Below are 72,089 nucleotides of genomic sequence, written 5' to 3'. Positions count from 1 at the left end.
TTGGCAAAATAGACCATTGCGGAGTCCAAAGAGATACATTAGAATAGGATGTTCATTTTTGGTTTGGCTGTCAGCACACTTCAAATTCACAGAATAATTGCTTATGGTTTATGTCACCTATCTTTTTTATTGTATTTGTTAAGGGCTCACTATGTGCCAGGCACTGTACTAAGTGCTGGAGCAGATACAAGATAATCAAGTAGGACATAGTCCCTGTTACACATGGGACTCTCAGTCTTAATCCCCATTTTCCAGATGAAGGAACTGAGGCACAGAGAAGTGAAGTGACTTGTCTAAGGTCACACAGCAGACAAGTGGTAGAGCTGGGATTTGAACCCAGGTTCTCTGACTCCCAGGTCTGTGCTCTTTCTGTTAGGCCAAGTTGCTTCTCAGGCTTTTGTCAGCCTTCTTTATTTATTGTCAGTGCAGCATGGAAATACGGACCAGAGAACAAAGTCAAAACTTGGTCTCAAAGCCTCCATCTCTGTAAGCACATCCTAAACCTTTCCGATATTCTCTGTTGCAAAAGTGATAGATATATCTTTGCTTCAAATATGCCTTCACATATGCTATTTTTTTTAACTTTGCTGAGATGTATGCAAGACTCCAAAAAGGAAGCCAGATTTTCAGAGGCATTTCTACCTGGTCTGATGAAACATCTGTTCATTAGCCAAATAGTAAAAATTGTTTTTCAAAATACAAGTGGACACATAGCCAATGTCATGAACGAAGAGGCCCAGTTCCATTTTCCAAATCATTTTCAGCAATGTTTACCCTCCTTCCTCTAGCCTATCAGTTATTTATAGTCATAAGCATAAATAAAATGTGATATTTTTTCTATCGTCAAATAATTTCCATTTGCAGTCTGTCAGACTAAAAATCGTACACAATTCCTGAAATTTGTATCAGCGGCATAGAGGGAAGAGTCAAAAGAAGAGAGGTGGAGGTATGGCCAAGGTGGGATAACTTGGCAAAGAGCAGAAGTGGTAGGTTAGGGCCAGGATGACTTTACATTTTTCCATGCTAGCCCCCAGGCTGGGGCCCCAGGACTGCTGAAAAGGCAGACAGCAGTATACCATTGGCCACCAAGTTGTAAGTGGGAGTAATTCCAGCCAGGTTTAAGGCTGCAAGCAAGAGGTCAGAAGGTGGAGAGGAAAGATAGCCCCTAGGCAAGAAGCAAAATGTCAAGGAACAAGGAGGCAATAGAGAGAAAAGTAGCAGGAAGGGGAGAGCAGAGCTTTTGGGAAAGAAAAGAGGGTAGGGTTGGAAGAACGAAGAGTAGAGAAATGAGAAGAGGAGTGAATCAGACGGGAGTGAGGGAGAGAGTTAGAGGGTCTGTTAGCCAAATAATTAAAATTATTTTTTAAAGTACAAGCACATGCAGCTAATGCATTGAACAAAGAGGCCCAGGTCTGTGTTCCAAATCATTTTCAGCAATGTTTACTATCCTTCCTCCCGCCTAAAGGTTAGAAGGGATAGGAATGAGAGGGTGAGTGGGGGTATGGGCTATTAAAATGAAGGTGGCAGGGAACAAGGGAGAGAGGAATATTAGAGTTCCAAAGAGGAAGGTGAAAAGGATAAATAGAGTTGAAAGGGAGCAGAGGGGAAGAAGAGAGAAAGAGAGTCAGGAAGGAGGAAGGAAGGAGTGAAAAATGGGGCACTGATATAGGAAGATATAGGATATATGTCGCCAACTTGTACTTCCCAAGCACTTAGTACGGTGCTCTGCACACAGTAAGCACTCAATAAATACGATTGAATGAATGAATGAAGAGAAGAATGGAAATTCATAGAGAAAGGAGGAGAGGTACTAAGAGAGAGAAGATATAATTTAAGTGCTTACTATGTGCCAAGGACTGCACTATGCACTGGGGTAGGTACAAGATAATCAGGTTACACACATTTTCTGCCCCATATGGGGCTCACAGTCTAAGTAGGAGGGAGCACAGGTAATAGATCCCCATTTTGCAGATGAGGTAACTGAGGCACAGAGAAGGTAAGTGACTTGTCCAAGTTCCCACAGGATACACATGGTGGAGCTAGGAGTAGAACTCAGGGCCACTGACTCCCAGGCTCCTGCTATTTCCACTAGGTTCATGCTGCTTCTCACGTGAGTGGTAAATGAGAGGTAAAGTAATGTGTTAGAAGATGTGAAGGGCAAGAAGAGAATGAAGCAAAGGGAAGGAGAGAAAAGGAGAGGGACAAAGATAGAGAAAGAAGAAAGCAGTGTGTCACTAAGAGAAATATGTAGAAGAGGAAATCATTTGCACAAACCTTGAGGGTCAGTGTGGAACAATGAAAAGGAGACACTGAGGAAGGGAAAGAAGCAAGGAGAGATTGGAAAAGCAAAAAACTCCTGAAAGATTGATTGATTTCTGGTACTAGCTAATTAGCTGGTATATTGTTGTACCTTTCATCCTTTCTCTTGGACAAAAAAAGGAGGAAAAGGAGAAAGAGGAAATGAGATAAGCTGAGATCTGAAAAGCACATGAAAGCCAGAACCAATGAAGAATATTTTGGATGGCTAAACTTGAGGAAATGTTAATGTTATTCTGCATCATGATTAAATATGTAAGAGGGAAAAGTGAGAGGGAGAAAGGGGGGTTAGTATTATCTTTCAAGGTTGATACCTTCTCCACAGAGTCATGTGGAATACTGACTAGACTCTGATTCTTAATTCTTAGAAGGGGTCTAATTATGAGGTTGACAGGGTTTATTTTTGTATTTGAATGATTTTTGTTAAAGTTAGCTAGGTTCCAACTCCAGCATGTGGAGAAAGATGTGGGGTGTCAGGAGAGTCTTCTCATCAAAAACTTGCCTCCATGTCTGGAAGTGGTTAACCATCCCTCTCTGCATCAACCAGATCATTGGCTTTAAGGGACTCAGTCAGCTCCTTTCCTCCTACTAGCCAATCTTTTCTCCTATTGCAGCCCAATGTACCCTCCTCATTCCCCTCAAGCTACTCTATTCCTTGTGCTTGTCTCTTCATCCCCTGACCTCTTGTTCATAACTTCCGCCTCTAGCAGGAATTCTCTCCCACTTGCAATATGACAGACCACAGCTCTCCCCATCTTCAAAGCCCTCCTGAAATCACATCGTCTTTGGGATATCTTCCCCAATTGATTTCTTATCTAATCAGCTAATATCCTGCCAACTGATATTTGAGCTTTTTTGTGCTACCTGAGGGCTCATACTCTCAACTACCAAGAGCACTTACATCTGTATGGTATTTCTTAAGTGCTTATTCTATGCCAGGCACTGTACTAAGCATTTGGGTGGATCCATGCACTTAATACAGTGCTCTGCACACAGTAAGTGCTCAATAAATACGATTGAATGAATACAAGCAAATTGGGTTGGACATGGTCTCTGTCCCACGTAGTGCTCACAGTCTCAATCCCCACTTTATAGATGAGGGAAATGAGGCAACAAAGAACTGAAATGACTTGTCCAGGGTCACACAGCAGACAAGTGGTGGAGCCAGAATTAGAACCCATGATTTTCTGACTCCCAGGCCAGTGCTCTATCCACTATGCCGTGCTGCTTCATTTAAGCACTTACGTACATATTTCCTTTTCCTTCATCCTCATTTCTGTGAATTATTTTAATAACTGTTTCCCTTTCTTGAACGTAAACTTCTTAAGGGTTGGTATCATACCTACTAACCTTATTATGCTTTCTCAAGTGCTTAGAAAGTGCTCAGCACAAAATATTGCTCACTAAATACTGCTGATGAATTGTTCGACTGGAAAGTGTCCCAAATTAGAAATAAACAGTTTTGAGTCTTTATGTTTTCCTTCTGAGTTTCCTCGAGACAGTAAGCTTGTTGTGGGCAGGAATTTGTCTGTATGTTGTTATAGTGTATTCTCCCAAATGCTTAGTAAAGTGCTTTGCACACAGTAAGCGCTCAATAAATACAATTGAATGAATGAATTAATGAGTTGGATCACCCCACATAAGCCCGCAAGCCCCTGGAAGATAGAATCTGTGATTTGTTTTTCCTCAGAACCTCCCTCTACCTCCTAATTCAGTCCTCTGTATAGAGACAGAAATGAGGAAACAGTTTTGAAAAAAACGTCTTCTTGTGTTTGTGTTTAATCATTTCCCTGTGGGAGTGGGCATAAAAAGGTAGCCACGAAGTCTAGAGCCCCCCTGAAGACTAGAGGCTCTGTAGCCCCTCCAGGACCAGATGTCAGGTGGGCATCCCTGATTCCCATCAGACCAACACAGATCAGAAGCCCCATTGCCTTGTGGGAAACCGGGCTGATGAAAATCAGGAAGATTGACCTTTGAGCTAACAGAGACATCCTGGAGCAGTGGGGTGTATGAAGGAGCCTTCTTTGAAGAACCGGCCTTAGCTTGTTTTACTGTTTTAAGGAAGAACTGTTTTACCTTGTCATCTTGGATGATCTGGTTTATGTTATTGCTTCCTTATCTGCTGTTACTGTCCTATCTATCAAGCTACTGCCATTTGGATTGTGAGGTACTTGTGGAAAAGGAGTTGGGTCTAATCTGTTTAACTTGTACTGACCCTAGTGCTTAACACAGTTCTTTGCACACAGTAAAAATCCTTGATAAATATCATTACTACTACTACAGTACTACTGCAACCACTAGTACTACTAATATTATTATTAATAATATTACCACAAATACTACCAAGCCTACTACCCCTGCTCTCACTAATACTACTACAATAATAATAATAATAATAATAATAATAATAATAATAATGGCATTTATTAAATGCTTACTATGTGCAAAGCACTGTTCTAAGCGCTGGGGAGGTTACACGATGATCAGGTTGACCCATGGGGGGCTCACAGTCTTAATCCCCATTTTACAGATGAGGGAACTGAGGCCCAGTAGTGACTTGCCCAAAGTCACGGAGCTGAAAATTGGCAGAGCTCTGATTTGAACCCATGACCTCTGACACCAAAGCCCCTGCTCTTTTCCACTGAGCCTAAAACTACTGCTGCTACTACTGTGTTTATTACTATTATGACTATTAATTCTACTTCTTGCCTTGACTTACGCCATCGAGTTGTCTCTGACCCATAGCAAACCCCACAGACACATCTCTCCCAGAACACCCCGCTCTCCATCTGCAATTGTTTTGGTAGTATATCCAGAGAGTTTTCTTGATCAAAATCCAGAAGTGGATTACCATTGCCTCCTTCTGCACAGTCAACATATTCCCTCCACTCTTTCCCATGCTGCTGCTGCCCAGCACAGGTGAGTTTGGAATTGTAGCAGATTGCCTTCCACTCGCTAGCCACTGGCCAAGCTAGGAGTGGAATTGGTAGGCCTCTGCTTGACTCTCCCTCCCATAGTTGAGACTGGTGAAGGACTGGAAACACTTCAGATGTGACCCTGAGAGGGGAGTTCTACTATTACCACCACCAATATTACTTCAATTGTCATTACTACTATGGTTACTACCACTTGTACTTCTACTGTTGCTTTTACTACTACTAAGAATACTTCCTCCATTACCACCATGGGCACCTGTGAAGCAATTCACCGGGAAAGAAAAAAACCCAGGCAAGGACAATTTAAGAGGAAGATTGGGTTTGATTTTTAATCTTCAGTAATCATAAGTCAACAGCTCAGCTGAAGGGTAAATTTTCCCAGCTAATATGTCTGGGGCCTAGTTAGTTTTCCTTGGAGTAGTCTCAAGTAGAAAGTTTTTACCAGCTTCAAGTGACTTGTATTCATTTTCAAGATTTTTTTCTCAAATGCTCACAAGAGTACAAGATGAATCCCTTTTTTTTAATATTCATGCTGAGTCGATCCCCAAACCTTATATTTACCTTTGAAAATCTCTTGCAAATAAGGAGCATTATCAAATTTCCTGTTAATGAATATTATTTACCCAAACTTTAAGTTGAAAACCTGTAATGTATTTGATTTTCATCAGGATCTAATCTTGATCTTGTGTTGTATTAAATTTAGAAGTGAATTAGTATGCCCTCCTGCATCTCTTGCTTTTTTTCAGTGCATTTTGCAATGTTATCTGTGCAACTTGTCCAATCTAAGTCGAAGGGAATAGGATTGAATCCCCATTTTGCAGGTGAGGTAACTGAGTCCTTGAGAAGTGAAGTGACTTGTCCAAGGTCACACATCAAGCAAGTGGCAGAGCTGGGATTAGAACCCATGTCCTCTGACTCTCAGACCCGTGCTCTTTCCATGAGGCCACACTGCTTCCCATTATTATTTGCTATTTATATTTATTATTTCCAAATACATATAGAACTCTTCATTCTTGATCAGTTTTCGGATGTTTGTCAGATGAACTGGTTTCAGAGATTATAATGTACATAACTGTAATGTTATACTAGGTGAAAAATTTTTAGACTGTGAGCCCACTGTTGGGTAGGGACTGTCTCTATATGTTGCCAATTTGTACTTCCCAAGTGCTTAGTACAGTGCTCTGCACATAGTAAGCGCTCAATAAATACGATTGATGATGATGATGATGATGATAACCCAGTTCTATAAGGAAATCAAACCCATGAAATACATATGTATAATGATGGGCTTTTGCTGTAAAGTAAATTCACGCAGGATGGATCAGCTAAAGGATGGGCTTCTCTGGTGAGCACTTTGGCTAGATAACTATTTTTTTCTTGTTTGTTATTAATGGTGCTTGTTAAGAACTTACTATGTGCCGAGCACTGTACTGGGGGAGATATAGATAATCAGGTTAAACACATTCTCTGAGCCACATGGGATTCCAGTCTAAGTCGAAGGGAATAGGATTGAATCCCCATTTTGCAGGTGAGGTAACTGAGTCCTTGAGAAGTGAAGTGACTTGTCCAAGGTCACACATCAAGCAAGTGGCAGAGCTGGGATTAGAACCCAGGTCCTCTGACTCTCAGACCCGTGCTCTTTCCATGAGGCCACACTGCTTCCCATTTTTATTTGCTATTTATATTTATTATTTCCAAATACATATAGAACACTTCATTCTTGATCAGTTTTCGGATGTTTGTCAGATGAACTGGTTTCAGAGATTATAATGTACATAACTGTAATGTTATACTAGGTGAAAAATTGTTTTCAGTCTGTAATTAAAAACAGAGATCACAGCTGACAAGTGGTTCAGTGGAAAGAGCATGGGCTTTGGAGTCAGAGGTCATGGGTTCGAATCTCGACTCCACCACATGTCTGCTGCGTGACCTTGGGCAAGTCACTTAACTTCTCTGAGCCTCAGTTACCTCATCTGTAAAATGGGGATTAAGACTGTGAACCCCACATGGGGCAACTTGATCACCCTGTATCCCCCCCAGCACTTAGAACAGTGCTTTGCACATAGTAAGCATTTAACAAATGCCATTATCCTTCTAAACTGTGAACCCACTGTTGGGTAGGGACCGTCTCTATATGTTGCCAACTTGTACTTCCCAACCGCTGAGTACAGTGCTCTGCACACAGTAAGAGCTTAATAAATACGATTGAATGAATGAATGAACTGCCTACCATTGGCTTTAAGGTACTCATCAGTCGTCTCTCCAATACTTATCGTATCTTCTTCCAGCACACCTGAGCTGGTATGATTGATTCACTGTGTTTGAACCAATGAACTCACTGAACCTCGCACACAAGTCTCTCACCTCCAACCTCTTTCTTGAACCTTCACCTCCTGACTGGAACTTGCCCTTGCCCTTCCCATCTGCTACTCGAGAATTTTGTCTCTGACTAATTTCTCCTCTCCCCATCAGATATTGACCCCCAATTGCAACTCTGTCATTTCTGCGTTCCTATGCACTTAGGTACTCACAAATCCCTCTAGTACTTCTGTACAAATCTTCTACCCATCAACCGATGATATTTATTGAACACTTACGGCGTGGAGGAAGCCCCCTTTAAAATGTGATTTCAAATGCCGGAAGTGACTCGGAAATGCTGTCTCATGAATTTCTGAAGAGTTTTTTTATTATTCTTTTGACATTAAATTTGCCAGGTTGATTATATTATAATTACTCACACCCTAGAAAGCACTGTTTCATGGTCTTGCCTCTCACTCTTTCTTTCTCAACTTGGCCTTCATTCACTGAGCTCCCAGATGAAGTAGGGGTTGGCTGACAGCCAATGCTCAGATGAAATTAACAGTGATTTTCTGCCTTTCCAAAAAATAAATATTTGAAGCACTTAAATTGAGGCCGAGATTATTTAAGCATCAAGAAAAAGAAAGATTACCGCAACCCTAATCCTGGACAAACTAACAATACTTAGATGGAGGAGATAAGGAAAGCAGACTTCTACCTGGCACCATCCCTGTCCTTGAACTGTAATATTTATTGCTCTGCCTTATTGCTGTTGTCCTCCATGGCTTTACCTCCTATAACAGGTTACACAATTTAACTTGACCTTGTATCTGCTTTGGAGAACTCCTATGAGCAATGGAAAATATGCACAGTGATTTTCTCTGGAAACTAAATCTTGCCATTTGAGAAATTTTCCAATACAGTACCCAAACGATGCCTTCTTTGGTAGAAGGGCTATAATTTATTGAACACTCCCTGGGTGCAGTGCACTGTATTAATTGCCTGAGAAGTACAAAACAAAGAAGTATCCATTTTTGAATGGTCTTTGTTAAGCACTTACCATGTACCGTGCACATAGTGGTAAATGCAGGCTAATCGGGTTGGGCACAGTCCATGTCCTACATGGGGCTCAGGGTCTTAATCCCCATTTTGCAGATGAGGTTACTGAGCCACAGAGAAGTTAAACGACTTTGCCAAGGTCACAAAGGAGACAAATGGTAGAGCTGGGATCATAGTTTAAGTCCTCTGAATACTAGGCCTGTGCTCTTTCCACTTGGCCACAGCGCTTCATCTATCCTGACCAGGAAAGAGAACATTTTCTCTTTGTCTCCATTACTAATGCTTCATTTACCTGAGAAATGTCACAAATCACAAGACCAATTAATTCCTTTAATGGTATTTATTGAGTGCTTACTATGTGCAGAGCACTGTACTAATCTCTTGGGAGAGTACAATACAAGAAAATTAGCAGATGTCGTAAATATCACAAATATCCTGCCTTCTCCCAAAATCTCCCCCTCCAGCTGTACCACTTACCCTATTCCTATGCACCTTACCCTCCACTGGCTCCCTCCACTGGCTCCCTCCTTTCTTCTCTCCCCAACTGCCATCTTCAACTCTACCCATCACTGCTTTCAAACATGTTTATGTCTCCCCTACCCAATAAAAACTCTCCTTTAATCCCAGGGCTCCCTCCAGTTATCGCCATCTCCCTCCTACTATTTGTCTCCAAACTCCTTGAGCAAGTTGTGTTTACCAGCTGTTTTCAATTTCTCTCCTCCAATTCTCTCCTTGGCCCCTGAAATCTGATTCTGCCCCCTTCACGCCACAGAAACCACCCTCTCAAAGGTCACCAATCTTCTCCTTCTTGACACATTCGAAGGCCTTTACTCCATTTCATTCCTCCTCGATCTCTGAGCTGCCTTGATACTCTCAGCCACCTCTTCCCTTGGAAACATTAGCCAAACCTTGGGTTCACTGATACTGTCCTGTCCTTGTTCACCTCCTTATCTCTCTGGTTGCTCATTCTCAGTCTCTTTCAGGAGCTCCTCCTCTGCCTCCCACCCTCTGACTGTGGGAGTCTCTCAAGACATCTCTGGGTCCCTTTCTATTCTCCCTCTACACCCACTCCCTTGGAGAACTCATTCACTCCCACTGCTTCAATTACATCTCTATGTTAGATGATTCTCAAATCTACATCTCCAGCCTTGATCTTTCCCCTTCTCTGCAGTTTCTCATATCCTCCTGCCTTCAGAACAACTCTCCTTGGATGTCCTGCTGACACTGAAAGAGTAACCTGTCCAAAACAGAATGCCTTATCTTCCCACCCAAATCCTGTCATTCCCCTGACTTTCCCATCACTATAGACATCACCACCACCCTCTCTCTCTCACCCTTCACCCTATGTCTAAAATCTGCCCTTTCCTCTCCACCCAAAATGCCACCATGTTAATCCAAGCACTTAACCTATCTCACCTTGATCAGTCTCCTTGCTGACTTCCCTGTCTCCTGTCTCTCACCACTCTGGTCCACAATTCACTCTGCTACCCAGATCATTTTTCTACAGAAATGTTCAGACCATGTTTCCCCACTCCTCAACAATCTCAGGTGGTTGCCCATCCACCTATGTATCAAACAGATACTCCTTAACAACTACTGGCTTTTAAGCACTCAAATACCTTGGCCCCTTTTAGCTCACCTCCCTACTCTCCCCTCTACAACCCAGCTATTACACTTCACTCCTTTCATTCATTCAGTCATATTTTCTGAGTGCTTACTGTGTGCAGGGTATTGTACTAAGCGCTTGGGAGAGTGCAATATAACAATAAACAGACACATTCCCTTCCCACAACAAGCTTCCAGTCTGCTAACCTACTTACTGTCCCTCTTCATCTGTCTTGTTTATCTCACCACTGACCTCTTGCCCACATTCTGCCTCTGGCCTGGAATGCCCTCTCTCTTCATGTCTGACAGACAATTACTCTTCCCACCCTCTTAGACTTATTGAAGACACAACTCTTCCAAGAGGTTTTCCCTGACTAAGTCCTCATTTCCTTTTCTCCCTCTCCCTTCTGCATCACCTTGACTTGCTCCCTTTATTCATCTCCCCTCCCCCTCCCAGCCCCACTGTACTTATGTGCAAATCCATAATGATGCAATTCTATTAATGTCTGTCTCCCCTCTAGACTCTAAGCTACTTGTGGGCAGGGAATGTATCTGTTTTATTGTATTGTACTCTCCCAAGCACTTAGTACAGTGTTCTGCACACAGTTAAGTGCTCAATAAATACAATTAATTGACTGATATTATGGAAGAGGGCATTCCAGTCGGGAACAAATGTGTGAGCAAGAGGTCAACAGTGGGAGAGATGAGAATGAGGAGCAATGAGTATGTTAATTTGAGAGGAATGAAGAGTGTGAATTGGAGTGCAGTGGGAGAAGAGAGTGGATTGAAGGATTCTGGATTGAGTTTGCAGTCATCACCCCTGAACATATGGTTATGTAGTTTCACAGCACCTCCAACAGGAAGTTAGTGGGTACAATCGCCCCCAAACCCTTCCTTATTTATCTAACCAAAACCTTTTGGGTCAATGACTCTGGTACACTTTTCTTCTAATTAAATATGAGGGTAGAAACACCCATCTTTAGCACTCCAATCCCCTTGGCCAAACAACACCCCCAGGTCTCTCATTAACTTTTAATTGGGGGTACAACGCTCTCTGACAGCATTATTGCTTTGCACAATGAAAAATCGCAACATTTTCTTTTGAAAACAATTCCTATTGTAGATATTGAATCATGGTTTCCCTTAACCACTGTGATAGAGAAGGCATTCATTTCAAAAGCCTCTTCCAATGAAACAGTGACTCTTTCTTGATTTGGTCTTCAAAAACTAACTCTTTCATTCCTCAGGTATTAGAAGTGACAATCTTTGACCTTTGTTTTTCAACTTACCACCCATGACTGATGTGAGGAATAAGCATGGAAAAGGTAGTAAATGTAGAGTGCAGAAGGTAAATATGTGAAAATGTTGAGCTCCACTAGGTTTTAGAGGTTATCAAAATAACATGAAGGTGAGTTCTCCTCTCCAACAGCTTATTCATGACAACTGACCTCTTCAATCAGTGCTGAGATGGCATTTCATGTTTCTCCTACAGAAAATTATCCACATTCTAGAAGAATATAGAATTCAGAAAATTTCAGGTACATGTGTTCAAGTGGTTTTGAAAGAGTGATATTTTCACAGATTGGCATGTTTATTTTCTGCAAATGATTTCATTATTTTCATCCAGAGGGTGGAGGTGGGAGAAATACCAGAATTGTCACTGGGCAAGGTACTCCCTGATGAGCTTGACTTTTTTCCAAGAGAAATTAAGAGTAGAATTCATCAAACATTAATGTTAAGAAGTAAAAGAAAGAAAGAAAGAAAAAAAACACTGGAATGTTTGTCCAGAGTCCCAGGCCTCAGTACAAACATTATCAACCAGTCCATACCCTGGAGCCAAAATAAACATCCACAGAAACTCCATCTGACTGATGCCGTGGAAACAGCTGTAACTACTTATGTGAAAAACCACCTCAAATTCCTCTCCCAGAAAACACTAATGACATGGGAGGTGGTGAGCAGGAAAGCTCTGTTGGACTCACTCTTCAGTTTGGGTCAGAGAAAATATTTGCTTTCCCTCAAAACTGCAAATAGTTGGGTCATCCATGGTCAAAATGAAATGCAAACCACAGAAATGCAAATCTTTCCTTTGCCTTCAGTGAGCCTGTACTTCTTGCATGTGCCATTTCACAGGGTTTCACTTCAGTGGCCTTATGGCAGTGATTAAATAATAATGATAATAATGAACTATGTGCTGAGCACTGTACTAGGCTCTGCAGTAGATAGGAGATAATCTGGTTAGACACAGTCCCTCAATCAATTAATCAATCAGCTGTATTTATTGAGTGCTTACTTTGTGCAGAGCACTGTACTAAGCACTTAGTAGAGGACAACACAAAAATCTAACAGACACATTCCCTACCCACAACAAATCTCTGTCATGTGGAGCTTATAGTCCAAGTAGGAGGGAGAACAGATGTTAATTCCCCATTTTACAGGTGAGGAAACTGAGGCTCAGAAAACTTAAGAGACTTGCCGAAGGTCATGCAACAAGTGAGCAGCAGAGGCAGAGACCAGAGCCCACGTCCTCAGACTGAGAGGTGCTCTTTTCATTAGGCCTTGCCAATCACTTAATTCTTTGCCAACCATCCAAAAGCAAACCACTGGCCTTCCATGAAATTATCTATGACCACGGATGATACATTTTAATGTTGGGCAAGTTCTCATTTTGTGAAGGTAGCCAAATTTCTATTGAAATATCTTCAGCTGAATCACTTACTTTCTTCTCAGTCTTCATAGAATGCTTTTGTTAAGTACTCACCCTTCAGCAGGGAAGTAGGAAATGTGTTCAAAGAAATAATAAACAAAATTAGAACTGGAAGGGAAAAAAAGTGAATCCAGACCTTCCTTGCAGTCACAGCTATCTAAACTAGGAGTGTTCTTCTTATACATGTTAGTAAGATAGACTGATGGGGAAAGAGGACTCAGAAATGGGAATTGCCAAGGAGAAAAAGGAAGATAATGAAAATACTCTTTTTTTCTCTCTCTCTGGTTTGCTGAATGGAAAGCTATTATTGAAGTGAACACTAGGGTATCAGAGGTGAAATACTTCATGAAACTTGCACAACTGCTATTTTGTTTCTAGTGCTACTAGTAGTATTTTCTAAGTGCTTACTTTATGCAGAGCACTGTACTTAGTACAGGGAAGGGATACAGAGGTAGGAATTAAACACAGTCCCTGACCCTCTAAAAATAATTATAATAATTGTGGTATTTGTTAACTGCTTACTAATTATGTACCAAGCACTCTCCCAAGTGGTGGGAAACATACAAGATAATCACGTTGAGCACAGTCCCTGGCCCATATGGGGCTCAAGGGGTTTACAATTTAAGAACATAAAGGAGAGTAGAGTTAGAGATGGACTCTTAAAGAGTGAAGAAACAATAAATCGCTATGCCAAGTTAAAAGGCAAGGATGAATGCAAGTGGAAAGCCTACTGAAAAGAGTCTGGGCCTGGGTTCCAATCCCACTCTGTCACTTGACTGCTGTGTGACCATAGTCAAGTCACTTAACTTCTCTGTGCCTCAGTTCCCTCCTCTGAAAAATGGAAATTCCGTACCTGCTTTCCCACCTACTTAAACTATGGGCTTGGATTATCCTGTGTCTATCCAAGCACTTAATATAGTGTTTGACATTTACCAATACCACAATTATCATTATTATTATTATCATCATTACACAAAATGAAAACAAAAATCAGTATGGTTTAGTGGCTAGAGGGGCAAGATTTCAGGCTATTCTCTTAGTAGAATTTTATCTTTTCTGCCTAAAAGTGTTTCTTTATTTGTGTTTGCAGTTCCTTTGGAATGACTGATTCTTTGGAAACCGCTGTAACCTGAGACAAAAAAATGAAAAATTTTCATGCATAAAATTCTTAATACAAAATGACAGATGTTCAAACAGCCTATTCAAAGTTTTCCCCTTTGTTGTTCCCTGATCCAGAAGTCTCAACAAATCAATCAACATTGTGCTAAACACTTGGGAGTGGACTATACAACAGAGTTGACAGACATGTTCGCTATCCACAAGGAGCTTCCAGCCTAGAGGGGCAGCCAGACATTAGAATAAATTGTAAATATCAATCAAGCAATGGTATTTGAGTACTTACTGGGTTGAGAGCATTGGGGAAAGTTCCATCCAAGAAAGTTGGTAGGCACGTCCCACAAGGAGCTATCTAGATTGCGAGCCCCATGTGGGACAGGGACTATGTCTAATGTGATTAATGTGTATCTATCCCAACACTTAGAAAAGTGCTTGACACATAGCAAATGCTTAATAAATTCTTCTAAGCTGTAAGCTAATTGTGGGCAGGGAACATGTCTTCTAACTCTGTGCATTGTACTCTCTCAAGTGCTTAGTACAGCATTCTGCATATAATAAGTACTCAATAAATACCTTTGATTGATGGATTGAACAAATATTATTTTAAAAACTGGAGCTCACAGTCTAGATAGATGGTAAGAGAGACTAATTTTAAAATATGTGTATCCTGTGCCCCGTGGAGAAGCAGCAGGGTGCAGTGGATAGAGCATGGGCCTGGGAAGCAGATGGTCCTGGGTTCTAACTGTGGCTCCTCCACTTGTCTGCTGTGTGAACTTGGGTAAGTCACTTTACTTCTCTGGGCCTCAATTACCTCATCTGTAAAATGGGGATGGAGACTGTGAGTCCCACTTGGGATAGGGACTGTGACCAATCCAATTTGCTTCAATCCTCCTCAGCGCTTAGTACAATGTATGGCACTTAGTAAGTGCTTAACAAATGCCATTATTATTATGTAGGTCAGTAGAAAGGGATTTTCCTGACAAAATACAGGCAGCAAATTCCGCAGATAAAAGGCTCCACAAAAAACGAACCGGTCCATTCTTCAAGAACTGGAGGCCTCTTGGGGATTTCCGGAACTGGCTAAAATTAGGTGATTGAAAGGTCTAGAAGATCATCTCCCGGAGATGGAGGCCTAAAGATGAGGGTGAGAGGGAAGAATTAGCAGAAAAGCCAACAGTGAAACCCTCTGTGTGGGAATATGATTGACACTCAAAATTAAATATCTGAGATGGAGGCATGCAAGGAGGAAGAAGAAAAGGAGAACTCTAGGAGTGAGAGACTATTCATACTGAATTTTGGGAAATTTCCCTAAAGAAATGAGCCTCACCCAAAGCAGGGCTAAATTTGCAGTGACTCAGTGCCAGGCAGGGCTGGATTAATCAAAGAGTTGTAATGGCTGCCGTCCAGGGACTTTTCATTTTTTATGACATTTGTTAAGTGCTTACTATGTGCCAGGCAATGTAACCACCCTAAGCTTGAGGGTAGATACAAAATAATCAGGGTGGGCACAGTCCCTGTCCCACATAGAGCTCACAGTCTTAACACCTATTTTACAAATGAGATAGCTGAGGCCCAGAGAAGTTAAATGACTTGCCAGAAGTCACACAGCAGAAAAGTGAGAAGTTCTGGGTTAGTGGAGAGAGCACATGCCTGGGAATCAGAAAGACCTGGATTTTAATGCACACTGTGCCAACAGCATGCTGTGTGACCTTGGAAAAGTCATTTAATTTCTCCATGCCTCAGTTTTCTCAACTGTAAAATGGGGATACCTGTTCTCCCTCCTAATTAGACTGAGAACCCCATGTGGGACAAAGACTGTATCAGACTTAATGAACTTGTACCTACCCCAGTGCTTAGAGCAGTGTTCAACACATAGTAAGTGCTTAACAAAAAACATAAAGAAAGCAGTGGACCTGAGATTAGAACCCAGGCCCTCTGACTCCCAGCCTGTGCTCTTTCTATGCTACTTCTTGACTCAAGAAAAGGGGACCCCAGAGAGATCCACAAAGATAACTGTAGTGGATCTGGAGAATAGCCAAAGATGATGATCTCATAATAATAACAACAATAATAATACTAATTATGGTATTTTTTAAGGACTTACTATGTGCCAGGCACTATACTAAGCACTTGGATGGATACAAACAAATCAGGATGGACACATTCCCTGTCCCACAAAAGGGCTCACATGCCCTCTTGATCCTCATTTTGCAGATGAGGTAATTGAGGCCCAGAGAAGTGACGTAAATTGCCCAAGGTCACACAGCAGACAAGTTGCAGAGGTGGGATTAGAACCTATGACCTTCTGACTCTCAGTCCCGTGCTCTATCCACTATGTCATGCTTCTTCTCGAAGGAGCAGAGTCAAACAAAGGCAGATGAGAGGCAATGTCTTCAGCTCAGGTCCAGCTTTAGGAGCTGAGAGGACACATCCACACTCAGGATGGATGTGGGAAGTTTGGATGCTGCCCTGTCCTGTCCCAAAGGCCAAGAAGAATTGACTGGTCAGTTGCAGAGCTTCCATGGTGGCATGCCGGGAAGATGGAGGCTGGCAACCTCCCTGCTGCCAATAATGTTCTGGGTGAACAGGGGCTAATAGCATAGGGGAGGGACCAATCACAAAGTGCTGGACTCTCCAGGAAATTGGTCAGCCCGTGCCCAATGGTAGAGCAGGATAAGATGGGCCATGGGGACTCTAGACTCTTCTCTCTATCCCATCTCTCTTCCCCTTTCCCCTTCTTTTTCTATTCCATGTCTTATATGTTTCTCCCATCTCTTTCATCTTTCCTCTTTCTCCCATCTCTTTTTTCCCGTTCCTCTTGCATCTTCCTCCCGTCTCCTTTCTCTCTCCTCTTAAATCTTTCTCCACTCTTTCGTCTCTCTCCTATTCCATGCACTCGTCGTGGGCAGGGATTGTCTCTATTGCTGTATTGTACTTCCCAAGTGCTTAGTATAGTGCTCTGTGTACAGTAAATGCTCAATACATACTATTGAATGAATGAATGAATGAGGAGGGAGGGTAGAGTCATGGGGGCTGAGGAGGGAGGGATGTCACGGAGGCTAAAAGGGCTGGGGTGGACGGGAAATCAGTCATGTGTTGAAGAGGGAGGGATTGGCCATGGGGTTGAAGAGAGAAGGCCTGACCACAGGTGCTGAGGTGAGAGGGACCGGTGGCCATGGGTTTGAGGAGGGAGGGACCAGTCATGGGTTTGAGGAGGGAGGGAAAAGCCATAGGTGCTGAGGCAGGGAGGGACTTGCCATTCAGAAACTCCTCACCCTTGGCTTCAAGGCTCTCCATCACCTCGTCCCCTCCTACCTCACCTCCCTTCTCTCCTTATACAGCCCACCCTGCACCCTCCGCTCCTCTGCTGCTAATCTCCTCACCGTGCCCGTTCTCGCCTGTTCCGCCATCAACCCCCGGGCCACGTCATCTCCCTGGCCTGGAATTCCCTCCTTCTGCCCATCCGCCAAGCTAGCTCTCTTCCTCCATTCAAGGCCCTACTGAGAGCTCACCTCCTCCAGGAGGCCTTCCCAGACTGAGCCCCTTCCTTCCTCTCCCCCTCGTCCCCCTCTCCATCCCCCCATCTTACATCCTTCCCTTCCCCACAGCACCTGTATATATGTATATATGTTTGTACATATTTATTACTCTATTTATTTATTTTACTTGTACGTATCTATTCTATTTATTTTATTTTGTTAATATGTTTGGTTTTGTTCTCTGTCTCCCCCTTCTAGACTGTGAGCCCACTGTTGGGTAGGGACTGTCTCTATATGTTGCCAACTTGTACTTCCCAAGCACTTAGTCCAGTGCTCTGCACACAGTAAGCACTCAATAAATACAATTGATTGATTGATTGATTGATTGATTGATTAAGGAGTGAGGGGCCGGTCATGGGAGTGAGGAGGGGAGGGACGGGATATGGGATTGAGAATGGGAGAGAGCAGCCATGGGGTCGAAGAGGGAGGAACCATCCATGGGGGTTGAGAAGAGAGCAGCTGAAGGCTTCCAGCAGCCCTGCCTGCCAGGGCTGAGAAGATCGTGGACCACTAGGACTCAGCTGTGCTGAGGGGAATTCAGTGACTTGGCCAAAGGTCCACAGCAAGCGATAGAGCGGAGAATAGAGCCCAGCTCTTTATGACTTCCAGGCTCGTGTTTTTACCACTAGGCCACACTGCTTCCCAGTGGGGAAGATGTGGAATAATGGCGGGTGATGGTAGTTAGCACAAGCACTGGGATAGATGTAATACAATCAGACCAGACAGTCCCCATCCCACATAGAGCTCACAGTCCAGTGTGGCCTAATGGCAGCGTGGCTTAGTGGAAAGAGCCCGGGCTTGGGAGTCAGAGGTCATGGGTTCTAATCCCAGCTCCACCACATGTCTGCTGTGTGACCTTGGGCAAGTCATTTGACTTCTCTGAGCCTCAGTTCCCTCAACTGTAAAATGAGGATTAAGACTGTGAGCCCCACGTGGGACAACCTGATCACCTTGTATCCCCCCCAGCACTTAGAACAGTGCTTTTGCACATAGCAAGTGCTTAACAAATGCCATCATTTTTATTAATGGGGAGAACAGGGGCCTGGGAGGCAGAAGGCCTGCCACGCAGCTGCTGTGTGACCTTGGGCAAGGCATTTCACTTCTCCATGCCTCAGTTCCTTCATCTGTAAAAATGGGGATGAAGACTGTGAGCCCCATGTGGGACAGGGACTGTGTCCAACCTGATTTGCTTGTATCCACCCCAGCACTTAGTACAGTGCCTGGCACATAGTAAGTGTTTAACAAATGCCATTACTATTATTATCAAGTACTTTATATTCATATTACAGATAAGGAAACTGAGGCACTTTTTCAGGGCTCACTTCCCCTCCTCCTGTCCATCGGATCAGGTTCTCATTTATTCTCTCTCTCTCTCTCTCTCTCTCTCTCTCTCTCTCTCTCTCTCTCTCTCTCTCTCTCTCTCTCCCTTTCTCCCTCTCTCCCTCTCTCCCTCTCTCCCTCCCTCCCTCTCTCCCTTTTTCTGCCTCTTTCTCTACCTCTCCCCTCTGTCCCCTGTTTCCGTTCCTCTTTCCTCCTTCCCTCTCTTGGGTTTAAATTATATGTTTGGCTTTTTTGCACAACTGCTCTAAGGCTTCAATTTACATAGCTCTTCTGTGCTTTTAGTTGCTATCATCAATCAGTGGTATTTATTGAGTGTTTGGGAGTGTGCAACAGAACAGAATTGGGCGGTTCTCTCCCACCCCTCAAGGGGTTTACAATTTCATTGGGGAGACAGACAAAATTAGTTACAGATGGGGGAAGAGGAAGACTATATAGATAAGTACTCCCGGGCTGGGGGTGGGGTGAGTATCCATAGTATAATGGATAGAGCCTGAGCCTGGGAGTCAGAGGTCATGAGTTCTAATCCTGCCTCCTCCACTTGTCTGCTATGTGACCTTGGACAAGTCACTTCAATCTCTGTGTCTAAGTTCCCTCATCTGTAAAATGAGAATTGAAACATTGAGTCCCATGTGGGACAGGCACTGTGTCCAACCTGATTTACTTGTATCCACACCAGTGCTTAGAACAGTGCCTGGCACATAGTACGTATTTAACAAATCCACAAATATTACCACAATTATCAAAGTGCTTAAGGAAATTAGAGTCAAATACACAGATGATCCAGAAGGGGAGGCAAATATGAGATGTTAGTCAGGGAAAGCTTTGAGGAGATATGATTTTAATAAAGGTTTCAAGTAGGGGCGAGTGGAGATCTATCAGATTTGGAGGGGGAAGAAGTTCCAGTCCTGAGGGAAGATGTGAGCAAGGGTTCAATGGCAAGAAAGATTAACTGATGTTAGAGGAGCAAAGTCTGTACATAGGATTTTAGTAAGAGATGAATATGTTTAGGTAGTGGTGTAAAAGCTGATTGAATGTCTTCAGACCCAAGGGGAGGATTTTTTGTTGGACTTTGAAATGGATGGGCAACCACTGGATCGTTTTAAGGAGCGGAGGAAGAGTGTCATGTGTGTTCCCGAAAAACTGAAACCCAAGGATGTTTCTCAGGTCCGGGGAAAGAGTGTCATGAGTGTTCATGAAAAACTGAAACCCAAGGTGGCTAACATAAGTCCTAGTTAAAACAGGTATTGCCAGAGTGCTTATTTCGATCTAAATATTCTATTTATTTATTCCTCTCTATATATTTCTTTACTCTTGCTATGCTAATAGCATCTGCATACTTCTTTTTCCCACTCACTGTTTGTAATTAGTGTTTGTGTGTCTTTCCTGGTAGATGTAATCTTCTCAAGGGCAGATACGTATATCTCACTTTGTCAAGAACTTCAGGCACTTTTGCGATCAAGTAGCTGTATTACAATAATAATAATAATAATAATAATAATAACAATAACAGCTGTAGTATTTGTCAAGTGCTTACTATGTGCCAGGCACTGTACCAAAGGTCTGGGATGGATAGAAGCAGATCAGTTTGGACACAGCTCCTGTGCCACATGGGCCTCACAATCTTAATCCCCATTTTCCAGATGAGATAACTGAGGCACAGAGACATTAAGTGACTTGCCCAATGTCACACAGTAGATGAGTGGCAAAGCCAGAATTAGAACCCAGTTCTTTCTGACTCCCAAGCCCATGCGCTATCCACTAGACCACACTACTTCTAGTATTACATTTAAGCTCCAGTAGGTAAGTGATTAGACTCTCTCTACCCAACTGCTGTACAGATTTCAGCTCCCAGGCCTCCACTCCCTGTCTACTCTTAGCCCCCGGGCCAGTGTCTTTGCCACTTGTCTGCTGTGTGACCTTGGGCAAGTCACTTAGCTTCTCTGTGCCTCAGTTACCTCATCTGGAAAACAGGGATTTAGACTGGGAGCCCCATGTGGGACACACAGCAGGCAAGTGGTGGAGCTGGATTAAGAACTCATGACCTTCTGACTCCCAGGCTCATGCTCTATCCACTACGCCACGTGGCTTAAAAAATGATTAAGGGCTGACAACACAATCCACTCTCAGCCTGTTCCCTGTTATATTTGTTTGTTTGCAACAGCTGGTGTTATTTTCATTTTTGCTCTTTGGTCTCATGAAACTATAAAAATTTCTGCTCAAAAGGAAACACTAAAGTTCTTGATTGCACAGTGCTAGGCTGCTCTGTCTACTGCTGTTATCGCCAAACTTTCAACAGCGATACAGTATTGTCTAGGGCTTTACCGTGTCCTTAGAGGGTTTTCTTTATCCTAGCTTTTGTTTGCCCCATTTCACTCACCAGATAACAGCTGTTCGGTTATCTTGTTTTCATTCATTCTCCTCTCATGTCCCATTGAGTAAAACTGGATTAAGGTTAACATAGCTTTAGTGTGAATATCCAGAGTTTTTCCCAGTACTGTCTACTCTGCGATGAGAAGCAGAACGGCTTAGTGGAAAAAGACTGGGTCCGGGAGTCAGAGAACCTGGGTTCTAATCCTGGCTCTGCCACTTGTCCTTCGTGACTGGGCAAGACATGTAAGTTTTCTGAGACTCAGTTTCCTCTTAAACTGGGGATTCAATAACTGTTCTCCCTCTCACTCAGACTGTGAGGCTCATGTGGGACAGGGACTGTGCCTGACCTGATTGTGGTGTAAATATCCCAGAATTCAGTAGAGTGCTTGACATACAGTAAGCATCCAACAGATACCATTATCACCATGTCTGCCCCCTGGATCGATCTGTCAGTGGTATTTATTGAGCACTAGCTATGTTAAACACTTCCTAGAAGTGACATAGATAGACTGCTCAAGGAGAAAGAAGTAAAGTAGGTAAATATAAAAGTTCAGCCAGAGAAACAATTCTCTAGACAAGCCACGTGGCCCAAATGAAGGCCGTGTCGCCATCCCAAACAGCTGACGGTCTCCCCAACTCAGACTCACATTCACTTCTTTCGCTGTAGATTGTATTGTAGTATTTTGCCAACATTGCCAAGATCCGCCCTTTCCTCTCCATCCAAACCGCTACCCTGCTCATTCAAGCTCTCATCCTATCCCATCTGGACTACTGCACCAGCCTTCTCTCTGATCTCCCATCCTCGTGTCTCTCTCCACTTCAATCCATACTTCATGCTGCTGCCCGGATTATCTTTGTCCAGAAACGCTCTGGGCATATTACTCCCCTCCTCAAAAACCTCCAATGGCTACCAATCAATCTGCGCATCAGGCAGAAACTCCTCACCCTGGGCTTCAAGGCTCTCCATCACCTCGCCCCCTCCTACCTCACCTCCCTTCTCTCCTTCTACTGCCCAGCCCGCACCCTCCGCTCCTCCACCGCTAATCTCCTCACTGTACCTCGTTCTCGCCTGTCCCGCCATCGACCCCCGGCCCACATCATCCCCCGGGCCTGGAATGCCCTCCCTCTGCCCCTCCGCCAAGCTAGCTCTCTTCCTCCCTTCAAGGCCCTGCTGAGAGCTCACCTCCTCCAGGAGGCCTTCCCAGACTGAGCCCCTTCCTTCCTCTCCCCCTCATCCCCCTCTCCATCCCCCCATCTTACCTCTTTCCCTTCCCCACAGCACCTATATATATGTATATATGGTTGTACATATTTATTACTCTATTTATTTATTTATTTATTTATTTTACTTGTACATTTCTATCCTATTTATTTTATTTTGTTGGTATGTTTGGTTTTGTTCTCTGTCTCCCCCCTTTTAGACTGTGAGCCCACTGTTGGGTAGGGACTGTCTCTATGTGTTGCCAATTTGTACTTCCCAAGCGCTTAGTACAGTGCTCTGCACATAGTAAGCGCTCAATAAATACGATTGATTGATTGATTGATTGATTTTGTTGTGTTCTCATTTAAAGTGCTTACTATGTGCCAAGCACTGCACCAAGAGCTGGGGTAAATATAATGCAACCAGACCAGACAGTCCCTGTCCCACATGGAGTTCACAGTCCAGCGTGGCCTAATGGAGAGAATGGGAGTCAGAAGGACCTGGGTTCTAACCCCAGCTCTGCTGTGTGACCTTGGGCAAGTCACTTCACTTCTCTGGGCTTCAGTTCCCTCATCTGTAAAAATGGGGATGAAGACTGTGAGCCCCATGTGGGACAGAGACTGTGTCCAACCCTATTTGCTTGCATCCAACCCCACATTTAGTACAATGCCTGGCACGTAGTGTTAAGAAATATCGTTGTTATAATAATAATAATAATAATTTTTTATTCAGATTACACAAAGAAAACTTAGGCACAGAGAAGTTGTGACTCTCCCAGGCAAGTGAACCACAACCCTGATCTCCTTATTTCCAGTCATATGCTCTTACTAGCTCATACTGCTTTTCAAGTCCAAATGCAACATTGCAGTCACTGCTACTCCTGGAAGTGAACAGCATAGCACAGTAGGTCAAGAGAACGTGTTACCACAAGTAGCTGAATAGACAGACCATATCAATAGATTCAGGAGGTTTTGACAAAACTCATGGATGATAATGTAACCGTGGTTGGTTTGAAAGTCTCCCACAGCATTTGGTCCACACCTTGATGTGGCAAGGAGGTGAAACAGCCAGACTTAGGGGAAGACTTCCTGGAGCTGTCCCATCCACCACTGGGGTTTTTGACCTAAGGTATTTTTCAAGGGGGACGGATCCAGCAGGAACCCTCAAAAGAACTGGTAATCTTGGACAGCAAAGAGTGTGGTAAGTTCTCAATAAATGCAATTAACAATAATGGTATTTAAGTGCTTACTGTGTGCTAAGCACTGCATTGTGGCTTAGTGGAAAGAGCACAGGCTTTGGAGTCAGAGGTCAGGGGTTCAAATCCCGGCTCTGCCAATTTTCCGCTGTATGACTTTGGGCAAGTCGCTTAACTTCTCTGGGCCTCAGTTACCTCATCTGTAAAATGGGGATTAAACCTGTGAGCCCCTTGTGGGACAACCTGATCACCTTGTAACCTCCCCAGCGCTTAGAACAATGCCTTGCACATAGTAAGCACTTAACAAATATGATGATGATCATCATCATCATTCTAAGCAATTGATTGACTCCAGAAGCTGCTGATTCACGGTGGTCCAGGATAGCACTGGCACAATGCTGCCAGAACTCTGGATTCTGTGGGACCTAATTATCTTCAATCTACCCCAGTTCTCAGTACAGTGCTTGGCATATAATAAGAGCTTAGGAAGTACCACAATTATTACCATATGGTTCATTATTTTAGGTACCCATGGCAATATCCTCCATTCTGCTTTGCCACTTGCTTGTTACACTCAGGCTCCAGTGGTAACACTACCAGCAAGGATGAAGGATTACTGGTGGTATTGCTCAAAACACTTGCTCAATTCGTTCACTCAGATTCTCGGTCTTGAAGTCTTTGTGACACTCATCCTTCAGAAACCTTGCTGGATGACTTGGCTGTGAGAAGCTTAATTGTCACCTCTAAAATTCACTCCTAGCTGATTCGGAGATCCTTACCAAGGATGGAAAGAAATTCCACAAAAGCCCTCTGGAGTGCTTCATTTAGGTTAGACAATAGCTTTGCAGCTTGCTAATTAACCTACAACTCCCATGACAAACAAAAGGCTTCCAGAAAACCTTTGTTAATAATTACTGTAATTGTTATGTGCTTACTATGTGCCAGGCACAGCACTAAGCACTGGGGAGGATGCAAACAAATTGGGCTGGACACAGTCCCAGTCCCAAGTGGGGCTCAGTCTCAATCCTCATTTTACAGATAAGGTAATTTAGGCTCAGAGAAATGAAGTGACTTGCCCATATAGCAGACAAGAGGTGGAGTGGGATTAGTGTGAGAAGCAGCATGGTTTAGTGGCAAGAGCCCGGACTTGGGAGTCAGAGGTCATGGGTTCTAATCCTACCTCCACCACTAATCTGCTGTGTGACTTTGGGCAAGTTGCTTCACTTCTCTGTGCCTCAGTTACCACATCTCTAAAATGGGGATTAAGACTGTGAGTGAGCCCCACGTGGGACAGTATGATTACCTTGTATCTATCCAGCATTTAAAATGGTGCTTGGCACATAGTAAGTGCTTAAAAAATACCATCATTATCATTAATCTCCATCATACAGATGAGGTAACTGAGGTCCAGAGAAGTGAAGTGACTTCCCCAAGGTCACAAAGCAGATAGGTGGGGGAGGTGGGATTAGAACCCATGACCTTCTAACTCCTAGGCCCATGCTCTATCAACTATGCCATGCTGTTTCTCGCATTTTCTAACTACCAAGCGTAGCTTATGTCTACACAGGGTCAATATGAGTTTGGAAGAGACTTTGCTGAAAAATTTCATATATTAGCCAAATCAATCCAACACAGTGAAGAGTAGATCCCCTCTAGACTGTGCTGTTGTTGTGGGCAGGGAATGTGTCTGTTGTATTGTACTCTCCCAACTGCTTAGTACAGCGATCTGCATACAGTAAGCACTCAATAAATACAATTCAGTGAATGAATGAATTAGTAGCAGGGTATCCAGAAACCTGTATATTTTGCTAATAGTATTTATTAAGCATTTACCATGTGTCAGGCACTGTACTAGGCACTGGGATAGACAAAAGATAATCAGATTGGACACAGTCCATGTCCCCCAAGGGGAATCACAGTCAATCCCCATAGAGAAACAGTGTGACTCAGTGGAAAGAGCACAGGCTTGGGAGTCAGAGGTCATGGGTTCAAATCCTTGCCCTGACACTTGTCAGCTGTGTGACTTTGGGCAAGTCACTTAACTTCTCTGTGCCTCAGTTCCCTCATCTGTAAAATGGGGATTAAGACTGTGAGCCCCATGCGGGACAACCTGATCACCTTGTATCCTCCCCAGTGCTTAGAACAGTGCTTTACACATAGTAAGTGCTTAACAAATGCCATCATTATTATTATTATTTTACAGAGAAGGTGACTGAGGCACAGAGAAGTTGTGATCTCCCCCAATGTCACACAGCTGGCAAGTGTCAGAATTAGAACTCAGGTCCTTCTGACTCCCAGAGAGACTAGAAAACCACCGTGGGAGGAAAGAGGGCAGAGAACAAGGTAGTTAACTCCTGCAAGTGTCAGCTGTCAATTGTGCAGACTCCTGGATTAGTCAGGAGACTTGCAAGACTAAACCAGGGCCCCTGGCTCGTCAGCCTATGCTTGGCAGGTGGATGTGATTAAACTGCAACAACAAAATCTGTTCTCAAATGCCTGTTCAATTTCTGGAAGGATTTGCTAACCATCCATACATCCAGCAAACGTGTACTTCTCAACAGCTGGGCCTGCCACGGCTGAAGCCAAAAATACTGCAAATTCACAAACAGTCCATAAAAATGAGCAAGCCTGTAGAGCCCAGAAAAAAAAATTATTTCCATATCTGCAAATACTGCTGCAAAGCTTAGTGGAAAAAGCAGGGCCTGGGAGTCAGAGGATGTGGGTTCTAATCTGAACTCTGCCACTTATCGGCTGTGTGACCTTTGATGAGTCGCTTAGCATCTCTGTGCCTTGATTTCCTCATCTGTACAATAATAATAATAAAAATGGCATTTAAGTGCTTACTATGTGCCAGGCACTGTTCTAAGTGCTGGGCTAGATAAAAGATAATCAGGTTAGATACAATCCCTGTGCCATGTGGGGCTCACAGCCTTAATCCCCATTTTACAGCTGAGGTCACTGAGGCACAGAGAAGTGAAGAGACTTGCCCAAGTTCACACAGCAGAGAAATGGAGGAATCAGGATTAGAATCCAGGGCCTTCTGACTCCCAGGCCTGGGCTCTACCCACTAGGCTACCCTATTTCTCACTAATGAGTATCTAATACCTGCTATTATTATTATTATGGTATTTATTAAGCACTGACTATGTGTCAGGCACTGTTCTAAGCACTGGGGTAGATACGAGTTGGTCAGGTTGTCCCATGTGGGGCTCCTTAGACCATGAGCCCTCTGTAAATCAGGGAATGTGTCTGGCCTGATTATCTTGGATCTACCCCATAATAAGCACTTAACGAATACTATAATAATCATTATGGGTGCTCTGCAATAATTATAATAATGATGGTATTTAAGTGCTTACTATGTGCCAGGCACTATACTAAATACTGGGATAAATACAAGGTAATAAGGTTGGACACAGTCCCCGCCCCAAATGCGGGTTACAGTCTCAATCCCCATTTTACATTTGAGGTAACTGAGGCACAGAGAAGTGAAGTGACTTGGCCAACGTCACACAGCAGATGAGTGGCTGAGTCGGGATTAGAACCCATGACCTTCTGACTCCCAGATCCATGCTCTATCTACTACACCATGATGCTTCTCTAATCCCAGCTCTGTCACTTGCCAGCTGTGTTATCTTATGCAAGTCAGTAAACTTCCTTGCCTCAATTTCCTCATATGTAAAATGGGCATTCAGTAATAATGATGGCATTTATTAAGTGCTTACTATGTGCAAAGCACTGTTCTAAGCGCTGGGAGGTTACAAAGTGATCAGGTTGTCCCATGGGGGGCTCACGGTCTTAATCCCCGTTTTACAGATGAGGTAACTGAGGCCCAGAGAAGTTAAATTACTTGCCCAAAGTCACACAGCTGACAGTTGGTGAAGCTGAGATTTGAACACATGACCTCTGACTCCAAAGCCTGTGCTCTTTCCACTGAGCCACACTGCTTCTCAATACCTGTCCTTCCTTCCATTTAGAGTGTCAGTCCCATATGAGACTGTGTCAGACCTGATATTGTATCTACTCCAGTACTTACCTCATAGTAAACATGTAATAAATGCCACAATCAGGATTATTGTTAGGGTTTCTCTCAGGCAGGCTATTACACAGCATCAGACTTTGTGGATCAAAACTAAAGCTTTTGCTTGCCTAGGTCTTCTTGGAAGGGGCTGCCCAAAGCATAGCTAATGCCTGTCACAGAGTTTGGGGTGACTGATTCACAGACTTTAGATAGTGCTTTAAGCCAGCGGAGGTCTTTCCTAGAAGATCTGAAGCAGACAGCTTCCAGATCTCTTGGTGCATGACTGCTTATAGAGAGCAAATAATACCAGAACTGTCCCACAACTTTGTTGTACTTTGTTGCTGGTGAAGAACAGCATCTGATAAGACAGCTTCATCTCAGAGTCACCCTGTCGTAGTACTGTATCCAATGAGAAGCAGCCTAACCTTGTGAAAAGAACCCAAGCCTAAGAGTCAGAGGACCTGAGTTCTAATCTTGCTCTGCCACTTGCTTGCTGTGGGATCTTGGGTAAATCAGCTAACTTTTCTGGGCCTTGGTTTCCTCATCTGTAAACCGGGGATTCCATTCCTGTTCTCTCTCTTACTCATACTGTGAGCCCCATGTGCGAGGGTGTTCATTCAATCATTCAATCGTATTTATTGAGTGCTTACTGTGTGCAGAGCACTGTAGTAAGTGCTTGGGAAGTACAAGTCGACAACACATAGAGACGGTCCCTACCCAACAACGCGCTCACAGACTAGAAGGGGGAGACAGACAACAAAACAAAGCATGTTGAAGGGGTTGTGTCTGACCTAATTATCCTGCATCTACCCTAGCACTTAGTATAGTGGTTGGTGCATAATAAGTGCTTAGCCAGAATCACAGTTATTATTACTGATGACCTTTTGAGCTGTAGAAAAAGCACAAGCCTGGTAGTCAGAGGACCTGGATTCTCAGCCCGGCCCTGCTGCTTGTCTGCTGTGTGATCTCAGTCAAGTCACTTAACTTCTCTGTGCCTCAGTTACCTCATCTGTAAAATGGGGGTTAAGACTGTGGGATAGGGACTGAGTCCAACCCAATTATCTTGTATCTACCCTAGTGCTTAGTACAGAGCCTGGCACATAGTAGACACTTAACAAATACCATTGAAAAAATGCAGAGGAGTAAGAATTTGGTATCCAGAGCAACCAATTACTGTTCTATTCATACCACTCTCTCACAGCACACCTCATTGAGAGAGAGTGGAGCAGGTGGAAGAGTTCCACAACAGAGAGGAGCTAAGAGAAGCAGCAGAAAATGTCTTGAGGTGGGAATATGTTTTACATGCTTTTGGCAGAGGAATTAGAGGACTGATTTGGCCTATCGTTGGTAGCTTATAAACTGAAAAAGTTTCTAGGTGTCTGATGATTTGGAGGGGCTTGGCAGCAGAATAGTTTACAAACTCAGCCCTCCCTCCAACCTCCCCTACCTAAACATTGCTAATAAAATAATTTCCCCAGCCCCCTGTCTTTGCCAGAGAAAATAACAACTTTGAATGATTGTTGAAAGAAATCTTTCTGTTTAAAGATATGGATGCCTCAAGTGGTAACTGAACAGGTTTCTTGAGCATTCAATTTCATTTTATTTTTCATCGTTTTTATTTGTAATCATTTCATCAGTCATTACTGAGATTATTTTTCTTAGGCTGATTTTTTTCCCTGGGGTTTACGAGTGCCCAGTCTGTATAACAAGCCCAAAGCTTTACAGACAGATTAAAAATAATAACTGGTTTGCCATCTACATTCTTACCCAGCTGCAATCATTATTATGTGGTTTCTCAGAGCTGTGTCCTTAGCACTGTGATTTTTGGTATGCAACTCAAGAAATACCAAAAACGAATCATGTCATCTTAAAGCTCGTTAGAAATTGCGAAATGCAAATCAGTGATTATTCATTCATTCATTAAATCATATTTATTGAGCGCTTACTGTGTGCAGAGCACTGTACTAAGCACTTGGGAAGTTCAAATTGGCAACATATAGAGACGGTTCCTACCCAATAACGGACTCACAGTCTAGAAGGGGGAGACAGACAACAAACAAAACATGCAGACAGGTGTCAAAATCGTCAGAACAAATAGAATTAAAGCTATATGCACATCATTAACAAAATAAATAGTAAATATGTACAAGTAAAATAGAGTAATAAATCTGTACAAATATATACAAATGCCATAGGGAGGGGAAGGAGGTAGTGTGGTGGGGATAGGGTGGAGAAGAGGAAAAAGGGGACTCAGTCTAGGAAGGCCTCCTGGAGGAGGTGAGCTTTCAGTAGGGCTTTGAAGGGAGGAAGAGAGCTAGCTTGGCGAATGTGTGATGGGAGTGCATTTCAGGCCAGGGGAAGGACGTGGTCCCGGGGTCGACGGCGAGACAGGCGAGAATGAGGCACAGTGAGGAGGTTAGAGATGGCAGAGGAGTGGAGGTTGTGGGCTGGGCTGGAGAAGGAGAGAAGGGAGGTGAGGTAGGAGGGGGTGAGGTGATGGAGAGCCTTGAAGCCGAGAGTGAGAAGGTTTTGCTTGATTCATAATTGACAACCACTGGAGGTTTTTGAGTAGGGGAGTAACATGACCAGAGCATTTAGGCACCAATAAGACTGAAGACTAAGGACAGAAGGGAGAGAAGAGTTTTTAATCAAAAATTGCAAAATTCCATTCACCAACTTCCTCTCCCTCATCTCTGGAAAAAGAGGAGAGAAAGAGGAGATATATGCACCTAAGCTACCCTTCTATCCTCCATCCTACTTCCCCAGCACCACTAGTTGGACTGAGTAGCAGTGCGGTCCAATGGATAGAGCTTGGAGCTTCAAACCAGAAAGACCTGGGTTCTAATCCCAGCTCTGCCTCATGTCTTCTGTGTGAACTTGGGCAAATCACTTCACTTATCTGTGCCTCAGTTACCTCATCTGTAAAATGGGGAATAAGACTGTGAGCCCATGTAGAACATGAACTGTGTCCAACCTGGTTAGCTTGTATCTACCCCAGCGCTTAGTATAGTGCCTGGTACATAGTAAGTGCTTAAAAAATACCCCCCAAAAATGAATATCCATTCTGCCTCCCCTTCTGCTCTCCCATTACTTTTTAAAAAATGACTGAGAAGTGGATTACCCAATGAAAATTAGTCTCCACCGAAGTTTAAACATGTCAGCTCCCCAATCATCCAACCAGATGAAAACAAGCTAAGAGGGTTATCAGTGATTCCTAGGCATTTCCAGTTTCATCATTTAACATGGTTGACTTGGAACTGAACCTTAAGACATTGTAAATTGGGTTCACATTGAATGGCTTATGGATTAAAGAAGTGTCAGAGAAATGTCTGTTTTATTGCACTCTATGAAGAGCTTAGTACAGTGCTCTGCATACAGTAAATGCTCAATAAATGCCACTGATGGAAAGAGTTAGATCATACAAACTGCTTGAAATAAGGTTTCAGGGACATTTTTGAGAAGCAGTATGGCATAGTGGATAGAGCATGGGCCTGCGAGTCAGAGGGTCATGGGTTCTAATCCCAGCTCTACCACTTGTCTATTATGTGACCTTGGGCAACTCACTTCACTTCTCCGGGTCTCAGTTACCTCATCTGTAAAATGGGGATTGAACAAGTGAGTCCCACGTGGGATAGGGATTTTATCCAACTTGATTTGCTTGTAGCCACCCCAGCATTTAGTACAGTGTCTGGCACATAGTAAGTGTTTAACAAGTACCATTATAATAATTATTATTATTCTCCTAATGCTCCTGCATTTCATCTGGGGGGAGAGAAGCAATGCTATCTTCCCCCTAGTCCCTTATTCATCAATGAAGCAATGGTTGACAAAACCCAATTTTTAAAGAACACGGAGTTTGCAAGAATCTAATTGTCAGAGTATAGGAGGAATGTCTGTATTGGCATGACTATACTATAGAGCGGTATGTTGGTCTTATTTAATGCTTCTCACCCATATCTGCATGCATGGATAGGATGATATTACTAGTAACATCAAATGCAAATACAAAGGGAACATTCAAAGTCAAGCATAACAGTAGGGTGGGTGAGTTCTTTATCTGCTTGCACAGTGAGGGTGAAATGAATTAATCAATAATTTTTATTTACCATTTACTGTGTGCGGAGCACTGTAATAATAATAATAATGATGACATATGTTAAGCACTTACTATGTGCAAAGCACTGTTCTAAGTGCTGGGGAGGATACAAGGTGACCAGGTTGTCCCACGTGGGCCTCAAAGTCTTCATCCCCATTTTACAGATGAGGGAACTGAGGCCCAGAGAAGTGAAGTGACTTGCCCAAAGTCACACAGCTGACAATTGGCAGAGTGGGGATTTGAACCCATGACCCCTGACTCCAAAGCCTGTGCTCTTTCCACTGAGCCAAACACTGCTTCTCTACTGTACTAAGTGCTTAGGAGAGTACAACACAATTATATAATGGACACATATCCTGCCCACAAGAAGTTTACAGTCTAGAGGGGGAGATAGACATTAATAGAAATAAATAAATTACAGGATATGTACAACCAGTACTGTGGAGCTGTTGGGTGGGGTGGGGGGGTGAATAAAGAGAGCAAGTCAGGGTGATGCAGAAGGGAGTGAGAGAAGAGGAAAGGAAGGCTTAGTCAGGGAAGACCTTTTGGAGGAGATGTGCCCTCAGTTAAGGCTTTGAAGGTGGGGAGAGTCATTGTCTGTCTGATATGAAGAGGGAGGGCATTACAGTCCAGAGGCAGGACGTGGGTGAGAGGTCAGTGGCAAGATAGAGGAACTCGAGGTACAGTGAGAAGGTTGGCATTCGAGGAGCAAAAGACCAGTAAGTGATTGGATATCCCTTCCACATCTTGCACATATAGTGATTCCTTCTTTTGCTGTTCCCACTGTAGCCCACAGCAACTGAATAAATTTCTCATTCTCCTTGGTGTCACAATACTTCTGAAGCCACTTGCCCTATTTTTAATTGCTGCGTTTCAGGCTGATTTGTTTTCTGCTGTTATTTCTCATCTTCCCACTGTTACCCACATCATTTATAGATGTGTTGAATTGTACCGGCAAAGTACAAAGTAAAATGATGAACAACGCTTTCATGCTTATGCTATGACTGCGATTTAGTCATATTGTTTGAGGGCCTGTCTTTGCCACAAGATGTTCTGAGATGCATGTAGGTGGCATTGGGAGGAATTTGTGAGAAGTCAAATCAGTCAGTCAATCATATTCACTGAGCACCAACTGCATGCTGAACAGGATACTAAGTTCCTGAGAAAGTTTGTTGGAAGTAAAAGACACAGTTGCTGCTTTCAAAAAGTTTATGATTTCATGGGGGACAAAAACAACCCAAAAAATCAGAATTATTGGGAAGAGTAAACTACATTCATTATCAGGCACTGTATTAGGTGCTAGGGTAGATATATGTGCTGGAGAGAAGCAGCTTGGCTTAGTGGAAAAAGCACGGGCTTGGGTGTCAGAGGTCATGAGTCCCTATCCCGGCTCTGCCACTTGTCAGCTGTGTGACTTGGGCAAGTCACTTAACTTCTCTGTTCCTCAATTACCTCATTTGTAAAATTGGGATTAAGATTGTGAGCCCCATGTGGGATAACTTGATTTCCTTGTATTTACCCCCAGCACCTAGAACAGTGCTTGGCACATTTCTAAGTGCTTAACAAATATAATTATTATATAAGCTAATCAGATTGGACACAGTCCAGGTCCTAAATGGAGATTACAGTCTTAATCCCCATTTTATAGATGAAGTAACTGAGACACAGAGAAATTGAATAATTTGCCCAGTGTCACACAACAGAAGGTGTCGGAACCGGGATTAAAACCCGGGACCTTGGAACTGCTCTATCCACTAGGCCATGCTGCTTCTCAATATTATTATTATTCCTCTTGCCTCCTTTGTTTTTGTCTCCCACCCTCTGTCTCTATAGCCCACCTGTCTCTTTTCACCTGTCCTGACTCTGACTTTTTCTCTATCTTTCCTTGTTTTCTTTTTTTGTCTTTCCTGCATTTACTCCCCAACCCAACCCCATAGGAAGCAGCTTAGCTGAGTGGAAAAAGCCGAGGCCTGAGAGTCAGAGGACCTGAGTTCTAATCCTGACTTTTCCACTTGCCTGATGTGTGACCTTGGGCAAATCACTTAACTTCTCTATGCTTCAGTTTCCTCAAATAAGAAATTGTCCCTCCTATTTAAGGGAAGCAGCATGGTGTAGTGGATAGAGCACAGACCTGGGAGTCAGAAGGTCATGGGTTCTAATCCCACCTCCACCACATCTGCTGTGTGACCTTGGGCAAGTCATTTCACTTCTCTGGGCCTCAGTTACCTTACTCTGTAATATGGGGATTGAAACTGTGAGCCCCACGTGGAACAGGGACTGTGTCAAACCCAATTTGCTTGTATCCATCCCAGTGCTTAGTAGAGTGTCTGGCACATCATAAGCACTTAACAAATATCATAATTAATCAATTAATTACTTAAAGCGTGAGTCCTTTGTGGGGCAGGGACTGGGTCCAACCTGATTAACTTGCTTCTTCCCCAGCCCTTAGATCAGTGCTTGACAAAAGGTAAGTGCTTAACAAATACCATTAACAAAATATATAAATAAAATCCAAAACAGAACCAAATAAAACCCCTGCTCCACACCTCCCTTATCCTAGACTCCTGTTGCTCTTTCCAGCCTGAAGATCCTGCTCACCATCCCCATTAGCCAATCCTCAGCATCTCAATCATTGTACTAATAATGATGATAATGATGTTAATAATAATAATAATAATAGTAATTTTGATATTTGTGAAGTGTTTACTATGTGTCAGACACTGTTCTAAGTGCTGGGGTGGATTCAAGCAAATCGGGTTGGACAAAGTCCCTGTCCCATGTGGATCTCATAATCTTAAACCCCATTTTACAGGTGAGGTCACAGGTACAGCGAAATGAAGTGAATCACTCAAGGCCTCACAAAGATACATGGTGGAGCCGGGATTAGAATTTAAATCCTTCTGATGTCCAGGACCGTACTCTATTCACTAGGCCACACTGCTTCTCAATATAGATCTTTGTCACATCATTCCTTAAAAGCCCACTCTGTTGCCCCGCCCAACTAAGTGAAAGCCTCCTGATTCACCACACCCACTGCTGCCAAATTATGCCAATTTATACTTCCCAAGCACTTAGTACAGTGCTCTGCACACAGTAAGCGCTAAATAAATACGATTGAATGAATGAATCAATGAATAACATTGCCCAGTGGACAGAACCCAGGGTGGGAAAAAAGAATACCAACATTCTATTTCCAGCTCTGCCTTGGGCAAGTCACTGAACCCCTTTGGACCTTCTGTTTGTTTTTTTTTTTAATCTGTAAAACAGGGATAAAATAGCAACTCTCCTGCTCTCTTGAATTATGAGTCCTAGATGGGGCAGAGGAAGTCCAATCTGTTTGAATATTGTCTCTGCCCAGAGTTTAGGAAATAGTAAGTCTTTAATAAATACCATAATTATGAGGTCAATAAAGGTAGGGAGGATGTCTCATTTTCCTTTCCCAGCAATTATTAGTATTATTTGTAATCATTTCATCAGTCATTCCTATCTCATTAGCAAGATTACTTTTCTTAAGTTGACTATTTTGCCTGGGGTTTGTTAATGTCCCAGTCTGGGTAACAAGCACAGATTTTTACAGCCAAATTAGTGCATTCAGTGAGTCTCCAGGACAAAGTCATGGCAGCTGAGTGACCAGTAGCCTGAAGTGTCCATCTCACAATTTTTGAACTGAGTGGACTTGTTTCCAGGTCTGTTTCCTACTAAAAATGGGATCCCAGGAATAAATAGGGGCAAGCATCCAGAAGGAGCAGATCTAGCATTGATTATCATTCAATGGTATTTACTGAACACTTACTATGTGCAGTGAACTATACTAAACACTTGGGAGAGTACAACACAACAGAGTGGATAGGCATGTTCCCTGAGCCCCAAGGAGATGGAAGTCTAGAGGGATTTCCTGCAAAGTACAAAATAATATTCACAAATTCTTGGCTAAATAACTGATGATGGTCTGGTGCTTCCTTTCCTTATCCATCTCTTTATTTTAGTCATAACCTAGCCTGCTGCAGCATAAGCCAGTCTGTTATGACACATATGTTTCCTTTATACAAAAATATTTCTTCTGAGACTTTGATAGGCTCATTTCACCGGGAGCAGATAGTAATAATAACTTCTAGACTGTGAGCCTGCTGTGGGCTGGAATTGTCTCTCGTTGTTGCTGAAATGTACTTTCCAAGTGGTTAGCACAGTGCTCTGCACACAGTAAGCATCCAATAAATATGACTGAATGAATAATAATACTGATATTTGTTAAGCTCTTCCCCTGTGCCAAGCACTGGGGTAGACATAGGATAATCCAGTCCCACATTCTAAGTAAGGGAGAACAGGCATTGAATTCCCATTTTTGTAGATGAGGAAATTGAGACACAAAGAAGTGAAGTGACTCACCCAAGGTCACCCAGCAGGCAGATGAGGGAGCAGGGAATAGAAACCAGGCCCAAGATCTTTCTGCTAAGCCATACTGCTTCCCAGAAAGCATTTAGGAATTTTCTAAACATTTCTAAAAATGCCCCATTTTTCATTCATAGGGAACGTAGAAAATGGTTGTAGATCTTAGAAAATGCACTATATCAGTCCAACTCCTGTTGAATAGATTAAAATTGATGAAGGAGAAACAAGATTTCTTTAAGATCAGATTAAAGCTCTCAAGCATACATTACAGAGAATGACCATGTCATATGACAACTATACAAAATTGAAAATGATAGGGAAAAGGGTCTTATCAGACCTTTTCAATCATATTGTTTAGGCTGCATCTATATTTATTTTTTCTGGTAACTGACAATACTCTGAAATCCAGCAATTGAATTGTCAACAATTCTATCGTGTTTATGCAGCAAAGATGAAAGAATGGGAATGATTTGTTGACTTTGGAATGAATCCTGATTTTGTAGAGTTTGAGCCCACTCAGTTGTGGTTGAGGCTGAAGGATAAGGCAAAGCATCCTGCACATTCATTTTCAAGAATAAGAAACTTCCACACTGTGTTAAATGTTTGTTTGCTTTCTAATGGGCTACTCTAAACTGTACAGGGAATTGATTTTAATTATTTGCATACTTTTATCATGGGGAGGCCTCTTAGATTGAGGAAGTGAATTTTAAAAAAATGTTTTCATTCCTAGAATGGAAAACTTTGAGGAGGCTATGTTAATGGCATTTGGGAAACATAAAATCTTGTTGATAAAACTACAGGGACCAGCTCCATTCCTATGTAGTGAGAGAAAAGAGACAATTAAATTCTATTTGGAGTCATCTATGCAAGTTCATACTTCTCTTCTGCGCTGAGAAGTAGTAGAGGTATTTACTACAAAATACCACAGTGTATAAAAGACTGTTTTAGGCACTGGAAAAAGATTAACAGATAATAATGATGGCATTTGTTGAGAAGATAGTATGGGCCAAACACCGTACTAAGGGCTGGATTAGATACAAGTTAATCAGGTCAGACACAGTCCCTGTCTTGAATCCCCATTTGACAGATGAGGATGACAGATAAGTTCAGTGACTTGCCCAAGATCACCCAGCACACAACTGGCAGAGGTGGGATTAGAATCAACAACTCCTCCGACTCCCAGACCTGTACTCTAACCACTGCACCATTCTGCTTCTCAATGAGAGTTATACACAAGAACAAAAACAACAACAACAACAACGAAAAGGAAAGCAGCATGGCTAAGTGAAAAGAGCTCGGTCTGGGTGACAGAGACCTGGGCTCTAATCCCAGCTCTGCCACTTGCCTGCGGTGTGACATTTCGCAAACCATCCAACTTCCCTGCATCACAGAGTCCTTATCTGTAAAATAAGGATTAAATCCTAATCAACCAACCAATCAATCATATTTATTGAGCGCTTATTATTGAGATTTTGCAGAACACCACACTAAGTGGTTGGGAGAGTACAGTGCCCAGTTTACAGTACTTAGACTGTGAGCCCCATGTAAGGCAGTGCCTATTTCTGACCTGATTATCCTATGCTTAGTCCATAATCAATTCAATCAATCATGTATTCATTCATTCAATCGTATTTATTGAGCACTTACTGTGTGCAGTGAGCACTTACTTTGCAAAGAGTACTGTACTAAGCTCTTGGGAGAGCATAACATAACAGAGTTCATAGACATGTCAAGGAGCTTACAGTCTGGGGGGGAGAGAGACATTACAATATATAGTGGACATGTACATGATTGCTGTGGGGGTTTGTGAACAAAGGGTGAAAACCCAAGTGAAAGGGTGACACAGAAGGGAGTGGGAGAAGAGGAAATGAAGGTTTAGTCAGGGAAGGTCTTTTGGTGGAGATATGCTTTTAATAAATCTTTGAAGGTGGGAAGAGTGAGCCCCACTTTGATGGCGGAGGGAATTCCAGGCTGGAGGCAGAACATGGGGAAGTGTTGGTGGTGAAATAAAAAAGACTGAGGTAATGTGATTAGATTAACATTAGAAGAGAAAAGTGTACAGTCTGGGTTGTAGGTAGACTGTGAGCCTGTTGTTAGGCAGGGACCATCTCTATATGTTGCTGACTTGTACTTCCCAAGCACTTAGTACAGGACTCTGCACACAGTAAGCGCTCAATAAATACGATTGAATGAAATGAGAGAGGTAAAGTAGGAAGGGGTAAGGTGGTTGAGTGTTGTTTATTTGCTTTGTTTTGTTTCGTTGTCTGTCTCCCCTCTTCTAGACTGTGAGCCCATTGTTGGGCGGGGATGGTCTCTATTTGTTGCTGAATTGTACTTTCCAAGCATTTAGTACAGTGTTCTGCACACAGTGAGTGCTCAATAAATACGATTGAATGAATGAAAGAATGAAATGAATGACTGCTTTAAAGTTGTTGTTAAGGAGTTTGTTTGAAGCGGAAGTGGATGGGCAACCACTGGAGGTTCTTGAGAAGTGGGAAAACATGGCCTAAATGTTTTTGTAGAAAAATGAACCAGGCAGCAGAGTGAAGTATGGACTTGAGTGGGGAGAGACAGGAAGTCGGAAGGTCAGCAAGGAACCTGTAGCAATAATCAAGATGGAGCAGTACAAGTGCTTGGATCCATATAAGTTCTTAACAAATATCATGATTCATTTTTCTTTCAATTTTTTAAAGACAACATAAAGACAAGGACAAAGATAAATACAATAAGAGCCAAAGAGGACTGTGGCTTTAAAAACAGTATTTCAGGCTTCTGGAGGCTCAGAATCCACCATTCCCAGCTTTCCCAGAATTCTAATGGTTGAGAAAATGTGTGCTGAACAATACTAACCCTTCCCAGATTAGCGTTTACTTTTTCCTAGCACTATTCTAAGCGCTGGGGTAGATACAAGGTAATCAGGTTGTCCCACATTGGGCTCACAGTCTTAATCCCCAATTTCCAGATAAGGTAACTGAGGCACAGAGATGTTAAGTGGCTTGCCCAAGGTCACACAGCAGACAAGTGGTGGAGCCAGGATTAGAACCCACATCTTCTGACTCCCAAACCCGTGCTCTTTCCACTAAGCCACGTGGAAGACAAGTGGTGGAGCCAGGATTAGAACCCACATCTTCTAACTCCCAAACCCGTGCTCTTTCCACTAAGCCACGTGGACATGCTAGAGTTGGCATACGATGGTACTGAGAGTGCAATTAGGCAGGGCGGTAGACATCTGGCCATACTCATTTTGCTTCTAGAACCATCTAGGATCTCTCCAATATTGGTTGGTGGTGTGTATACTGCCTCCCCTGGGAAGTAATACTAATATAGTAATGATAGTGGTATTTGTTAAGTGCTTACTATGTGCCAGCCTCTGTACTAAGCTCTGGGGTAGTTACAAAGTGGTTCGGTTAGACACATTCTCCTCAGTTCATCTCTCGGCTGTAAACTCATTATGGGCAGGAAACACATAGTAGATGTGCCCATAGTATGTGCCCATATGCTCTGCCCATAGCAGATGCTCAATAAATACCATTGATTGATGGAAGAAATCAGCTAAGAAGTAGAATGACCTGTCATTCCCCGGGAACTGAGGAATAAAGGTGTGGGTTTTTTTTTCCTCTGTCACTTACTTAGCTTTGGAGGAAAATCAATCAATCATATTTACTGAGCACTTATTGTGTGCAGTGCACTGTACTAAGCACTTGGGAGAGGACAATTGATAGACATTCCCAGGCCATAAAAGAAGCAGTGTGCCTAGAGGCCTAGGAATTAGTGGATCTGGGTTCTAATTCAAGCTCTGCCAATTGTTTGCTCTGTGGTCCTGGGCAAATCAATTAACTTCTCTGTGCCTCTGTTTCCTCAACTGTAAAATGGAGATTAAATGTCTGGTCTTCCTTCTACTTCAACTGTGAGCTCCACATGAGACAGGAACTGTTTCCAACCTTATTAACTTGGATCTATCTACCCCTGTGCTTAGAACAGTGCTTGCCACCCAGTAAGCACTTAACAAATGTAATAATGATGATGATATTTATAGTAACAATATTCATAATGACAACTCACAGTCTAAAGGGGGGGTCAGCAGAATTGCTTGTATCTTTCTATTTAGCCCTGATTGTTAAGAAATTGTGATAAATGAGATAAAACAGAGCATAAGAGACCAGTTACTTGTATAGGAAAGAGGATACAATTTTCACATTTACTATATCTTAACATCTTTTAGTTTGCCTCCTTTCTCCAAATAGGAAACTATTCTCCACTCTCGCCTCGTAATGTTTTTTCCCCCATATTCTCACTACTACATCGATTCTTTTTCTCACTTTCGCTTCATTTAAAGTTAGACTGAAGATTAAATCAGCACATACAGTTGGCAGTGACACCTTGTTAACAGTGGCAAGATAAAATTGCTGGTAGTATAACAAGAATATCCTATTAATTGTCCCATCTGGGCAGTGGCCCAAGGCAAAACCAACACAATAAATGGCTCAAAGCCATAGCTTTCAAGAAAAGATTATAACACTATTCTTCCTTTTCTTACACTGGCCTGATTCCCACCCCTTAATTGATCTGCAAGAGGCTGAAGCTGTTATTTTTAATTTGGCTTTTTTGGGTTTACCTTAATGGATTTTCCTCACCTCTTCATTTTCTTCTCATTATCCCCTCTGACACTGAATCGTATTCATTCCATTCCTGCTTTTTCCTATCTATATTTTTGTTATCCAGATTTTTATCTCCACTTTGTGTCTCTTTTCCATCATTTCACTTTGAGGCAGACTTCAGCTGTACATAACAAAGAAAGAATTCGATAGAACCAGACTAGTGCTTATGGTAGAGGTTAAGAAACTCACTTTGAACTACTGAAATCACACCTATAAAAATGTGGAGATCCCAAAACTTCAGTTTTGACCAAAAATAGCACCTCTTAGGTAGAAGCAGTGAAATCAGTCTAGGATGACAGTTATATGCAAAGACCATTTGTGTATCAATGAGTCATATTTATTTAGTGTTTTCCATGTGCAGAGCACTATACTAAGCACTTGAGAGAGTACAATATAACAATATAACAGACACATTCCCTGCCCATAACAAATTTGCAGTCTAGAGGGGGAGATAATTCTAGAGGGTGAGAACTGAAAATAACAGAGACCCAAAAAATAAAAAATGGCCACATTTTCTATTTTTCTAAACAAGGGAACACCTTTCAAGCCAAGGAATGGCTTGGGAAGGGATCATCTACCAACTCCGCTATATTGTACTCCCCCAAGCACTTAGTACAGTGTTCTGCACACAGTAAGTGTTCAATAAATATGACTGATTGACATTCAACTGCTGTGGCTGGGATAGCTATGCTACTCTTCATCAGTCAGTGGTATTTATTGAGTGCTTACTGTGTGCAGAGTGCTGTACTAAATGCTTGGGAGAGTACAACATTATACCTGGCATTGCCTGCATACAACGAGCTTACAGTCTAGGGTCTTAAAGAGGAAGAAGAGGAAGTTGGGTATCCTCTCCTCCAGGTTACTTCATTCATTCAATCATATTTATTAAGCACTTACTGTGGGCAGAGCACAATATAACAATTGCTGCCCACAACGAGCTCACAGCATGGCTAAGTGGAAAGAGCACAGGCTTGGGAGTCAGAGGTCATGAGTTCTAATACCGACTCCACCACTTTTCAGCTGTGTGACTTTGGGCAACTCAATTTAACTTCTCTGTGCCTCGGTTACATCATCTGTAAAGTGGGGATTAAGACTGTGAGCCCCATGGGGGGACAATCTGATTACCTTCTATCTACTCCAGAACTTAGAACAGTGCTTGGCACATAGTAAGCACTTAACAAATACCATAATTATTATTGTTATTATTACTGTTATCTGAACTGTCAGAAAACTCTAAGGAGTCCTTCCAGGAGCTGTTTGAGAAGCAGAATGAAGGCCTTAAAAAAACATGAAAAGTGAGTGGCAGGGAATGTGTCTGTTATATTGTTACATTGTCCTCTTCCATGTGCTTAGTACGGCACTCTGCATACAGTAAGCACCCAATAAATTCCATTGTTTGATTGATCGACCTAAGCATGTTATTCTAACATCCATACATTAGCTCTCTGAAGCAGACATGTAGTATAAACTATTTAATTTCTTGCTAAAAAAAAAGAATTCAGAGGCTCCAGGTCTTTCTTTTTTCCCTTCTTTATAGAAAGGAGTTTCATATCATTTACTCACCTTCAAAGAGCTTTCAAATACTCCCTTTTAAATATCCAAAGTCCATGTCTATATTATATAGCATAAATGACTGTGATAGTTGCAACTTAACTTCCCAAGCTCTAAGTACAGTGCTCTGCACACAGTAAGCACTCAATAAGTACGATTGAATGAATGAATGAACTTAAACCATAATAATATAATAAACATATTATTGTGGTGTTTGTTGTGCACTTTGTGTCAAGAGCTGTTCTAAAAGCACTGGGTTCTAAAAGCACATACATGTGTTTTTACATGCATGCATGCATACATACATACATACATGCATACATACATACATACATGTGTTCTAAAAGCACATACACAAGATAATCAGGTCATGTACAGTGTCTGTCCCATGTAGAGCTTCAAGTCTAAAAAGGTGGGAGAACAGGTATTGAATCCCCATTTTACAGATGGGAAAACTAAGGCACAGAAAACTTAAATGATTTGCAAGATCACACAGTAGGCAAATGGCCAAACTGGGTTTAGAATCCAGGTCCTCTGACTCCTGGGCCTATCCTGTTTTCACTAAACTATGCTGCTCCTCCAATGTGTATGAAGAACAGGTGCAGCCAAAAATTAGGGTGAAGAGGGATATTAATAACAATAATAATAATAACTATGATATTTGTTAAGTGCTTATTATGTGGCAGGCATGGTACAAGCAAGTCAGGTAGGACACAGTTCATGTCCCACATGGGGCTCACAGGTTCAATCCCCAGTTTATAGATGAGGTAACTGAGGGACAGAGACAAGAAGTGACTTGCCCGAGGTCACACAGCAGACAAGTGGCGGAGCCGGTAGAACCCATGACCTTCTGACTCCAGGGCCCATGCTCTATCCATTACATCATGCTGTTTCTCAATAATTATAGTATTTAAGTGCTTAGTATGTACCAGGCACTGTTTTAAACCCTGGGGTAGATACAAGATAGGTTGGACACATTTCCTGTCATTCATTCATTCATTCATTCGTTCAATCATATTTATTGAGCACTTACTGTGTACAGAGCACTGTACTAAGCGCTTGGAAAGAACAAGTTGGCAACATATAGAGATGGTCACAGTCTAGAAGGGGGAGACAGACAACAAAACAAAACATATTAACAAAATAAATAGAATAAATATGTACAAGTAAAATAAATAAATAGAGTAATAAATATGTACAAACATATATACATATATACAGGTGCTGTGGGGAGGGGAAGGAGGTAAGGCGGGGGGGATGGGGAGGGGTAGGTGGGGGAGAGGAAGGAGGGGACTCAGTCTGGGAAGGCCTCCTGGAGGAAGTGAGCTCTCAGTAGGGCTTTGAAGGGAGGAAGAGAGCTAGCTTGGCGGATGTGCGGAGGGAGGGCATTCCAGGCCAGGGGGAGGACGTGGGCCAGGGGTTGACAGCAGGACTGTCCCACATAGGGCTCACAGTCTTAATCCCCATTTTACTGATGAGGGAACTGAGGCCCAGAAGAGTTAAGTGACTTGCTAAAGGTCACACAGCAGACAAGTGGTGGAGCTGGGATTTGAATCCGTGACCTTCTGGCTCCCAGGCCCATTCTCTCTCCACCAGGCCATGCTGATTCTCTGGATTTAACAAGGAGATTTGGATGTGTCTTCCTTTTTACTACTTTGAACAGTAACCAGCATATGTTTCAATGGGCTAAGAGAGTTGTCGCCAATTAGGCAGAAACTTTGTGAGCTTTCATCCTTCAGGTGACTGGGATGGGGGAAGAGACCAGGTTGGGATGGAGTTTCTGGGAGATGTAGTCTTCCTAATTGGTAGAGCCATCCAAGACTGTACTTACAGCAAGGTATAGTCCAGGGAATCAGTTGCCCTTATTGGATGATATGAACACACATAACTGCAGATATGTCTCACAACATCAATCAGGCAAGTAAGCAGGGCCGCCTTCCCCAGGAAAAGCGATCCCACGTGTTTATCTAGAAAGCCAGCAGAAGAGAGCTGGAAGGTGACTACAGCTCTTCTCTTGTACATATCTGACAGTTGAACAAAACAATCTTACAGTGGCAAAGAAATCCATCAGTATGCTGCTTTATGTCTGTCTGTGGGAAAAGGTGATGTGAATCCAAAACCAAATAAAAATGGAAATGACCTAAAGGTATTTGACACAAGCCAGAGAATTCTGGGAAATTGGAACTTAATGGTAAATCATTTCTTCTGCTGTTTGATATATTGGTCAGGAGAGGTGCAAACATGGGAGTCAAGAATTGGTCTTGTCAGGAACCAGTCCAGGCTAAACAGAGTTCATGCTCTTCTCAAGATTTTTATTTGCCCTCTTGAAATTGTACATGCCTTGTTAATGTGCATCTGTGGATGAAAGCTGCTATTAATGTGAAACGGGAATGGTTCTTGAAAAAGAAAAGTGGCACATTTTCTCACAAGAACCCTTCACCACACAAAACAGTCTGTCTTACAAAGCCCTTATGCAGAATGCATTCTTACAATATTTCTTATCAATCAGTCTCCCGAAAGCCTGGATAACTTCATTCAAATTAATGGAAGTTTGACCAGTGTTTGTCTCAGACTGGAGTTTTCTCAGAGGAGGAGATAAACCTTTCAACACACTTAAACCAACCCTCTTTACATTACACGACCATGTCACTCGAATTTAAGGTGTGTTATTGAAAGCCAGTCCAAGAGGATCTTTCTACATTTTAAGTTGCAGGGATTGATAAGTACCCTTGACCTCAATAACATTTCATATGTACCAGCACTTTAGAATCATCACTGAAAATTGGGTTCCTCCATCTCAGGACACTCAAAGGGCTTTTAGCAATCTAAGGCCCATTACTCACAGTTGACAAAATGAAAGCATCAGGCTTCCAGTTTTGTGTAGTGAATATGTTTAAATAGCAGTATGGAGTCTGAAGAGTGTTTTGGAGCTAGAAAACCTATTCGTGTTAGGCTTTTAGGTTTCCTGGGATCTGGAGGTTCTGCTCTCTAGACAGTTTTGGGGAATTCACAGAAGTATCATACTATGAACCTCTGAAATCCTGCTGCCTCTTTAGTGTTCCCTGCCCACAACAAGCCTACAGTCTAAAGGGGGAGACAGACATTAATATAAATAAATTACAAATAGGTAAATAAACACTGTGGGGCTGGGAAGGGGGGATGAATAAAGGGAGCAAGTCAGGACAACTTAGAAGGGAGTAGGAGAAGAGGAAAGGTTGACTTAGGGAAGACACTGTGTGCTTCTTTCCCAGTGCTTAGTACAGTGATTTGCACATCTTGAACATTTAAGTACTACTACTACTACTGCAAGCATCTGAATTCTTGGAAACTATATAAATAGAATCTAATTTTGAAAGTTTCAACATCAATAGTTCCAGTCAAAGTACACTCCCAGAATGTGGCTCACCCGATGCATTGTTTGGAAACACTCTTAAAAGTATTAAGAATGGGTCAGTAGGAGGTCAATTTAATTATCATCTCCATTGCATGGACTGAGGAATTTGAAGCCCAGAGGCAAGTAGATAGAGCAGGAGCCTGGGAGCCAGAAGGACCTGGGTTCTAATCCTGGCTCCACTGCTTGTCTGCTGTGTGACCTTTTTTTATGGCATTTATTAAGCGCTTACTATGTGCAAAGCACTGTTCTAAGCGCTGGGGAGTTTACAAGGTGATCAGATTGTCCCACGGGGGGCTCACAGTCTTAATCCCCATTTTCCAGATGAGGGAACTGAGGCCCAGAGAAGTGAAGTGACTTGCCCAAAGTCACCCAGCTGACAAGTGGTGGAGCTGGGATTTGAACCGATGACCTCTGATTCCAAAGCACGGGCTCTTTCCACTGAGCCACGCTGCTTCCCGTGGGTGACCTTGGGTAAGTCACTTCACTCCTCTGGTAAATGGAGATTAAGACCATGAGCCATAGGTGGGACAGAGACAGTGTTCAACCTGATTATCTTGCATCTACCTCAGTGCTTAGAACAGTGTCTGGCACATAGTAAGGGCTTAATAAATATCACAGTTATTATTATTATTGTTACCAATTTTGATACAGAAGAAAGACATCTAATGGTCGTGGTGCACAGAGATTTCCCAGATGGTGTCTAGTATTCCAAACTGTCTCCTCCATGCTCTGGGATCATGGAACAGCTGTTTACACTTCAACCTAGGAGTTTTGAGTTTGTACAATCCCTAACGCACTCACGAAGAATTGTGGATTCCACCCAGAGGCCAGGGATAATAGATGACCCATGCAACAGGCTTATGGTATTATATCTTTGTTATGATATTTGTTAAGTCCTTACTATTCTAAGCACTAGGGTAGAGTCAAGTTAATCAGGTTGGACACAGCCCCTGTCCCCTATGGGTTTATATAAACCCATTTTCTTGTAATTCCTCTCCTGGTAAGGATTTTTCCAGTTAGGAGTTCAGCAGAGTCAATGTTTTCCCTGCTTTAGACAGCTGGATTATATTTCCACTAACTGCTACCACCCTGGCCCTAACTCTGATCATATCCTTTCTCAATTATTGCATCAGCCTCCTCTCTGACCTCCCTGCCTCCAGTCTCTCCTGATTCGAGTCCTTACTTCACTCTGCTGCCCTGATCACCTTTCTGAGAAAAGTTCAGTCCACATCCTCTTCTACTCATCCACCTCCACATCAAACAGAAAGCCCTTCTCATCAGCTCTAAAGCACTCAATCACCATACCTCCTCCTACCTTAACTCCTTGATTTCTTTTTACAATCCAGCGCACTCACTTGGTTCCTCCATTGCCAATGTGCTCAGTGTAGAAGTAGTGTGGCCTAGTGGAAAGAGCATGGGCCTGGGAGTCAGAGGACCTGGGTTCTAACCCTCACCACTTTCCTGCTCTGTGACCTTGGACAAGTCACTTAACTTCTCTGTGCCTCATTTCTCTCATTTCCAAAATGGGGCTGCAATACCTGTTCTCCCTACTTAGACTGTGAGCCCCATATGGGATTTCATTATCTTGTATCTACCTCAGTGCTTAGTATAGTGCTTGGCAAATAGTAAGCGCTTACTAATACCACAGTTGTTATTGTCATCTCAATCTTGTCTATGTCTCCACTGAGCCCTTACCCCATCCTCCCTCCTGACCCTCCTCACAATATTCTACAGACAAGCGCGCTCCCCATCTTCATAGTCTTATTAAAATCACATCTCTCAATCCCTCTCCAACCTGATTTCCTTCCCTCCTGCATTGACTACCCACTTCAGCTCTTAGGAACTCACCCCTTCCCTCCTTATAACACCTATTTAGCTTTGGAGTCAGAGGTGATGGGTTCAAATCCCGGTTCTGCCAATTGTCAGCTGTGTGACTTTGGGCAAGTCACTTAACTTCTCTGTGCCTCAGTTATCTCATCTGTAAAATGAGGATGAAGACTGTGAGCCCCCCATGGGACAACCTGATCACCTTGTAACCTCCCCAGTGCTTAGAATAGTGCTTTCCACATAGCACTTAATAAATGCCATCATCATCATTCAATCGTATTTATTGAGTGCTTACTGTATGAAGAGCACTGTACTGAGCACTTGGAAAGTACAATTCAGCAACAAAGAGAGACAATCCCTGCCAACAATGGGCTCACAGTCAAGAAGGGGAGAGACATACATCAAAACAAGTAAACAGGCATCAATAACATGTATTTATCCTTATAGCAGTTTGCCTTCCTTATCTCTAATTCATTTCACTAACTATTCCTAGCCCTAGATTGTAAACTCCTTGAGGTCAGGGATTGTGTCTACTTTATTCTATTCTCCCAAACACTTAGAACAGTGCTCTGCACACAGTAAGCACTCATTAGACACCACTGACTGCTGGATCGACTGATAATAATAATGATTGTGAATTTTGTTAATAATAATAATTATTATGGTGTTTGTTAAGCACTTACTCCGTGCCAAGTGCTGTTCTAAGAGCTGGGGTAGATACAAGGTAATCGGGTTGTCCCGTGCGGAGCTCACAGTCTTAATCCCCTGAGGCACAGAGAAATTAAATGACTTACCCAAGGTCACACACCAGACAAGTGGCAGAACCAGGATTAGAATCCACGCCTTCTGACTCCCAAGCCCGTGGTAAGCCCTTACTATGTTCCAAGCACTGTGCTGAGGGCCAGGATACATACAGGGTACTCAGATAGAGTAAGTCAGATTCTTAAGGTACAGAAGATTCTTGGAAACTTTCAAACTTTAGGCTCACTGTGTATTAAGTATGCAGGTTCTCAAAAGGCAAAGTCTTCTAAATAATTTATCTTTCAAGACTGCTGACTACCGTGGGCTGTATTCCACTCAGTAACCCCTCTGAGGCATTATTTGAAAGGCATGCTTCCCTGAATTCACTGGTGCAGAGTAATGAATTAATGTCCTAAGCAGCACAAGACTTGCAGACAAGGTCCGTCTCGCTAGCGGAAATTACAACTGGGAGCTTTCCTTTTTGTAGATGTGTTTTGGCTTCGACAAAGATTGAAGCTGAAACATACCCAACCAACTGAGGATTGTGGTATCTACCCTCCCTCCGCCCACCCTGGAGTGCTTTTAAACAATATCCCAATTAGATTCAGCTGGAATTAGGGTTGTTAATATCATTTTTTTAAATGTGAATTCCATTTTCTTGGTGCTAGACAAAACTGGCTCCCACTTGCTCAACTCGTCTCCCTTCCCTTTTCGTGTCTGAAAACTCTGCGCTCAAATGTTCCATTCTCCTCTTCCTTTAACCACACTTCAAACTCCTGTGAGTCCCTTTAGTTACTGCCCCATCTGCCAGCTTCCAATCCTGTCCAAACTCCTTGAATGGTTTGTATACCTCTGCTCAGCCACTTCCCTGCTTTGTGACACTGGGCAAGTCACTTCACTTCTGTGTGCCTCAGTTCCCTCATCTGTAAAAAGGGTTTTAACATCCGTAACATTGTAATTATGTTTTTGGTTAAATACTTACTATGCACCAGGCACTGTACTAAGCGCTGAGATGACTACAAGCAAATGGGGTTGGATACAGTCCCTGTCTCATGTGGGGCTCACAGTCTCAATCCCCATTTTACAGATGAGGGAACTGAGGCACAGGGAAGTGAAGTGACTTGAGCAAGGTCACAGAGCAGAGAAGTGGGGGAGCTGGCATTAGAATCTGTGACCTTCTGATTTTCAGACCCGTGCTCTATCCACTATTCCATGCTGCTTCTGTTCTCCCCCCTTCTTCGAATGCAAACCTCATATGGGACTTGATCATCTTATATCTGTCCCAGTGCTTAGTACAGTGCTTGTCACATAACCATTTAACAACTTAACAAATATTATTATTATCATTATCGTTATCATTATCTCTGTCAACAAGAACACCTTCATCATCCCCCTGGTCCTCAAAGTCTGCAGCCTCTGTGTCACCGTTTATTCTTTGCTTTTCATTTTTCCTGAGCTCATCTCCTAATTTTACCTTGCTTTCTACTGTCCTATCTCCAGTTCCTTGCTCACACTGTTCCCCTGGCCTGGAATCCTCTCATCATCCAAAACTGCTAAATTCCAACCCTCTCCACCTTCAAGGCCTTCCTAGATTCTCAGCTCCTCCAGGAAGCTTTACCTGATTGATTCCTAACACCCTGAATCAAGTCAACTCAGAGGTGATTTTTAATGCATATTGCTTATGCTCAACACCTGATTGTATATTTATATTCAGTAGTTTATAATTTGTAAATGTGTAAATTTGTAATTTGTAAATCAGACATGACTTGACGGCATCTGGAGAAGAAGAAGAATTTATAATGTACTTGCATTACTACCCATTTTATCCTTACACTTCCTCTTGCTTCCACCATTTGTAAATATTTTTTTGTCTGTCTCCCCCACAAGATTTTAAGCTCCTTGAGGGCAGAAACATGAGTTTGGCTAATAGTGTACTCCCCCAAATTCTTTGTACAGTTGTTGGGGGCACAGTATGTGTCTGTTTATTGTTACATTTTACTCTCCCAAGCAGTAGTACAGAGCTCTGCACACAGTAAGCGCTCAATAAATACAATTGAATGAATGAATGCTCATAAATACCATTGGTTGATTGGCTGCTATGAACTTCAAATGTGAGTGAGGATATCTTCTTTTCTTATGAAATACTGTTAAACTACAATTAGATTAAGGATAAGGCACTGGGGAACAATATTTCTGGCATGTTTAAATGATAATGTTTGAGTTGAAAATGGTCAGATGTAGTTTGGAGATAGAAGATGTTAATAATTGATCAATGTCAAGTGTAAGGTAATAATTGAGTGCAAAACAAAATAATAATAGTAGCTACTGTTGTTGTAATGTATTTATTAAGTGCTCATGGTTTGCAGAACACTGACCTAAGCCCTGGTTGAGAATACCCAGATGATTTTTATAAATGGTTCTTATTACTTGGAAGCTCACAGTCTAAGGTACTAGAGGAAGCATTGCTATTTTGGAAAAAAGCTCTTCTTAATGGAAAAGAAAAAGGACTTGAGCTATCCATACAAATTCAGCATAGATGCAGGATTAGGTTTGAGTTTTGAAGATTTTCTTTTTTAACAGTATTTTTTAAATGCTAACCGTGAGCTGGGCATTGTACTAAATTTTGGGGTAATAATAATTATGGTATTAAGCATTTACTATGTGCCAGGCACTGTACTAAGCACTGGGGTGGATATAGGCACATCAGGTTGGACATAGTCCACGTCCCGCATGGGGCTCACAGTCTTAATCCCCATTTTATAGATGAGGTAACTGAGGCACAGGGAAGTGAAGTGTCTTACCCAAGGCCACACAACAGACGAGTGGCGGACCCGGGATTAGAACCCATGACCTTCTGACTACAAGGCCCGTGCTCTATTCACTATGCCATTCTGCCAAGCTAGTCAGGTTGGACACTGTCCCTGTCCCACATGAGGCTCTTAATCCCCATTTTACAGATGAGATAACTGAAGCATGGAGAAATTCAGTGAGTTGCCCAAGGTCACACAGCAGACTAGTGGCAGAGTTAGGATTAGAACCCAGGTCCTGTGATTCCCACTTGATGTTCTTTCACTGGGCAATACTGCTTCTCAGAACTGGGTTAAGGGAGAGCTCTGAGCCATGAGGACTTTGCTAAGACGTCACCTGTAGGGACAAGGAAAACGTTTGTTTCTTCCTGAAATGAAAACAGCTTTATTGTCCTTGTCCTTCTGCTTCCAAAGCATAGGCAAAGCAAAGCAGACTGAGCCCCCTTTTTCCTTTCCTCCTCCCCATCCCCCAACTCTACCTCCTTCCCTTTCCCACAGCACCTGTATATATGTTTGTACAGATTTATTACTCTATTTATTTTACTTGTACATATTTACTATTCTATTTATTTTCTTAATGATGTGCTTCTAGCTTTATTTCTATTTATTCTGATGACTTGACACCTGTTCACATGTTTTGTTGTCTGTCTCCCCCTTCTAGACTGTGAGCCTGTTGTTGGGTAGGGACCGTCTCTATATGCTGCCAACTTGGACTTCCCAAGCACTTAGTACAGTGCTCTGCACACAGTAAGTGCTCAATAAATATGACTGACTGAATGAATGAATGTTCTTTCACTGGGCAATACTGCTTCTCTAAATTGGTTTAAGGGAGAGCTCTGAGCCATGAGGAGTTTGCTAAGACATCACCTGTGGGGACAAGGAAAATGTTTGTTTTTTTCTGACATGAAAACAGCTTTATTGTCCTTGTCTTTCTGCTTCCAAAGAATATGCTAGATGTGACCATGCCAAGATTGCTCAAGACGACCCCCAAACAAAAGATTACACAGTGCCAAGGTCTGTTTTTCTTTATGACAAACTATCTTAGTCTTTGTTCCCAGAAATGAGGCCATTCACCTCCTGGTATCCACAGATATCTCAATGCTGGGGCAAGCCAATTGCCCTGAATGCATCAAACTCTGGGAAGTCTAGCTATAAATTTGCACCCTGTTCAACTGAAAATTGGATTATTTTCACTATATTAAGAATGTATACCCGGTTCTTAACTCTTAACAGATTTCTTAAACTCTGACAATTCTGTCTTGTTGTTCCTTTTTAAATTACTTTTTAATGTTGTTTTTCATTAATCAATGAGTATTCATTGTACTGAACTCTCCCAAGCACTTAGTCCACTGCTCTTCACACAGTAAATATTCAATAAATACTATTGAATGAATGAATTAATTAAACACTTGATATGTGATTATTGTTATGTGGGGAAGCAGCATGGCATAGTGGAAAAAGCATGGGTCTGGGAGTCAGAAGATCTGGGTTATAATCCCGGTTTCTCCACTTACTTGTTGTGTGACCTTGGGCAAGTCGTTTACTTCTCTTGATAGCATGCTTCTTTTACTTCTTACACAGTAAGCGCTCAATAAATACAATTGATTGATTGATTCTCTGTGCCTCAGTTCCTTCATTTGCAAACTGGGAGTCTAATACCTGTTCTCCCTCCTCCTTAGAATGTGAGCCCCATAGGGGGTCTAATTATCTTGTATCTACCCCAGTGACTTAGTTCAGTGTTTGGCACACAGTAAGCACTTAACAAATATAATATAATCATCATTATCCATATTATTGCAAATCAATATGCAGTTGCTGCCTCTATGGAATGATGTTAACTGTTTCACTGAGATTTTGCTCCATTTTCACAATGGTGGATTGGTATCATGGTAAAGAAAATTGTTTCGGACCAGAGATCAAAGAGGAATTTTTCTGGTTTGATGGGATCATCTGTAAAATGGAGTTCAGTACCTGTTTGCTTCTGATTTAGATTGCGGCCCCTGTGTAGAACAGGGACTGTCTGACCTGATTACTTTGTATCCTTACCTCTATAATGGAAGTTCATTATGGGCAGGGAACATGTCTGCTAATTCTGTTGTACTGCCCCAAGCGCTTAGTACAGTTCTCTGCACATAAGTGCTCATAAATACCACTGATGATTGATCTATATCTTGCCCAACACTTGGAACAGTACTTGGCACATAGTAAGTTCTTAACAAATATCATAATAACTATTAAAATAGGGCCAGGCATAGGCAAAGTTGTGTGCATCCTGGTTATCTAAAAGTTATCCCTGTATTTAGTATGTAGCCTGGCACCTAGTAAGTGCTTAAAAATACAATTATTAAAAAATAAAATAAAAAAGACACAAAGGCAAAGGGTCAGATACACAATAATCAGGTCCAACACAGTCCCTAACAGGGAGAGAGAACAGGTATTTAAACCCCATTTTACAGATGAGGAAACTGAGATTCAGAGAGGTTAGGTGAGTTGCCCAAGGTCACACAGCAGGCAAGGGGCAGATCTAGGATTAGAATCCAGGTCCTCTGACAACCTGGCCCGTGCTCTTTCCACTAGGCGATAAAAACCTGGTAAACATTTCAAAGTTCTATTTCGTGAGGAGAAAGTACATTTCTTTCTAGTAGGATTTTCCTTTCAGTACTAAAAAACACTTCACTGAAGAGAGGACAAATCTACCCCAGGTCTTAGCACAGTCCTGACACATAGTAAGTGCTTAACAAATGTCTTTAACAAATATAATAATAATAACAATAGTAATAGCCAGGATGGTGACAATGATAATAATAATAATAGTGATAATAATACATTCAAGCAGCAGGCCAGTGAATATTCTTTACCTGCTCCTGTTATTTTCTTTGGAACCCTTTGGTCTTGTCTGTTTCTATTAAAAATCATTTACATCAGCACAATTTGCTGAGCAAAATGTCCCTTTGGCAGCCAGCCAGACGAGCGACTGTAAATGCATGCTTGAGTTTTGAGCAGCATTTTACTCTACATAATTTATTATTTCCCTTACAGCCATTTCATTTTAAGTCATTAGTCAGATCTTTGTGAGTAAATCACATAAGACTCCGTAAAGGTGGCAAAGTCTCCATTTCCTCCCAAAATTAAAAAAATAGTTGCTTTTCATTGCTAATTTCTATTTAGTTTCACTTGGTTCAATCTCTTGATAGCATGCTTCTTTCAACTTCTTTCAAGGTTTATTTGAACTTCCCCTAATTAGGGCTCCAATACTATATGTCCTATGTATTAATTTCAAAGAAGCAGTTGCTATGACATTCTTGCGCATGTAGTTATGGCATTCTTGTGCATAAATCTATTACAAGTAGTTTCTGTGGGCAGAACTTCCCACAGAATCTACCAACTCTGTTATATCGTACTCTCCCAGGCACTTAGTACAGTGTTCTGCAAATAGTAAGTGCTCAATAAATACAATAGATGGATTGACTGATTGATCCATATCATAGAATGCTAAGTTGAGCATGCTCTAGCCTGTCTAAGGAAGGTCAAATGATTAGCATGAGTAACAGCCTCTGAAAAATAAGGTCCCATTTCCAGCTAGGGGACACATATATTTTTCCAAAATTGCTCCGGGTTAGCTGACAAAAATCTGGATCTGTCCCAACTTTACTGGGCCATAGAGTCAGTCTTATAGTTTATTCAATCTTTGGTTTCCCATTAGATTAATATATCTGTCTGCCCTTCTCATATCTATCAGTTCGCTGCATGGTACTTTCCCAAGTGCTTAGCATGATGCTTTGCCAGTAAAAACCAAGATCATTAGTTTCTGGACAGCATAGATCACATCTACCATTTCCTATTGAATTCTCCCAAGTGCTAAGTACAGAGCTCTGCACAAAAGATGCATTCGATATCATGGATTGATTACGCTCCTTCCAGGGACACATTTCTTTTAAACTACCCCTTAAGTGTGACAATTTATTATATCTCATTTCTTAAAAACCTACTTCCCCTCTCAGGGTCGCACCTGGAAAATTTCCAGTACTCTACCAGTCATGAATACAGGAGGGAAAGTCAAGCAGAGGCCCACCTATTCCATTCCTAGCTTGGGCAATGGCTAGTGAGTGGAAGACAATCTGCTACAAGTTAAAACTCCCCTGTGTTGGGCAGCAGCGGCATGGAAGAGAATGCAGGGCAGAGACTCAAGTTTACTGCATGGAAGGAGGCAATGGTAAACCACTTCCATATTTTTACCAAGAAAACTCTGTGGATATACTACCAGAACAATTGCAGATGGAAGTGGGACATTTTGGGAGAGATGCATCTATGGCGTCACTATGAGTCGGACACGACTCGAAAGCATAAGACAACAACAGAAGCCTACTTATAGCAAACACATTGTCTAAGGCTGAACGAGGCTCAACCAGATTGCAATGTACTCAGTATGGTATTTAAAACTCAGAGCCATGGACTGACTTGCCGGCTTGTTCTCTGACTCTGGCCTTTTTCCTCTGGCCTTTCTCTCCCCCAGGAACCAAGTTACATGCTGCCTGGTGATATTTCCGGCTCCATCTTCAGCTGGTTCTGTGCCATATATATCTCTACAGCAAGCAGGTCAATCTCTATTTCTTGGAAAGAGAACGCTTGTCTGTCTGTTTATTGAGTTTGTGAACTCCCACGGTTCCCCAGAGTATAAGCTGAAAGAAAATAGTATTGTGACTTCCATTTCCTAGCCAACCCTAACATAATGGAGACCATGTAAACAGTTGGCTGAGCTGATTGTTGCAGTGACTGAAGCCAATCAAGGGTGACTTTGACTCAAACAATGGAATCTTCACTCTGTAAGGCAAATTTCCCCCTACTGAATTTCACTGGTTCCTCTACATCAGGTTCACAGTTCTTCTAGCCTCTGCCCAAAATAATAATGATAATAATAATAATAATTGGGGTAGTTGTTAAGCTCTTACTATGTTCCAGGCACTGTAGTAAACACTAGAATGGATACAAGCAAATCAGGTTGCACACAGTCCCTATCCCATGTGGAGCTCACTGTCTCAATCCCCAATTTACAGATGAAGTAACTAAGGCAGAGAAGTGAAATGACTTGCCCAAGGTCATACAGAAAACCAGTGGCAGAGCTGGAATTAAAATACATGACCTTCTGACTCCTAGGCCTGTGCTCTTTCCACTACGTAATGCTGCTTCTAAAAGCACGAGACCCAAAATAGAGGTTCTCTGAAGATATTATCTCTAGTTTTCAGTTTCACTTATTTTATGCAAATATTGCTAGAAAGCAGAAGCAAGGCTGTACAACTGGACTGATTTCAAGCACTTTTCACAAAAAAATTGTGAAATCTTCCTAAAGCTTCTGGCATGTTCAGGGGGAAATATTGCCAATCAGGCAAACATCAGGTTTCAGAAAAATATGAAGTTAATTATATATGACCACAAGCATGCTGTATTGTGAAATGATTACATTACCGTGGAAAGAAGTCTGAAATGCTTGAATGAGAACAATAGAAAACATATGAAAATGTCCAGAAGGAAGGTAATCATGTGGGCTTTGGTATTTTGGTTGTCAAAATTTTTGGACCAGAAGGGTAACAAAAGAAGTTGTGGTCATAACTTTTTAGTTAGGCATTTACATTTCTCTTCCCTTTTTTTTCTGCAGAAAAGATTGGAATGTTGCTAATCTTCTAGACGGTGAGCCCGTTGTTGGGTAGGGACCATCGCTATAAGTTGCCAACTTGTACTTCCCAAGCACTTAGTACAGTGCTCTGCACATAGTAAGCACTCAATAAATATGATTGAATGAATGAATGAATAAATTTTCTGATTGGAACATTAGTGACTTGTGGGAAAACTGCACTTGAATTCACTAACCATAAAGATCAAAATTTCAGCTGGCAAGTGCTCTATTATTGTGAGACATGCAGAGCAAAAGAAACAAGATAGAACGAAAAAGTCTCTTCCCTTCTACTTTCTCTTTCTTTCTCTTTCTCTTTCTCTCTCAATACACATCTAGGTCTCAACTTTTTCATTCTATCTTGTTTCTTTTGCTCTGCCTGTCACAATAATAGAACACTTGCTAGCTGAAAATTTGATAATAATAATAATAATGTTGGTATTTGTTAAGCACTTACTATGTGTAAAGCACTGTTCTAAGCGCTGGGGTAGATACAAGGTAATCAGGTTGTCCCACGAGGGGCTCACAGTGTTCATCCCCATTTTGCAGATGAGGGAACTGAGGCCCAGAGAAGTGAAGTGACTTGCCCAAAGTCACACAGCTGACAAGTGGTGGAGCTGGGATTTGAACCCACGGCCTCTGACTCCAAAGCCCATGTTCTTTCCACTGAGCCACGCTGCTTCTGCTGATCTTTATGGTTAGCGAATTCATGTGCAGTTTTCCCATAATTCACTAATGTTCCGATCATAAAATTTATTCATTCATTCAATCATTCATTCATTCAATCGTATTTATTGAGCACATACTGTGTGCAGAGTACTGTACTAAGCGTTTGAGAAGTACAAGTTGGCAACATATAGAGATGGTCCCTACATGCAGAGAGGTGGCAGGGACAGAGAGGAGCTAAGAGGACAAAGAAGAGTATGATTGACCTAGATACCGGCATGTGGCTTAGTGGATAAAAGCACAGGCCAGGGAGTTAGAAGGACCTGGGTTCTAATCTTGACTCAACCACATGTCTTCTGTAAGACCTTAGATAAGTCACTTCGCTTCTCTGGGCCTCAGTCACCTCATCTGCAAAATGGGGATGAGTGTGAGCCCCATGTAAGACAGGGACTGTGTCCATTCTGATTAACTTGTATCTACTCAGCTCTTAGAACAGTGCTTGGCATATAGTAAGCATTTAACAAAACCATAATTATTATTAATTATTATATTCTTTGCAGGCAGGGCTCACTTCTGCCATCATCTGGGGATTATCACTGCTGACACAACTCAGGCACTGCCAATGGGGTCAGTCAATAGGCCAATGGTATTTATTGAGCATTTACCACATGAACAGCACTGGACTAAGTGCTCGGGAGAGCACAATTCAACAGAATTAGCAGACCAGATCCCTGCCCAATACCAGCTTGCAGTATAGAGTCACTAGGCCATTCTTCATGCCATGACCATTGCCCAGCCCCTGCCAATGGGGAACCCTGCTACCATCCTAGCCTGATCCATGCCTGGCCCTACTTTAATAGTTATTAGGGTATTTGTTAAGTGCTTACAATGTTCCAAATAGTGTTCCAAGAGCTGCAGAAGATATCATTCAATCAGTCAATGGTATTTATTGAGCGCTACTTATGCACAGAGCATAACGATAATAACTGTGGTATTTGTTAATCACTTACTATGCGCCAGGCACTGTACTAAGCACTGGGGTAGATACAAGATAATCAGGTCAGACACAGTCCCTGTCCCACATAGGGCTCACAGTCTTTAAACACAATTTTGCAGATGAGGTAACTGAGGCACAGAGGAAGAGAAGTGACTTGTCCAAGGTAACACAGCAGACAAGCAGCAGAGCAGGGTTTATAACCCAGGTCCTCTGACTCCCAAGCCCATGCTCTTTCTACTAGGCCATGCTGCTAAGTGCTTTGGAGAATTAACCTCTGGCCTGGATCGCCCTCCCTCCCCAAATCCGTTAGACAGTGACTGTCCCCCACTTCAAAGCCTTATTGAAACAAGAGAATTAATAGATATGTTCCCTGCCTATAATGAGTTTACAGTTTAGAGATAAAGATTTAATCAGGTCAGGCCCAGCCCCTGTTCCACCCAGGGATCACAATCTAAATAGGAGGGCCACAGGTACTGAATCCCCATTTTACAGATGAGGTAGATGAGGCACAGAGAAGTTTAGGGTCTTGCCCAAGGCCACACAGCAGGCATATGGTGGAGTTGGGATTAGAACCCAGGTACTCTGACTCCCAAACCCATGCCCTTTCCACTAGGCCCTGCTGCTTTTGTTGTAATGTCCAGGCATTTGTTTTCAATGACCCATCCCCAGGTTCCCCTCTCTTTCCTGAGACAGATCTCTGAGGCTGCTTCTCCTGCTACTTCTGCCAGTTGGCAACCAGGATAGGCAGTGCCAGAGCTTGCAGGATCCGAGACTCCTGGCACTGCATGGAAAGAGCATGGGCCTGGGAGTCAGAGGACCCGAGTTCTAATCCTGGCTCCCACACTTGTCTGCTGTGTGACCTTGGACAAGCCACTTCACTTCTCTGTGTCTCTGTTACCTCATCTGTAAAATGGGGATAAGACCGTCAGCCCTATGTGGGACAGGAACTATGTTCAACCCAATTACCTTTGTCTACCCCGGGTTTAGAACAACGCCTGACACCTAGAACAAATGCCACAGGTATTATTATGGTATATCTCATGAGTTGCGCAATTTAACACAGTGGTGTCTCATGGAAACTTTTAAAGAAATTTGCTGAGGTTAGAGGTGATTCCTGGAGTTCTTGCATTCCCCACCCAGATTGAACTCTATAGACAGGGGTTTCGCTTCAAAGCTGTGGGGCTCAGCAGCAAGAGCCAGGGCGGAAAGGGGCTGGGGGATTTAAAAGAAAAATACTTGGCACAAAGGCATGTCGTACCATATCACTAAGTATGGCATTGGAAGGGGCATTCAATCACCTTTCCCCCTCCTACCTCACCTCACTACGCTCCTACTACAACCCAGCCCACATATTTTGCTCCTCTAATGCTAATCTTCTCACTGTGCCTCCAAATCTATCTCACCGCCACTGCAGCCTACCTCTAGTCTGGATCGCCTTCCCTCCCCAAATCCATCAGACAGTGACTCTCCCCAGCTTCAAAGCCTTATTGAAAGCATATCTCCTCCAAGAGGCCTTCCCCAACTAAACACCCCCTTTCCTCTTCTTCCGCTCTTCTGCCTCACCCCGACTTGCTCCCTTTGTTTTTCCCCCATTCCAGCTCCACAGCACTTACGTCCATATCTGTCATTTATTCATTTATAATAATGTCTGTCTTCCTGCTTCCCTGTCCCACTCATTGTGGACAGGGAATGTGTTGTATTCTCCCAAGCACTTAGTACCCTGCTCTGCAGAGAGTAAGCGCTCAATAAGTACAACTGAATGAATGCATATTGATACCGGACAGGGCAGAGGTAGGTGAAAACAGGACTGCCCAGAATAAAACCAGATGAATGGTCACAGTCATCTCAGTGGAAGGAGAGAATGATGTTAGATCTGGGCTCAGTAGGTTATCGGGGTATTAACTGCTAGACTCACACTCCTCCTGACACTGGCTCTTTCATTACCTTGCATTGTGGGGACATAAGTTTGTACTGTCTCACTCTCAGGACTTGAATCTGGTTATAACTGGGTATTCCCTTTCAAATTAGAGTTAAGGGGAAGATGCCATTTAAATTGAACATAGGATTCTCCTAGTAGAATTTGCAAAATGACTGAAATTGCCAAAAAGCAGTTTGGCCTAGTGGATAGAGGATGGGGCTGGGAGTCAGGAGGACCTGGGTTCTAGTTCTGACTCCGCCATTTGACTGCTGTGTGAATTTGGTCAAGTCACTTAAGTTCTCTGCACCTCAGTTCCATCATCTGTAAAATGGGGATTAAGACTGTGATCCCTATCCACGGACTGTGCCCAACCCGATTATCTGCTTTCTGCCTCAGCACTTAGAACAGTGCCTGGCACATAGTAAGCACTTAAATACCAATCAATCAATCAATCAATCGTATTTATTGAGTGCTTACTGTGTGCAGAGCACTGGACTAAGTGCTTGGGAAGTACAATTTGGCAACATATAGAGACAGTCCTTACCCAACAGTGGGCTCACAGTCTAGAAGGGGGAGACAGAGAACAAAACCAAACATATTAACAAAATAAAATAAATAGAATAGATATGTACAAGTAAAATAAATAAATAGAGTAATAAATATGTACAAACATATATACATATATACAGGTGCTGTGGGGAAGGGAAGGAGGTAAGATGGGGGGAATGGAGAGGGGGACGAGGGGGAGAGGAAGGAGGGGGCTCAGTCTGGGAAGGCCTCCTAGAGGAGGTGAGCTCTCAGTAGGGCCTTGAAGGGAGGAAGAGAGCTAGCTTGGCGGATGGGCAGAGGGAGGGCATTCCAAGCCAGGGGGATGACGTGGGCCGGGGGTTGACGGCAGGACAGGTGAGAACAAGGCACGGTGAGGAGATTAGCAGCAGAGGAGCAGAGGGTGTGGGCTGGGCTGTAGAAGGAGAGAAGGGAGGTGAGTTAGGAGGGGGCGAGGTGATGGAGAGCCTTGAAGCCAAGGGTGAGGAGTTTCTGCCTGATGCACAGATTGATTGGTAGTCACTGGAGATTTTTGAGGAGGGGAGTAACATGCCCAGAGCGTTTCTGGACAAAGACAATCCGGGCAGCAGCATGAAGTATGGATTGAAGTGGGGAGAGATACGAGGATGGGAGATCAGAGAGAAGGCTGATGCAGTAGTCCAGACAGGATAGGATGAGAGCTGGAACGAGCAGGGTAGTGTTTTGGACGGAGAGGAAAGGGCAGATCTTGGCAATTATTGCGGAGCTGAGACCGGCAGATTTTGGTGACGGCTTGGATGTGAGGGGTGAATGAGAAAGCGGAGTCGAGGTTGACACCAAGGTTGCGGGCTTGTGAGACGGGAAGGATGGTAGTGCCATCAACAGTGATGGGAAAGTCAGGGAGAGGGCAGGGTTTGGGAGGGAAGACAAGGAGTTCAGTCTTGGACATGTTGAGTTTTAGGTGGCAGGCAGATATCCAAATGGAGATGTCCTGAAGGCGGGAGGAGATGCAAGCCTGGAGGGAGGGGGAGAGAGCAGGAGCAGAGATGTAAATTTGGGTGTCATCAGCGTAGAGATGATAGCTGAAGCCATGGGAGCGAATGAGGTCACCAAGGGAGTGAGTGTAGACTGAGAACAGAAAGGGACCAAGAACTGAACCTTGGGGAACCCCCACAGTAAGGGGATGGGAGGGGGAGGAGGAGCCTGTAAAAGAGACTGAGAATGAACGACCGGAGAGATAAGAGGAGAACCAGGAGAGGACGGAGTCTGTGAAGCCAAGGTTGGATAGCGTGTTGAGGAGAAGGGGGTGGTCCACTGTGTCGAAGGCAGCTGAGCGGTCGAGGAGGATTAGGATAGAGTAGGAGCCGTTGGATTTGGCAAGCAGGAGGTCACTGGTGACCTTTGAGAGGGCAGTTTCTGTGGAATGTAGGGGATGGAAGCCAGACTGGAGGGGGTCGAGGAGAGAGTTGGTGTTGAGGAATTCAAGGCAGCACGTGTAGACAACTCGTTCAAGGAGTTTGGAAAGGAATGGTAGGAGGGAGATGGGGCGATAACTAGAAGGTGAGGTGGGGTCAAGAGAGGGTTTTTTTAGGATGGGAGAGACATGGGCATGTTTGAAGGCAGAGGGGAAGGAACCAGTGTAGAGTGAGCAGTTGAAGATGGAAGTTAAGGAGGGGAGAAGGGACGGAGTGAGTGATTTCGTGAGATGCAATTATTAATATTATTGATAAGTTTGGATCACCCATTCAAAGTCCACTAATGGGCTTAATATGTGCAAAATACTGTGCAAAGCATTGATGTAGATGCAAGACATTCAAGTCAGACATAGTTCCTGTCCCGTATGTGTCTCATAGTCTAAGTAGGAGAAGGGCGGGTATTGATTTTTTCTACATTTCTGATGTGTTTGGAGTCCATTGCCATTTACGTTAGGAGCATTAGTTTATTCTTTCCATGCCCCATTCATTCCCCAAAACATTATTTTTGCTTTATAACTATGGCTTATAGTCTTTTGAAATGTAATAGGTGAAGAGAGTGAGGCTCCCTGATCCACTACTGTCATGTCTCTGCTTTTGGGAAATAAGGTCACGTCACTCTATGTCTGATTCCAAGAAAAGGTTAGGTACTTCATAAAAGCTTTTATTCTGGAGCTTTTTATATGGCAGCAGAGTCTAATTAGGAAACTACTCAAGTTCCTATTGGAGCTGGAACTGTAATGAAAGGGTACTGAAGGGGAGACTGTCTTTCAGCCCTCTCCTTTTGGGGAACTACATTTCCTAGCATCCTCATGGGAATGGAAACTTCTAGGTGGAAACACTGCCAGCCAATCAGCAAACTGGACTGAATTTTTCAATTTAGGAGAGGAGAGCTTCACTGTTTTTCCATTTCTCTTTCTCCCTGTCTTCATTTCTCTTTTTCCCCTTTCTCTCATTTTCTTCTAATCTCTCTCAGTAATTTAGGTATACAATATCCCCGCTCCTCATGGTGAAAACATATGTTCAGACTCAAGAAAACCTGTGAATTTATAAAACTTTGTGTATTTTTGGAAATCTCTCCTGCACGTCTATGCAACTCTATGCATTAATGGATGTTTGTATAATTACAGAGGTTTAAGCATTTAGATCTAATCTCCTTCTCCCCTTTCTCATGCCTAAGTACTATAACTTAGTTACTACATCTGTGGCTTCTATGATAGTTTGAGAATGCTTGGATTAACCGTGAATTTTTTCCTGGTTCCTCCCCCACTGATGCAACTGATTGGTTTGTGGAAGTTGCTGCATGGATTATAATTGCAACTCCGAAGTGAGGACCAGCGCTCAATAAATACGATTGAGTGAATGAATGAATGACCCAAGTTTGTCACAATAGCATTATTATCATTGTTATTATTATTCTTACATTTATTCAGGGTTAGCATACTAGACAACAAACCCGGGTTACAGATAAGTGTTCATTTCAGAATGTACTCTTGGTGAGTTTTCATGTCTGTATGTTTTATATTTGTGTGGTGGATGTTTGCATTGATGTGTGTGATCTATCCTGTCAGATTTAGGTAACCCAAGTCCTCCTTGGTTTACCCCGATTCGATGGAGAATTTGATGAATTCTATTGAAGGGAATATGTAACCAATCAATAAATCAATCAACCAGTCATATGTATTGAATACTTACTATGTGTGGAGGATTGAACTTAGTGTTTGGGAAGCAACGGTGCCTAGTGGAAAGAACCTGGGCTTGGGAGTCAGAGTTTCTAATCCTGACTCTGCTGCATGTCTGCTGGGTGACCTTGGGCAAGTCACTTAACTTCTCTGTGCCTCAGTTACCTTATCTGTAAAATGGGATTAAGCACGTGCTTAACAGATACCCCCCCCCCCGCAAAAAATGAATACTTATCCATTCTTCCTCCCCTTCTGCTCTCCCATCACTTTTTTAAAAAAAATGACAGGAAAGTAGATTACCCCCTGAAAATTAGTCTCTCATGCATGTGTGACTGGGACTATGTCTTGGCCTGATTATCTACTCCAGCTCTTAGAATAGTGCTTGGCACATGGTAAGGGCTTAAAAAACAACACAGTTGCTATTACTGGTAGAGTATGATATAACAGAATTAACAGACATGTTCCCATAGCGAGCTTACAGCCTAGAGAGGGAGAATCTCTTTAAAGTCCAAATGGTGACCATTCAGTGCTTGCTCTTCCACTTACATTGAGAAGCAGGGAAAAGTTGTCCGCATTCAAACACATGGAGATGCTGCTTGGCTCTCTGCCATATTCAACCAACCAGGTAATCTTTCTGGTTTCAGTGATACTGATACTCACAAATAGTCCTCTTTCTCTTGGGCCCTTTATTCTCTCTGATTCTCTCTGTTCACAGAGCCACTTTCCTCATGTATCCCCAAATCCTTTTTTCTCCCATCTGAAATGTGGACATTTTCATCATAAAACCAACTTAACTTCCTGTTTGTTTGCTTTCCTTGTTCAAGTTAAGGCCACAGCATTACACTGAATACATTTTGGCCCAATTTCCAATGCCTCTTAGCTGCAAACTCTATTCCCTATGCTTTCATTCAGGGCTAATATACACTTTCTGGAGGAACACAACCCAGGTATCTTCTCTACTAGTTACAGTTTGTTCATTAACCTAACAGCCTTGTTTTAGGTTCAGTAGAAAGACCAGCATTCTGGGAATCAGGACACTTGGTTTCTAGTCCCGGAGTTATGTGACAGTTTTTCAGTTTGATAATCTATGCTTCCCAATACAAATGAAAGATCTCCTATTAAAATACGGGTTTATGATCTACTTCTCCTGGTCTCTCCTCTGAATGGTTTGACCAAATAGGGTCTCATTGGTGGGAAATTCTGCCTGTTATTATTATTATGGTATTTGTTAAGCACTTAGTATGTGCCGGGCAGTGTTCTAAGCACTGGGGTAGATACAAGGTGATTAGGTTGGACACGGTCAGATCCCACATAGGAGAAGAACATGGCTTAGTGCAAAAAGTGAGGGCTTGGAGTCAGAGGTCGTGGGTTCTAACGAGGCTGTGCTGCTTGTCAGCTGTGTGATTTTGGGCAAGTCACTTAGCTTCTCTGTGCCTCAGTTACCTCATCTGTAAAATGGGGATTAAGACTGTGAGCCTCACATGGGACAACCTGATTACCTTGTATCTACCCCAGTGCTTAGAACAGTGCTTGGCACATAGTAAGCACTTAACAAATACCATCATTATTATTATAGGGCTCAGAGTTTCAATACCCATTTTATGGACAAGGGAACTGAGGCACCAAGAAATGAAGTGACTTGCCCAAGGCCACACAGCAGACAAGTGGCTTAGCCAGGATTAGAACCTGTGACCATCTGACTCCCAGGCCTGTGCTTTATCCACTATGCCAAGTTAAGCAATTACCACACCTAGGCTCAATCTTATTGGTGGGAAAAATCCACCAGGTGAGTCTCCTGTACTACTGATATAATCCCCTCTGGTTTTGAATGCAGGAGGGTTGATATGGTAAACATTTAGCAGCCACGTATCTTGGTTCTCTGGGCAGCAGGAACTGTGTTTTCTAGGGCTCCTGTCTATCAGGTCCGTGCTTTTTCCACATCAAAGGGAAAAGGGACATCAGAAAGTGTGGGAAATGGATGTAATCTGGAGGCAACTGTTCGAGTTTGGGGTTGAAAGCATCATTTGAAGTCCAATAATACACTACAAATAAGTGGGAGGGAAAGCAGAAAGTATCCTCCAGGTCCAGCTCAGGGATTGGAGCTAGCAGATTTTCTCTTCCTTCCTCACAAATCCTCTTGAAAAATCCATGGCCTTTTTCTTTGCTGAGAGTGGGGACAAAGGAGGTGAGTGGTTGAGAACCCTGGCTTCCAGCTCCAGGAAAAATGGGGCTAAATGGGTCGACCCCGATCCCATGAAAATTTGGGAGAAATGGGTGGTTTCTGGAGAAGAGGCCCTGCAGCAGAGAGAGCAGAAACCTGTCCCACCTGGCCCCTTCCCCTGTCCTTCTGCCTCTCTTAGCAAGTGACAAAAATAAGCCTGAAAGCCCTTGAAAAAAGAAATAACCACTTTGTAAAGTCACCTCTAAAGTATTCAATCTTGAGGAAACCATCAAACAAAAAGCTTTCTGTCCAAACAGTCTGAATACTTTCACTGTATCTAGTCCCGATTTTGCCTGTTAAGGTTATAATAATAATAATTATGGTACTTATTAAGTGCTCACTCTGGGCCAAGCACTGTTCTAAGCACTGGGGTAGATACAAGTTAATCAGATTGGACACAGTCCCTGTCCCACATGGAGCTCACACTCTTAATTCCCATTTTACAGATGAGGGAACTGAGCCTAAGAGAATTTAAAGTGACTTGCCCAAGGTCACACAGCAGACATGTGGTAGAGTTGGGATTAGAAGCCAGGTCCTTCCCACTCCCAATTCCGTGCTCTAAGCCATGGTGCTTCTGGAGGTTTCTGGCTGAAGAGCTACCTAGCATTTTCTGCCAGGTGGATAACACCAAATAGTAAGTCTAAAAATCAACGGCTCTAAGATGACCATCTGCTGGGTTGTGATGCTAGAGCTTCAGTCTAGGCACAATGTCACAATTACTTTGACTTGTAAAACCCTTTGTGTGCCCTTTGCAATGTGCCAAATCCCTGTCGACCTCCCTTCTCGATGTTCTGTGTGCCAGAGTGGAAATACATGCTTCTGCACTTATGCCCTGTCACTAGAATTGCTCCATGATTCATCCAAACAGCTTCTCTGGCCTGACATATCAGGACTAAGCTTGGTCAGTATGCCCAGTGGGAGATGCTTATCGGCGCCATTATCCCCAGACTCCTGCCCTATTTCATTCCAATTCATTTTAGGATACAGGATAAAACTAAATTTTAAATATCATATATTTAAATGGCCTTCCCTCTATTCATTCCTTCTTTCAGTCGTATTTATTGAGCGCTTACTGTGTGCAAAGCAGTGCACTATGCACTTAGGAGAGTGTGATGCAACAATAAACAGTCACATTTCCTGCCCACAATGATCTTTGTGGGAGGGGGACATGACTACAGATTTTGTTATATTGTACTCTCCCAAGTGCTTAGTACAGTGCTTTGCACACAATAAATGATCACTAAACATTGTTGGTCGATTGGTTTCTGGGTCCAGTGAATGTCCTAGTAATTTATAACCAGTTTGCGCTGAGCAGACTGAGGCTGGAGTTGTAACAATTACCTGTGAATTAGAGTTACACAGATGGCCAATCAGTGTAGTTTAGGCCAAAGACTGGATATGTTTAAAATTAATTAAGTAGATAATTGGTCAGATTCTCACTTGAGACAACACATCAGTTGGAAATGTGAGCAAATGCCCCTGGTAGAAGGGACAGGGGACTGGAAAGGAGAAAAGGATTCTTATATTATCTGAAGACAGAGATGGGATTTTGGTTATCATTAATCATGCAATAATTATGTCTGATCTTTTCATATATGGTAATGATAAAGTATTTTTGTTGGCTTTCTTTCAGAGGATAGTCCTTATTTTCAAATTGTTGTTGTTGTTGTTGGCCTATGCTGTCGAGTCATGTCCAACCCATAGTGATGCCATTGACACATCTCTCCCAGAATGCCCCATCTCCATCTGCAATCATTCTGGTAACGTATCCATAGACTTTTCTTGGTAAAAATCTGGAAGTGGTTTACCATTACCTCCTTCTGCGCAGTAAACCTGAGTCTCTGCCCTTGATTCTCTCCCATGCTGCTGCTACCCAGCACAGGGGAGTTTTGACTTGTAGCAGATGGCCTTCCTCTTGCTAGCCACTGGCCAAGCTAGGAATGGAAAGAATATGCCTCTGCTTGACTCTCCCTCTCATATTTGAGACCGGAAGAGTACTGGAAATTAGGTTTCTCCTAATTTTCAAATTAGGTGTGGAAAAATTGGAAAATTTGGTGCCTTCTAAATGAATTGGGTTAGATATATAAATATCCTATAAATTGTGGTGATTCAGGACCATGGCCTGGAATCAGTGACTGTTCTAAAGACTCAAGATTTGACCGTGACCTCCCTAACCTCCTCATCACCTCATCCTTGCTCTTCTTTCTTTCTTTTACCCCAAAGCACTTATTCCCAACAGAGCAATCCATCAGCTCACTCCCATCCGAGCCATGAGATGTGACGTGGCCTTTTGGATAGAGCGTGGGCCTGGGAGTCAGAGGATGTGAGTTCCAATCCAGACTCCTCCATTACTAAAACATGGGAGACCCCAAAAAGTTTGTCAGCATTCCTTTGATTTCAAACCAAGCCTGCTGAGGAAAAATGAAGCCAATTCCAAGAAATGCGTCAAGATGTTTTCTTTCAAACTCATAGTACCATGAGTTCAGATCTACGAGGTGTTTATATGGGACAGTCGTACATTACCAGGAAGTAAACTCTAATTGGATTTTTTCTGTTGTTGTTCTGGTGTTATTATAACTGGCCAACAGCATTTGAGGCCCTCCCTACCCTGAAGATATTCAACTCAAAAAGGAATTGCTCTCACAGAATCACACAGTGGCCATCTAATGATAAATTTCTGGTTGTTAATCTTAGAGGGGAAAATTTGGACCTCTATTCATTCTCGTCTGCATTTTGCACTAGTCTCCTCCCAAACACAAAGAACTGCTGTGGACATACAAAGCGCTTGTGTTTGACCACCACTGAATTCCCCAAATGTTTCCTTGTTCAAAATTAGACAGCATCGTGCTATTTCTCATGCTCATCTCTGCGAATCTGAGGAGTCTTTGATAATGAGGGCCACATTCTTATGTATTTGGCGATAGAATGTAGGAATACAAGGTTCAACTGAGTTTTTTTCATTTGGTTTTGTTGTTAAATACCTGCCTGTTTTTTCTAGTTTCCCCAGAACTGCCCTGGGCCCCGATAATTTAATTGATTTTGTTACCTATAAATGGCTTCACAAGTAGCCATTAATCATGTTAGTCTTTTCATTAAGCTGTCTAATATACTTATGTCAGGACAGAATTACCAATCCATTGCTAAGTACATCATTTTGTTTAGTTTCCATGGATAGACATTCTAGCTGTGAATGGAAAAAGGGATCTGGGCTAGGCCGAATTTCAACTGATCAAATAGGATGAAAAATTAAGTGTATTCTGAGGGGAGTGTTTATAGACTCTCGATGCAAGGAATGTGACAAATCAGAGCAGTGGGAAATAGTGCTTGGTTAATATGCTTAGTTAATATGCTTAGTTCCCAGGTTCTAATCCCAGTACTACTGGTAATCCTGGCTCTGCCTCTTGTCAGCTGTGTGACTTTGGACAAGTCACTTAACTTCTCTGGGCCTCAGGTACCTCATCTGTAAAATGGGGATGAAGACTGTGAGCCCCCTGTGGGGCAGGGTCTGTGTCCAACCTGATTATCTTATATCTACTCCAGTGCTTGGTACAGTGCTTGGCGCACAGTAATCACTTAAAAAATACCACAATTATTATCATTAGTAGTAGAAGTAGTCATCATAGAAGTAGTATTGTACTGTAAATAGCCAAATATGTTTGGTGTCTTTAATAGTCAAAATTTAATACAATTTAGGGGTGTAGGAAATTCATAGAAAAGGGTTTAGTTATAGTTATGCATTTGGGATGAAAATCTGCATTTGTTTTTTCAAAATTTGGAAAGGAGCATTTTAATTCCAAATACAACTTTTTCCCTTAAGAAAAAAAGTCTTGTCCTGGAAAGGGGTAAACATGGACCTGAAAAAAAAAGAAAATTAATTAGTATCCAAATACTGACCAACTGAGACTCAGGACTGAATTTGGCACAGTAGAAACTGAAAATGGGAGCACTTGATATTCACTCCACGCTCAATCCCACAACACCTGTATATCCATCTGTAGTTGATTTTAATGTCCATCTTCCTCTCCAGACTGTGTGGGCAGGGATTGTGTCTACCAATTCGGCACACAGTAAGTGCTCAATAAATACCACTGATTGATTGTTTGATTGCTTGGAAAAGACTGATTCTTGCAAATAAGGTCAGGAATTGGTAAATTTTGTTCCCTAACACTACTTCACTTTCAAATGCAATGCCTGTTATTTTAATTCCAACATCGACCTATCCTGAATGCTAAGATTTTAGAAAACTATCAACCAATCAATCAGTGGTATTTATTGAGTGCTTACTATGTACAGAACTCTGTACTAAGCACTTATTATTATTGTTATTATTATTACAGAAGCAGCGAGAAGAGAAGCAGCACAGCAGCATGGCTTAGTGGAAAGAACCCAGGCTTAGGAGTCAGAGGTCATGGATTCTAAACCTGCCTCCACCACTTGTGAGCTGTGTGACTTTGGGTAAGTCACTTAACTTCTCTGTGCCTCAGTTACCTCATCTGTAAAATGGGGATTAAGACTGTGAGTTCCACGTGGGACAATCTGATTACCTTGTATCTACCCCAGTACTTAGAACAGTGCTTGGCACATAGTAAGCACTTAACAAAAACCACTATTATTATTATTACAGTATTTGTTAACTGCTTACTATGTGCCAAGCACTGAACTAAGTGCTGGGGTAGATACAACTACATTGGGCTCACAGTCTTGATTCCTATTTTATGGATGAGATAACTGAGGCCCAGAGTAGTGAAGTGAATTTCCCAAGGTCATCCAGCAGAAAAGTGGCAGAACAGGATTAGAACCCATAACCTTCTGATTTCCAGGCCCGGGCTCCATCCACTATGCCATACTCCTTCTCTTGGGAAAGTACAATACAACAGAATTAGCGTTCCCTTCCCTTTCCATAACGAGCATACAGTCTAGAGGGGGAGACAGACATTAATATGAATAAATGATTTATAAAATATTTAAAAATATGTATGTAAGTGCTGTATGGAGGTTGGGGTGGAATGAATATCAAATGTCCAGAGGTCAAAAACTAGAGAGATTAGATCAGGATATATATCCAAATGAAGTACAAGTGATACTTGGCACTTTTAATGCCTTAGAAAAGGAACATTAGTGAGTTTTACAGGGAAGAGTGAAATGGAGCAATATGTGACTTTGCCCTCAATCTCACCCTTCTGCCTCCCATCCATGGGCTTCCCTCCCCCTTCACTTTTCCTTTGACGGCCATTTTTAGGGGAAAGCTGGCATCAAAAGGCTCAATGAGGGTAGGGGATGATTAGAAGGGTTATTCAAAGTTTAAAGAGATTTCACTCAGCCAGAAAGCTCCAGACACTCACTCTGCCTTGCTTATCTGCCATGTCATGAGAAAATTGTATCAGATGATGGATTTGGAGACAAGAGGCTTTTTAAGCTTTCAAAGTTTTCCTATGAATGAAGCTTCTGCTCACAGTCAGAGCAGACTTGAACAGTCAAGGATTTCCATAATTGCCCTTCTAGAAATTTCCATTGCTCTCAAACTCCTCTATGGATGAAATCTTTCCTTGAACCCCTTATTCACTGATTTATATGATACTTACTCACTTTAGATCACTTGAGTTGACTGGATAAATGATTACATTAATGACTCTATTGTTCCAATCGCTTAAATAACCTCTCTAGGCTCCTAGCAAAAACACACTCCCTATTTTATTAAACCATCCACTCTACTGGGTATCACATTTCGTATACAATGGTATATTCAAGAGGTTCTCTTAAAGGCAGTTTGGTC

At 42.6% G+C, this 72,089-nt stretch overlaps 1 non-coding gene across 1 annotated transcript; it reads left to right on the top strand.

The window, feature by feature from the left end:
- Positions 1–55,158: 55,158 nt before the first annotated feature.
- Positions 55,159–55,296, top strand: LOC119941062. Its single transcript, XR_005455098.1, has one exon. It is a non-coding gene; the product is annotated as a small nucleolar RNA SNORA7 (small nucleolar RNA).
- The last annotated feature ends 16,793 nt before the right edge of the window (positions 55,297–72,089 follow it).

The sequence above is a fragment of the Tachyglossus aculeatus genome, chromosome 19 (assembly GCF_015852505.1).
Source record: "Tachyglossus aculeatus isolate mTacAcu1 chromosome 19, mTacAcu1.pri, whole genome shotgun sequence".
NCBI lineage: Eukaryota > Metazoa > Chordata > Mammalia > Monotremata > Tachyglossidae > Tachyglossus > Tachyglossus aculeatus.
This window is presented reverse-complemented; position numbering and strand designations above follow the sequence as displayed.